The 72,089-nt window shown below is 39.5% G+C and overlaps 1 protein-coding gene across 2 annotated transcripts; it reads left to right on the forward strand.

Annotated features, from left to right (window-relative positions):
* Positions 1-21,948: 21,948 nt before the first annotated feature.
* Positions 21,949-34,849, forward strand: LOC145586302 (B3 domain-containing protein Os11g0197600-like). 2 transcript variants are annotated; one of them, XM_081643087.1, is made up of 9 exons: positions 21,949-22,085; positions 23,837-23,907; positions 24,019-24,142; positions 25,475-26,102; positions 27,049-27,179; positions 27,556-28,105; positions 28,262-28,461; positions 32,368-32,711; positions 34,554-34,849. In XM_081643087.1, exons 3-8 carry the CDS (start codon positions 24,074-24,076, stop codon positions 32,704-32,706), a joined length of 1,917 nt encoding a protein of 638 aa, XP_081499213.1. In that variant the 5' UTR covers positions 21,949-22,085; positions 23,837-23,907; positions 24,019-24,073; the 3' UTR covers positions 32,707-32,711; positions 34,554-34,849. The 2 variants fall into 2 exon arrangements, with proteins under 2 accessions (XP_081499213.1, XP_081499212.1); XM_081643086.1 differs by lacking the exon at positions 21,949-22,085 and having other exon boundaries at positions 23,760-23,907.
* The last annotated feature ends 37,240 nt before the right edge of the window (positions 34,850-72,089 follow it).

Genomic DNA, 72,089 nt, shown 5'->3' on the forward strand with positions numbered 1-72,089 from the left:
TTAAAATAAACAAAAAATAAAGCCTCAAAATCATTTTTTTGGCATTAAGAAAAGAGGAAAGAAAAGGGAAAAGAAGAGGAAGAGAGAAAGAAAAAGTACAAAGACGCATGCACATCATATAAATCTCAATCGACATACAATTGGTCATTCGACAACATCATCAATGACCCCAAACACCCTATGGTGTTACCAAGCAAACATCCTCGAACCGTTCAACTCTTCCTAAACTAATCCTAATCTAAGTAAACAATGAAAGAAAATAAAGAAATAAGAAAGATCTCACCGAGTTGTCCAAGCTAAGCAAATAAAAGCAGGGTAAAAGAAAATTCCACCTCCATGAAGCTCCAAAAAGCATTAGCATGAACCTCAAAACCAAGTGAGAATAAAAGAGAAAATGGAACTATATACAAAGAAAAAGGTTAGTAACTTCAAAACAAAATAACAAAATAGCAAATTCAAACTATACACTAATCTACAAGCATTCGGATTATAGGGTTTGGATTCAAGGGCTTTGGATTAAGGGGATTTAGATTAAGGGAGAAAAATCATCATCACTCATCATCATAAAACAATCATCTCAACATCATCATCAAAAAGATACTCAACAAGATTAATATGAGACACTCATAGAAGCAATAACATAACCAACAACACTCAACATCATTAATCATCAATCAAGACAAGCAATCACAAGGCATCAAGGCACTAAATATCAAGGATATTCACAATAACAAAATTGGCCACCGAGTCTTTCCCACAAGAATAATGTTCCCCTAAGCTAGACAAAAATACATCTCAACATCCCACCAATACAAAACAAAAGATCACATAATAAAAGGGATGGAGGAAAAAGCACAAAGAGCGGGAACTAATTACCACTAGGCCCGGCATCATCATTGTTGTCATCCCAATCATAGGAGAACCCGAATGGGGGACCATAAGGATCCCATCCCCCATTGTAGCCGGGTGGCCAACCATAATGATCCCTAAAGTTGTCTTATTGCCAAGGGGCCAAGGGTGTGAATTACTCGGGCAATTCAAGTGGTAAAGGATGGGTGGGATCGACATAGGGGTAGTTAGGATCACCCCTATAGTCTCTCCCATCGAGCACACAGTAATCATAGTTACTGTGCTCATCCGGGAAAGTGCGGGTCTCGGTGTTGGACCCTTGAGTTCCTTGTCAATATGGGTATGTTGGTGTAGACACCTAAATATGTCCCCCAAAACCAAACCCGGTGATGAATACCTTTCACGTCGTTTGATTGTCGAACAAGGTGAAAGTGTGAAAAGTCTAGTGATGAGGATGTTTTTATTAAAATATTTCTCTTTCTATTTTTGAAAATATTTCTTCTCTTACTCTATTTATGAAAAATAGTCAGTCCAATTTGGTTTGGTCCATGGTAAATGTCCAATAATAGTGTAGTTGGATTGGGCTCGAAAAGAGCTTTTCAATGATATATTATAAGCCCAATTCCGATGAATAATGAGGAAGTTATGGATTATATTAAATTGGGCTCAAAATGATTTTTATATGCGGCCCAATGATCTAGAGGAGGGCCTATTAATTATTATTCCTAAAGTTATTAGGATTGATTTTAATCTTCTAGAATATTTAGAAGGTTCCTTTTTAATTCTAATGAGATTAGGATTGATAATTATATTTTAAAGAGTTTTATTTTGAATAAAATATGTGATTTAGCACAAATATGATTTTAACCTGATTTTAACGCGGAATTTGCTGCTGAATCATAATAAGAAGAGGATTCCGCACAAAAGCACGTTTTATCTTTTAATCAGCGCCAAACGACAAAGTCTGTCGCCTGGCGCTAACATCTGTCGCCTGACGCTAAGCTTGTCGCTTGGCGCTGATGTCTGTCGCCTGGCGACAGATGCTATTTTTATTCCGAATAAGACTTGATTTGATTCCGTGCTATTTTTCTTATAAATAGAGGTCGTATCTCCTCCATTTTCATTCATCAACAATCAATTCAATAATCATCAATTATTCACAATCATCATATCTCTCTCTAAAGCTAGAAGCTTTCTCTCTCTATTCTTTTTCTAAACCTTCCCTCTCTCAAAATTCCACATACATTAGCTCTAGACAAACCTAGCCAAGTTCGAGGTTGCCTTCGCCCTAGACGTGAAAGGTTGATAATTTCTGAGGGTTTGGTCTCAAACCTTATTACAATTCTTTGATTAGATTTACTGTTTTAATATTTTTCCTTGAAGTTACTAACGTGTGTATTTTGTTATTAGAAAGAGGTACGAGGCATTGAAGTAAGTAATTTAATTGCTTTATTGCTCTTTTGATATAGAAATAATGCTTAAAGTATTTTGTTGATTCCTAGTATCATGTTAGGATGTTTTATTGCTTCCTAGTATCATGTTTAGGGTTAACTAAAATTTCTAATATCATGTATATTTTATTATGATGCTTCCTATTTCTTTCCTAATAGCATGTTAGTGTCATGTTAGGGCTAACTGATCTTTAATGTTTAGTGACATGCTAGGATTTGTTATTAATCTTGTTAGTATCATGCCTAGGATCTTACTATTATTATTATGCTTTGAGAATATTAATATGATGATGATGATTGTTATTATTATGTTGCTTGATATATATTTATTTTTATTGCTTGATCACGCCCTCTTGCATGTTTAAAGGGAATTTGTACTTGTAATCACGCTTACTAAGATAATTAATAATCTTGTTAGGCTAATATGATTATAATTCAAGTGATCGCCAATAATAGTTTTGTTTGTGCATTAATATTCAACTAACATAGATAAACAAGTTTAGGGTTAATATACTGGTTGTATGTTAGTCAGAAAGCGCACATGAATACGAGTAGAATAAAGTAGAGGCCTATTTTTAGGGCAAGTTCAATCTCTTTTAGGTTGGATTTGTACCTTCATCCCCTAACTTCCAGTCATGGTTCCAGACCTTTTGGAGTTAACGATATCCTGGATCGTTAAGGGGTGTAACCTTCACCCTGTGAACGGTTTACAAGTTCCTAAAACTTGTTGGCGACTCTTTTGCTCTAGCTTCCTTCCCTTTGGACGCCACCATGCTTAAGTGTATGATCACAGTGGGGCTCGAGTGTGGGATGCTTGAAATATTCCCTACAGTTGGCTTCCTATCACCCCCTCTAGACGGCACAGGACCGAGTTGAGGAGGGAAATATGGGTAGTTAACCGCGGGGGTGATCTCCCCATAGTTAACACTAGCATCATAAAGTTGTTGTACCTTGTTACATTTTGGAGATGCCTATCATTTGATTGTAGATTGCTTCAAAGTCTTGATCATACATCCCCTCCATGCGAAGTTGCATGCCTTGCATTTGAGCACTCAAGGCTTCCATGGTCGAGGTTGGAGAATTGATGTTGTTGTTGAGGTTGAGGTTGTTGTTGTTGTTGTTGTTGTTGATGTTGTTGGTATTGTTGCTCTTCATGAAGCACGTCCTCCATCTCATCATCACTGGGGAGGCGGTTACTTGATGGGACAAACCATACATTGGGAACATGCCAGTGAAGGGAAGTCGAGGAGAGGGTCGGGAGATAGCAATGATGCTCACTCCTCCTCAACCAATCAAATACCTCGTCATCATCATTCTTTGCCAAAAATTGCACTTGTTTGAGTTGAAACGATGTCCAGGTAGAGAGAGTTAGCCTCCCCCAACAGAGTGGAAGAAGCAAGGTACCGACCAAAACCGAGCTTAGTAGCCAATCTAGTTACCATGCTGCCACATTGAATATCCCCTGACTTCTTCCCATGCATATCAATGCAATTTTTCAAGAAGATGTGCCCAAAGTTTAGCCTCCCTCACCACTCCTCTCTAGTGGCCAACCAAAGAACAACCAATTCGGCCTTCGACATTTTGCCCAAATCTTGCTTTAGGAAAACCAAGTATCCCAAAAGCCGATGAGAACCCGAAGCCAAGGTTGGAAGATGTCACTAGCTAGAGAGTAATGGGCGGTGAACTCATTCAAACCCGAGATGTAATGCCACCAAGTATTTTGAGCATAGCCATCAAAGAACTCATTCTCGGGAAAAAGAACATCTGCACCCGGATTGAAATCAAGCGCCGCATTGAATTCAGCTAGAGATAGAGTTTTCTCCACATTGAAGAGTTGGAATGAGATTTGATAATCTTTTTCACCAACCGGAGTAAAAGAGAGTGAAGCAAGAAACTCCCTTGTAGGCTCAAGGTAAGTTCGGTAACAAGTGTTGACAAAGTCACCGATCCGGAGGTTGTCAAACAAAACCCAAAGATCCTCATCGATACCCAATTTGACCATGCTTTCTTAGTGGTAATGCCGAGAGGGCTTTAGGGTTTGTTTCTTGAAATCGGCAAAGAGTGGTTTATGGTGTGGGTTTGCAAATCGTAGTTTGGATAATGGTAAAGGTTCATTGCTAGTTTGTGTTTGAGATGAGGGTGAATTTGAGGGTGAGGGTTCCTCGATTGTTACTTGTGTTTTCCTCTTCTTAGAGGTAAGGGATTTCAAGATTTTTAACATGTTTTCTCCACAAAGTGATCAACCAAAGACCAATCAAATTCTCCTCAATCAACCACAATCACAAAACCAATCACAAACAATACCATACCACTTTCAAGCAAACCACCACACAATCACCAAGCTACTACCAAGAATCTCAAGTTCCAAGTTCTTCAAAGAGCCACCAAAAATTATCAAATAGACAATCAACAATAACACAATGTGGAGCAAATTTAATTAGCAAACAACAAATGTGAGCATCCAAATTATCAAATTAATCACCATATTCAACAAAAACAATACTATTACTATTCACAAGTATGAACAATCAAATTCTCAACTAAAATTGATGTAATTATGCAAAATAAGAGTAGCGAAGATGATTATACCATACAAGAAGCAAAATTGACAAACTTTCGAGCCCAAGATCCCTCCAAACCGAAAAACCACAATTTTCTCTTTAATGGAGGAAAGAGATTGGAGAAGAATACATGGAGGAAAGTAGTATGTGTTTTTGTGAATTTGATGAAATTTGAGTAGAAATTTGATGAATTTGTGAGGAAAATTGGAGATTTGAGTGAAGAATTGAAAGGTAGGAGGTTAGGGTTTGTGTTTATAGAGAGAGATAGAGTGCGTTCGTGGGTGTGGGTATGAGGGAAATGAGGGAAAGAAAGAAGAAAGAAGGAAATAATGCCTGCCCCCCTGCTACTTTGCCTTGCTTCTTTCTCTTGGTGAGCTCGACTATGGGCCCTATGCATCTTTATCATCCCAGGAATGTTGAACCCACTAAATATATCAGTTTCAAAATGCCTTGACAATGGGTTCAACATCCCAAATTAATGGGAGCACCATAATGAACCCACCAAGCACAAACTTCTTTCATATTGAAGCACTATTTTTCCTAACTTACCTCCTTGATTACCTTACCCATATGACTCGAATTTTAAGAAAATTGAGCATACTCTCATCATCAATCACGAAAATCCTTCTCATTATGCTCATGCTCGCTCAAGAGATCCAATTCCCATGAAAACAACCTATAAATCCAAACACAAAACAAGTGAAAGAAGGAAAAGAAAATAAAAGAAAAATAAGAAAAATAAAAATCAAAAGAAAAGATTAGAAAATCGGGTTGCCTCCCAGGAAGCGCTTGCTTAAGGTCCTAAGCTCGACCCTTCCTCCAAATAACGGAGGGTCAAAGAAAACCACTTTGTCCAAAGCGGTAAAGGGGTCAAACTTCATGCCACTCTTTGGCAACTCCACCTCCTTCTTAGATGCATTCTCTTACTTTGAAAACTCCAACTCAAGCTTGTTTTGTTTCAATTTCATTTTCTTCTTCATGAAAGCTCTCTTTTTCTTCTTTGTCTTCTTACTCCTTGTAGTGGACGATTTTTCACCATTAACACATTTAGAGTCATTTTCAAACTCCCTTGGGTAGAGCTCAAATCATGAAGTTATATCAATCACATCCTCATCCACAAGTTTTAAGGACTCCATGTTATCTTCACTAACCATTTTTCTTTCAACACTTATAGGAACATCGTCACAAGCTACAAGAAATTGTTAGTATAGAAGACACAAACATGCAAACATTGTCATTAGAACGAGGTGAATTGATACACATAATGCCTTTTACAAAAGACAAAGACTCATGTATTGACTTTAGCTCAAAACTTGCCTTGTTATTACCAACACGCAATGTAATAAGGCCACCTTTCACATCAACCAAAGCACCCGAAGTAGCTAAGAATGGTCTCCCTAGGATAATAGGTATATTGTCATCTTCCGCATTTCAAGCACAATAAAGTCAACGGTAATTGTAAACTCACCTATCTTAAGGGGGACATCCTCAACTCTTCCCTTAGAAAACTTAATAGAATGGTCGGCCAATTGTAAGGTCATGTTGGTTGGAAGAAGCTCTCCTAGCTTAAGCTTCTTAAAAACGGAATAAGGCATTGTGCTAACACTAGCACCAAGATCACAAAAAAGCATTTTGAAACATTTTTCCATTAATCTTGCAAGGGATTGAAAAATTGCCTGGATCTTTCATCTTTTCGGGTAAATCATTGTGGATAAAAGCATCACAACACTCCCCAACTTTCATCGAATCAACCTCATTACACTCTCTTTTGCCACTTAAAATTTCCTTAAGGAACTTAGAATAGCTTGGCATTTGTGTCAAAGATTCGGTGAAAGGGATAGAAAGATGAACTTTCTTAAGCATATCAAGAAATCTCCCAATTACTCATCAATCTTGTTTCTCAAGAACTTTTGGGGGTATGGAAGTTTGGGTTTGATCACATCCTCATGCAATTTTTCTTCAATTTTCACTTCCACTTTGGCATCTTGACTCTCCTTCTTTGACACATCAAGCTCTTTCTTCCCACATGAATCACTCACCTTCTGACCCTCCTCACTATTCCTAGAAACACTCTCTCCAAAAACTTTAACACTCCTAGTGGTGATAGAATATATCGGTTTCTTAGGATCAATTCCTTGAGAGGGTAAAGAGGTAAGGCTAGCACTCTCCTTCAAGGTGTTTGCCAATTGGGTGATTTATGTCTCAAGCATTTTGTTGTGTGTCATCATCTCATTGAACTTTTTGTCACTCACCGACATGTAAGTGTTCAAAATTTTTTTTTTGGTTCTCAATTATATCTTCCAAAGTAGTCCTAGAAGATGAAGGTTGCGCATAGGAATTGTCACTATTACCTTGAGTTCTTGGAGCAAATCCGGGTGGGGTCCCCTTTGATTGTTTTTTTTTTTAAATTACCCTGATTTTGGTTGCTCTAATTACCCCGGCCTTGATTTTGGCCATTGTTTTGGTGATGGTTACCATAGCCTTAATTTTGGATTTGGTTTCCATAACCTTGACCTTGACTTTGATTATTATAGCCTTGATTGTTATAGTTGCCTCGGAAATTTTGATTTCCTTAGTTTCTATATCCTCCATTTTGGTTATAATTATCAAAGTTTCCTTGTTGGTGAGAGTTCCTATTCCCAAAGTTCCTTTGTCCATCAAATCTTTGCCCATTATTGTTGTTTGAAACAAAGTTCACTTGTTCACACTCATTGTTATCAACATCATCACAATTATCAAAAGCATGTGGACAATTAGAAGCATCATGATCATATAATCCACATATATCACAAAACAAACAACAATTTGACATATTGTTTGAAGTAGATGGAGGAGTTGAGTTAGAAGATGTACCTTTCCCCTTATTATGGGAGGGAATTATTGGTGCTTGTGACAAAGCACTCTTAAGCTTTGCTTTGATCGAGGTCATCTCCTTTCCCAAGTTTGAAATTTGTAAGGATAAATCGTTGATGGCATTGAGATGGTCGATTTAATACACCATAGAACCACTTTTGCTTGTCAACTCTCTCTCACCTTCTTGCCAATCCATGTAGTGTCTCACTACATCCTCAATTATGTCCACCACCTCCTCTTTCGTCTTGTTCATGATAGGGCCTCCGACACCGGCATCTAAGCAAGATTTTCCTTGAGGGCTTAGATCTCCATAGAAAATTTGGATGATTTGATAGGTGGGAATCCTATGATGTGAGCACTCTATTTGATACTCCTTATACGTTTCCCATGCCTCATATAAGCTCTGACTCCCCTTTTTGCTTAAAGCTTTGAATGAGCGTCCTTACTTCGAACATCTTCTTTTGTGGATAGAAACGAGATAGAAACTCTTTTGTCACTTCATCCCATGTCCTCAAAGAGTTTGGTTTCACCTCTTTGTCCAACCACTCTAGAGCACGTCAAATGAGAGAAAAATGGAAAAGTTTAAGTTGAATGAACTCTTGAGTAACCCCATTCACCTTAATGGTATTGTAATACTTATCAAATTCCTTGAGATGGTTGAGGAGACTCTCATTCTTGGCTCCACTAAATTGACGTCTTTCTATCAATGTAATCATCGCCGGTCTAATCTCAAAGTCATTTGCCGGTGTCGTTGGAGGAGCAATTCCGCTTTCAAACCTATAGGTTCCTGGAGTTCCTAACTCCTTCAATGCTACTCTCAGATTAGAACCCATGCTTTCTCGTTCTTCTTCTTATTGATGGTCTTCCTCTCTTGAGGGACTTGAGCTTAAGGAACGATTAGCAACCCTTATCTTTGTTATGGTCCTTTCAATTTCCGGATCAAATGGCACTAAAATTTGATCTCGTGCCCTACGCATACAAATCTCAAAGGAAAATATTAATAGCAAGGCTACAAATGTAGCCTAAAAGAAGCAAAATCTTTTGTAATTTTCAAGTAAGATGGAATAGACTCAATTAACTATAACAAATAACCATGCCATTCCCCGGCAACAGCACCATTTTGTCGGAAGGAAGATTCTAGGTCGTTGGATTCTAAAACTCCCTCGATCAAAGAAAATTTATAACCAAACCTACTCCTAATACAATTCTTATACAATTTTCTCTCTAAAAAGGGAAGAAAATCTATATATAGTAAAATAAACAAAGTAGAAGTTAGTTAGACGTCCAAAAAGAACCCGTACAGGCGTGCTTTTTCCTCACACTGTGCAGCTGCAAAGAAATGGATACGGAACGGGGAAGCAGGGGCTACGCGGCCGCACCTCGCTCGTGTGCGCCCGCGCCCCTGCCTTGCGCGCCTGTGCTAGGGTCGTACGCGGCTAAGGCGAAATAAACTAAGAAATGCAAGAAAACGAGAAGACAATTAAGGAAAACACAAACTAGAGAAATAGAAGATAAAACTAAAGAAAAAGAGATAAAAGAGCTATAAAAGCGATTAAAAATCATCCTAAAAGAGGCTAAATGAGTGCCATAAATGACACTCATCAACATGCGGCATTGCAGCACCTCCAGAGAGCAAAGGAGGGTACCGGTTCTACCGGTTGTATTTTTTATTTCTCATCTGGTCGGGGGAGGTGATAATGTAAAACTCTCTCTTCTAGTCCTTCCATTTAGACTCTTTCCCGACAGTCATCATGCAACCCTTGTGGCTTGTCAAGGTGAACCATCCAGTTCCGCTTGATTATGGGGTCCGACTGAGGTAGTGCATTTGAGCAAAGGCCTCAAAGCTTGGCTCTACCTCGAGCATTTCACAGGAGGCAACATACCCTAGGATGTTTCGCTTGCCTGCAGCAACATGCTAGTGATAGGCGACATATTCTTTTCGACGAGTGGTCGAGGGCTCAGCCCAACCCTCGCCCCTGTCAACGGACAGAGACTCCCTCGCTGTTTTCAGCTAGGAGTACGCTTCCTCGGAGTCAATCGAGGCTCTATCAAAAGTAGACAACTCAAATTCGCAGTCAGAACTGTCAAACCCCGAGTCCGAATGAGGGGACTGATGAGCGTGGCCAGAGACATCCTCCCTCAATTTCCCATCCGAGGCCTGGTCAACGAAGCCAGAGTCCTCCTATCTCATCTGATCCCCTAATTCATTCAAAATCGAATCACTAGGGGTACTTGGGGTCCCAGGCGGATGGTCAGAAATCTCACTTACATGTGCCCCAATCGAGCCGTCTGAATTCTAAAGTATAACTTGTTTCTCAAATATTCAAATATAGTTAATGAAGGTTTAAAATTTACAATTGTTAATGCTCAATCACCAATTCAAGTTGTTATGAATATTTAGCTTTTTGTTTATGAACATGTTGATTTTCTAACATGAACATTATATATATATATATATATATATATATATATATATATATATATATATATATATATATATATATATATATATATATATATATATATATGCACGGCTCTAGATCAAACATCGTTTGTAAACATTCAACTAACGTATAAATCAACTTGTATAAAATCACTTTATAAAAGATCTAACCATGTGTACGTACCTTGATTCTTGCAAACAAGCACGAAGTTCCTAATTAAGAACTCGAAATTCCTACTACAATAAACACAAGTTCCTAATCAAAACTCTTCAACCCATAAACAAGAGTATATAAAATATAGACCCTTAACTTAGTTGTGCATGAGCAATTAGTTTAATTCTTCTAATACTTATACTTTTAAAGTTCAAGAAACCTTTTTAATATTAAGAGATCAAGTTTAGTCATGATAATAATAAAAAAAGGAGTGGTACGTATAGGTGGTAGTAGTAGTAGTTTAGAAGTATCAACAATATATAATTATGATAATAACATTAATAATAATATGAATAGTTGACAGGGTATAGTCGTATCCCCTAATCAAAAGTAATACCTAAGTCCTCTAACTAAAGTAGATAGAGAAGTAGGGTCGAATCCACAGGGAAACTGGTCTTTCTACTCCTAGTTAATTAATATAATCTAAATTATTAAGGTAACCAATTTATTGTGTTTAATATGAAATTATATTACGGAGATTAAGTTTAGAGAGAAAGTCGATAATAAGAAGGCCTAGGGTCATAAGTTCACCAATAATTAATATTCCGGGATAAAACATAACTAACATTGCACGGATAACATGATTAACAGGCTCTCGCAATTTATTAACCAACATAGATCTAACAGGCTCTCGCAATTTACTAGATCTAAGTTCCTATTGAAAATAGCCTTTAACATTAAATTAACATCTGCTCGATTCATCAATTCAATATTGCTAAACATTCACAATCAAATTACATCTGCTCGATTCATAATCCAATTGCAAAGAATTAAAACAATTCAATGAGAAATTATCATGAAATATCAATAATCAACAATAACAAATTATCCCTTCATATTAATTATGGATCCCCATAAACCCTAGAATTAAACTACTCGGACATAATTAAATTTAAAGCAAGCAAAGTAATAAAACAAGTCATAAGGAATTGAAAGGAAGAAATTACTGAAATTAATTGAAATAGAAATCGTACCAAAGACGGCAGAATTACAAAGTAGTCAAGAACAAGAGTAAGGTAGAGAGAAAAGTCTAGAGAGAGAAAATATTAAGTAGAGAGAGAAAGTAAAAGGAAAGAGTGAGTGAAAAATTACAATCCTAAAACGTATTTAAACGAAAATAAATAACGATCCTAAATAGAAACTGAGTGCCTCAACAACTCAGCTCCCCAGAAACACGCGCCCGATCGGGCTAAGGGCCGCCCGATCGAGCGCGCCTTTTGCTCGATGCCCTTTGATGCGCACCTCGCCCGATCGTGCTAGGCCTCGCACGATCAGGCGCGCCTAGCACTCGAGGCTTGGTGCTGCGTTGCCTTGCCCGATCGGGGCTATGCTTGCCCGATCGGGCCCTTGTGGCTCCTCGAGGCTTTGGACTTCCGATTGGGCTCGACTCCTCGGCCCAATCCGGATCTCCTCTTCGGGTCTTGAGTACTCGGTCCAAACCTCGATATTCCAGATACCGAGCCCTTAATCACCGGCTCGATGGATCTAGCCGGCCTTGGGCTTCAACGACGGTCGTGCTCCTCCAATGCTCGTAGTTGCTTCATAAAATCCCGGGAAAATGCTCCAAAGGTGCAATTCCCTACAAAACTCAACCAAAACTACGAAAACACTAGAAAACACACATTAGTAACAAAAGTGGCTCTAAAGAGCCAAAAACACTACTAATTATGACCAAGGGACGGGGGTAAAATACTATATAAAATGGACATATCAAACTCCCCCAAGCCAAACCTTTGCTTGTCCCTAAGCAAAGAGCTCCTCAATGAACAATAAAACATGCCTCACCCCAATATAAAAATCAAGCACAAACGATTCAAGGCAAATCAAGTGAACATGCTTCAAAATCAACCAATCCTATTCATCTAATCACCCTTTCTCCCCAACAATTGTCAAGTAGAGCAAACCACAAGAGCATATAGAATTCAAGACTAGTGCTCACACACTCAAATCTCATTTATGTTGCGAGTAAAAGATGTACTCGATCGCTCTCCATCCCAACCCCTTTATGTGAACAATGCCCTCCCAAACTCACACACTCGTGTGTTTAAAAAGACATACACTCAACCTAATAGTCGACTCGGAATATGTCAAGTCATAACTTGCATTGATAAACAACACTTTCACATTTACACAACTCTATGCACAAGGTCAAAAGGTCTTTTAAAGCTTGTAATGTAAGGCTAGGGTAAAAGGGTAGGATAAATTTGGGAAAATGTGAGAGAAAAGCTATGCTAAAAAGGAGCCATATCCTAATAAACCCATGATAAAAAATAATGATCATACACATCTCCAACATAACTAACTCCAACACAAATCCACCAAATATACTCCAATCATAAAAATCAAACCCAATACTTACAAAATTTCACCCCTAAAAATATGATAATAAAGAACTTGGGTGAACAAACAAACTTTGAACTCAAACTCAAATATTTACAATGAAACTCAAATTTTCTTTTTCTTTTATTTTGATAAACCTTCACTTAGACCATTTGAACATCAAACACTTTTTTTTCTTTTTCTAGAAGTTCACTTTCTTTTTTTCTATTTTCTCATTTTTTTTCTTTGAAGTTCTCTTTTTTTTTCTTTTTCATCACACTTTTATTTTTTCAAATATATACACTATTAACTCATCAAAACAAAAATATGATCAAGAAAAAATAACTTCTCAAACCCACCCAAATTGTGCAAATAATGTGCACACTACAAACTCCCTCACCTCACTCACTAATAGCTCCCCCAAGCCAAGCTTGAGACTAATAACCAATGGGGCAAACATGGCTTGTAATGTGGCTATAAACAACAAAAAGTCAAGGCAACAACATGGGTAGCAAGAAGGGAACAAATGTATCTAAATAAATCTGAAAGCTACCTAAAAGAACAAATGCCTTCGTCCTCCACATGTGCATAATATTGAGTCATGAAACACTACTCATAGTTGCAAACCAATACTCAAATTCATTGACATACCAGGAACTAAACACACATTCCTAACCAAATCAACTAGTCAAGCACTATATTCACAAGTAGTTGGACAAAATTGACGCAAGTTTAGGAATCCAAGTAATTAAACTTCAAATCATGATCAACAAATCCACAATGTTCAAAATCAAATACCAAGAATCAAAACAATTTTTTTTCTCAAGTATGGGGCACAGGGAAGCATGATTTACAATTCATTGGTTCGTATTTTTTTTTATTTTTGATTTTTTTAATTTTTTTTGTGTTTTTTATATAAGGAAAGCAATAAAACTAAACTAGAAAGCAAATAAAAACTACACTAGAAAGCAAGTAAATAGAGAGAAAGGAAAGAGAGTTACCAAGCGAAAGATACCCCCCCAAGCCAAATCAAGCAATGCCCTCATTGACTTGGGAGTGTAACCTACTCCTCATCCTCATCCATCCTCGAATAGCCGCTACCACCATGACTAGGACCGGCCCCTCCATGGCTCAAACCACCACCTCCATAACCCGAACCACCTGCGAAATAGTTAGGGTCTACATTCCCCCCAAGCCCACCAAAAGGAGCATCGATCCCATATCCATGGACCGATGAATAGTCCACATAGGTACCGTAGGCACTTGGGTCCGTGTATCCCCCTTGGGGATATTGGAACCAATCGGGAACAAGTGATTCGGGGGGAATAGCCCCCCGACGGGCATAATCATCGTACATGGGGTATAAACCCCGCCCTAGGTTCCTCTCCACCACCCCAACCCTAGCATCTAGGGCTCCTACCCTAGTGTCCAAGTTCCTAACCATACCCTCCATCCTCCCTTGCCCACTCTCTATCCGGTCCAATTGGCTTCTAAAAGCCGAAAAGTCATATGGGGCGTTAGGGTCAATGTTGTAGTTGGTTGAGGAAGTGGGAATGTTATGTGTGTAGTGTTGGGGTGATGGTTGGTGGAAATGTTGTGGTGGTGAGGGAGGTGCTTGGTGGTGTGGTTGGGCCACTCCTTGGTCTCCTAATTCAAAGGTATAGGAGGGAAGACCCTTCTCAAATTTGGTCATGGCCGGGTTAGGCAAGGTGAAAGCATTGTCCCTTCTACCCGACTCCCTATGAATCACCCACCAAGTCTCACCCCCTATCACATTTATCCAATTAAGGCCTCCTAAGTAGGGTGCGTCCATTAAGGTTGGGCCGGCTACCTTACCATCACCGCTAGGGGTCCAACCAAGGTGTTTGACCGCTATGTGGGTTACTAACCCACAAATTGGGACCCTAGACCTACCCGATTCGGCCGCGTTGGCCACCCCTTGGAAGTGTTGGGTCATCCTATGAACTATGTTTAGCTTGTCACTCCTAGGGATCATGTAAGACCCTAATAGTTCTAGTTCATCCCTCCTCACATTTGCGGGTTCATTCCTCCCAAAGATGGTGAGGCCAACAAACCGTTGCCAAAGTTTTGGCACGGGATGTTGAATCCAAGTGCCCTTGGCATGTTGGAGGTTCAAGTTAGGATTCCCCGTTAAAGCATGGTAGACAAAGGTAATGTTGTCTTGGGGTGGTTCAATTGGTCTATCGGCTTTCAAATCAAACAATTTTCCAAAATCTTTCAAAGACAATCTAATATCATTATTAAACAATCAAAATTGAACATGAGAGATTAAAGCATTTGATTTTATGACATTAAAACTATAAATGAATTCTAAAGTCAAATAATCATAAGTATCATAGTGTAATTTGAACAAACCACTCATGCCAATTCCCTTGAATAATTTTTCAACATGCTTATCAATTCCTAGTCTAGAGAGTGTTGGGTGATGAATAAAGCGGGTAGGAATTACCTGCCGTGAGATGAGGTTGAGCATCCTTTGCTTTTGCTCTTGGGTGGTGATGACCACCCTCTCCCACCTCGGAATTTGCAACTCCGGGTCAATACTAGGTGCTTGTTGCCTCGATCCTTCACCCCTTTGCATTCTAGATCTTTTTGATGCCATTTTCTTTGTAAATTGGTAGGAATTGAAGCTTTCTCTCTCTTAGGGTTTGAGTGGGAATTGAGAGAAAGTGATGAAAACTTAGTGTAGATTGTAGAGGGAGATGAGAGGAGTTGGAAAATGTAAGAATTTTTGAGTTTGGATGGAAGAAATGGAGAAGATTTAGGATTGAAGTATGAGTTGAAGGTTTGAAAATGGAGGTTTTAGAGAGAGAAAGTGAGATGAAGAAGATGAAATAAGGAGAAAGTGAGGAAAGAAAGAAGAGGAAAGAAAATAAAGGGAGCCGTGACTGATGGCGCGCCCGATCGGGCAAGCCTCGCCCGATCGGGCGAATTTCCAGAAATCCCAAACTGCAGTTGCGCGCCCGATCGAGCGCGAACACGAATTTAATTTTCGCCAAATTTCTCGCCCGATCGGGCGAACTTCGCCCGACATTTCTTTTCCTTCACTCGATTTTCCACAAAAATGCGCCCGATCGGGCAAGCTTCACCCGATCGGGCGAAGTTATCCTCGAAAACAACTATGCTCGCGCGCCCGATCGGGCGAATTTTGCTCGATTTCTCGGCTTCACTTGCGCACCCGATCGGGCGAGCCTTGCCCGATCGGGCCCGTACCAAGCCCTGGAGTTCATGCTTTCTCCGATTTCTTTTCTTCTTCAAATTTTTCTAAGTCTTTTTACCTGTCAACTTCATACATGTACAACAACACTTATAAATGGTAAAATATCACTCTCCTCAGCTCTCTAATAAAAATAAAAGTAAGAGAAAAGGGAACTAGTCTAGAGAGCAAGAAATACGGGTTGCCTCCCGCAAAGTGCTGGTTTATCTAGGTCCCGCACGACCCTCTTACCACCTTTGAGCTCATTTTGGAAGTGGAGTTAGGAGAGTCTCCTCCACATCTCTAATGGTAGCACCTTCGTGATACACCTTCAACCTTTGGTTGTTAACCTTGAACTCTTCGCCTTTATCATTCACTAACTCCACTGAACCAAACTTGTTCACCTTTGTGACAGTGAAGGGACCGGACCATCTAGACTTCAACTTTCCTGGAAAAATCTTTAATCTAGAGTTAAAGAGAAGAACCTTATCACTTGGTGCAAACTCTTTTGGTAGGATCCTTTTGTCATGCCACTTCTTGGTCTTCTCCTTGTAGATCCGTGCACTATCATATGCTGCCAATCTAAACTCATCCAACTCATTGAGTTGGAGAAGTCTCTTCTTACCCGCGGCCTTAGAATCCATATTAAGCTCTTTGATTGCCCAAAAAGCTTTGTACTCCAACTCTACGGGAAGATGACATGCCTTACCATAAACTAGTCTATAAGGTGAAGTACCAATCGGTGTCTTAAATGCTGTTCGGTATGCCCAAAGTGTGTCATCAAGCTTCAAACTCCAATCCTTCCTAGACTTGGCTACAACCTTTTCTAAGATCGCCTTGATTTCCCTATTGACCACTAGTTTGGGGATGGTAACTAAGCCCGGTTCTATGATACACACCATACTTCCTAAGTAGGTTATCCAATTGTCTTTCATGGAAGTGGGTACCCCCATCACTAATAATAGCCCGTGGAACACCAAACCTGGGAAATATGATCTTTTTAAATAGCTTGATGACTACCTTAGAATCGTTTGTTGGTGAGGGTATGGCTTCTACCCACTTGGACACATAATCTACGGCTACAAGTATGTAACAATTCCCATTGGAAGATGGGAACGGCCCCATATAATCGATACCCCAAACATCAAATATTTCCACTTCAAGAATCCCAGTTTGGGGCATCTCATGCCTCCGCGAAATGTTGCCAGTCCTCTGGCAAGAGTCACAAGCCTGCACAAAAGTGTTAGCATCTTTAAACATGGTAGGCCAAAAGAAGCCTGACTCATTAATCTTAGCCACCGTTTTAGTGGGGCCGTGATGTCCACCATAGGGTGAAGTGTGACAACTTGTAAGAACGTCGTGAACCTCCCATTCGAGAACACACCTGCGAAATAATCCATCTGCACACTCACGAAACAAAAAAGGATCATCCCAAAAATAATGTTTACATCAGAAAGGAATTTCTTTTTCTGTTGGTAGGACAAGTCAGGAGGTAGAGTACCACCCACTAAATAATTAGCAAAGTCCGCATACCAAGGGTGATGCTCTACTACTGCATACAGGTTGTCATCAGGGAATGAATCATCTATAGGAAGAGAATCCTTACCCTCATCATACCTGATTCGTGACAAGTGGTCTGCCACTACGTTCTCTGCTCCCGGCAACGACACCAAATTTTGACAGGGTATAGTCGTATCCCCTAATCAAAAGTAATACCTAAGTCCTCTAACTAAAGTAGATAGAGAAGTAGGGTCGAATCCACAGGAAAACTGGTCTTTCTACTCCTAATTAATTAATATAATCTAAATTATTAAGGTAACCAATTTATTGTGTTTAATATGAAATTATACTACGGAGATTAAGTTTAGAGAGAAAGTCGATAATAAGAAGGCCTAGGGTCATAGGTTCACCAATAATTAATATTGCGGGATAAAACATAACTAACATTTGATAGCATGCTATTTTTTATGATTATAGTGTGGTTTTTAACGTTGAATATGTGAGGTATTGATGCCTTAGCTATTATTCACTCTATTTTTATGCAATTTTTGTGTATCCTATGCTTCACGGGTTGTTAGTGTTTTTGTTGAGATTTTAGGTCCAAAGACGACCAATTGAAGCCTATGGATGATGAACCAAGGTTAGAAGCAAGAAGATGATGGAAAGAAGCCAAGGGAAAGGAGTCAAAGAAAGAGAGATGTGCAGTGGAGAGGCCACTCCATAGAGTGGCGCGGCCTCTCCCTAGGAGCGGCCTCTCCAGGTCAGTGGAGAGGTCTCTCCACCCCGCTGCTGTAGCTACTGCCAAACTTGGCAGTTTCAAGGATTTTGTGAGGAGAGGCCTCTCCAACTTTATGTCGCGGCCTCTCCACCTCATTGCTGAACTTCCTGCCTTACTTGGCAAATTTGAAAGAAGAGATGAGGAGAGGCCTCTCCAACATAGGGGAGCGGCCTCTCCATCTGAGGAGCGGCCTCTCCACCTTTTTGGAGAGGCCTCTCCACCCTGCTACGGAGCATTCTGCCCCAATTTTCCCCAGTTTGGAGCGGCCTCTCCAAGACATGGAGCGGCCTCTCCAGACTTTGGAGCGGCCTCTCCAGACCTTGGAGAGGCCTCTCCCGACGGGTTCCGCGAACTTTCTATTGCGGAGTTTACTATGAAATTGGGGATTATAAATAGCTTTAAGGGGCTCATTTGTAGGCATCTTCTTCTCTCTTAACTCCTTTTAGTTTTCTTAGGCCCTTAGCTTCTCTAAACCCTCTTTAATTAGTTTAGTTTTCCTCAAAACTCAATCATTGTAAGAATTATTTGAAGTTTGTTCTATCAATTTCAACAACAATTATTCTCAATCTTGAAGCATCAGTTAGTAATCTCTTTCTCTCTCCTTTGCTATTTAATTTTCTGGTTTTATCTTTTATTAATCTTAGTTCTTGCTTAATCTTTGTTAATTGTTCTTGCATGTCCAACCATCCTTGTTTAATCTCTCTCCTAGTTTAATTGAATTCATGTTAACCCTAGATTTAATTGTTAGATTATTTTCCACCATGATTAGTGAGTAGTTAATTAGCTAGGGGTTGGGTGAAGACCCAACCAAGCCATGGGTTGATTGATGTTTGTGCTTGCATGTTCATTTTGGGTTGATGATTGATTGTTAAGGGATTGGTTAATTGCATGTGTAATTGGTTGGCCACTTACTGCTCATGTATTCACTTCTATGCTAGCATTGAGAGATGGAGTCTAGTTGTGAGCCTATTCTTATATGATTATGCTAAATTCCTCTTGATTATGGTTCCTTGTTTGAATGATGTAGTAGTCTTAGTTGCAACAATTAGGTGAGAAATCCCAATTGTTTGTGCCTTAATGCTTTCTTGGACCGATTGAAAGACAAACCCGAGTTAGTAGTCTACTTCCCATTGTTAAGACTTGGTTGGCCTATTTTGTTAGTTGAGTTTGGTTTAGGATTGCTTAGTGTTATGGCTTCGAAAGAAGGCAATGTTGAGTGCCCTCTCTATCACCCAATTTGTGTTCATGCTTGCCTATTGATTTGATCCGTTGGTTTGGTTGGAGTCGATCCCTATTTCCCCCTAGTGTTTGTCTCCATAGTAGTTATCTAATCAAAGCCCCCAATTTGTGACTGAACTAGATTGCAACCGTTTCATATTCTCGGTGTACTTACCCATTCCCTGTGGATACGATCCTCTACTTACCCTAGACTTGTCTTAGGTTGGTTTAGGTAGAAATATTGTTTGGTTTTAGGGTGATTGTCCAACGACCGATCTTTCCTGCTACCAACATTGCACGGATAACATGATTAACAGGCTCTCGCAATTTATTAACCAACATAGATCTAACAGGCTCTCGCAATTTACTAGATCTAAGTTCCTATTGAAAATAGCCAACATTAAATTAACATCTGCTCGATTCATCAATTTAATATTGCTAAACATTCACAATCAAATTACATCTGCTCGATTCATAATCCAATTGCAAAGAATTAAAACAATTCAATAAGAAATTATCATGAAATATCAATAATCAACAATAACAAATTATCCCTTCATATTAATTATGGATCTCCATAAACCCTAGAATTAAACTACTCGGACATAATTAAATTTAAAGCAAGCAAAGTAATAAAACAAGTCATAAGGAATTGAAAGGAAGAAATTACTGAAATTAATTGAAATAGAAATCGTACCAAAGACGGCGGAATTACAAAGTAGTCAAGAACAAGATAAGGTAGAGAGAAAAGTCTAGAGAGAGAAAATATTAAGTAGAGAGAGAAAGTAAAAGGAAAGAGTGAGTGAAAAATTACAATCCTAAAACGTATTTAAACAAAAATAAATAACGATCCTAATTAGAAACTAAGTGCCTCAACAACTCAGCTCCCCAGAAACACGCGCCCGATCGGGCTAAGGGCCGCCCGATCGGGCGCGCCTTTTGCTCGATGCCCTTTGATGCGCACCTCGCCCGATCGTGCTAGGCCACGCACGATCGGGCGCGCCTAGCACTCGAGGCTTGGTGCTGCGTTGCCTTGCCCGATCGGGGCTATGCTTGCCCGATCGGGCCCTTGTGGCTCCTCGAGGCTTTGGACTTCCGATTGGGCTCGACTCCTCGGCCCAATCCGGATCTCCTCTTCGGGTCTTGAGTACTCGGTCCAAACCTCGGTATTCCAGATACCGAGCCCTTAATCACCGGCTCGATGTATCTAGCCGGCCTTGGGCTTCAACGACGGTCGTGCTCCTCCAATGCTCGTAGTTGCTTCATAAAATCCCGGGAAAATGCTCCAAAGGTGCAATTCCCTACAAAACTCAACCAAAACTACGAAAACACTAGAAAACACACATTAGTAACAAAAGTGGCTCTAAAGAGCCAAAAACACTACTAATTATGACCAAGGGACGGGAGTAAAATACTATATAAAATGGACATATCAATAGTAGTATGTAGTACTTATATTAGTAGTAGTAGTAGCTAGTAATTAGTAGTAGGATTATGTATAGTGTAGTAGTTTGATACAATTGAATCAAGATGGTTAAAATAATAATAAGGATATAGCAATACTTAATAATAACAGATTAATAATAGTAATGGTAATAGCGTATAGTAGTAGTATTATTATGACCCAAAATTAAGAAGAAGAGCAACAACAATGTAGTATCAAAATGTTAGAAGTTTAGATAATTAAGTAAGGAAGGGTGGTGGCACTATCTATGGGCGGCAGTGGCGGCAATGGTAGGAGGGCAGCAACAAGGTGGTCGGAGAGGTGGTGGTCGTGGTGCTCACGGCCAAAGAGGAAGGAAGGGGGAAGTGAGGAGAGAGAGGAAGGAAGAAGAAGGAGCTTATAAATGAAATGGAGCAAGCTAGTTTGGGGCAGCATATCAATGGTTTATTTATAGCCTCAATCGGTACTATTTCAGTTGTCTCAATTTATTCAAGAGCAAGTGAGAGGCCTTTGTTCCATTGTTGCCGACATGAAGGAGTTCAAAGAACATGAAAATGAGCTTCTTGTCGACTGTCATAACTTTTAAGCTATAGAATCAAATGACAATTGCACCGTTGAAATTGAAGCTTTGGATGTCTCAAACAAGCTGTCACAATTTCAGCCAAATTGGACCATAGATGAACCTTCATCGGGGGTGATTTCCTAGACTACGTAAGTTTGGAACGATTTCAAAGATGAATGGTGTATAAGGGAGTTACGTGGAGCAATTTTTGTGGAAGTTTAGAGTTGATTTTAGAAAAGAGGAGATTAAATGTATTTGGTACTTTGTAGTATGACTCAGGGACAAAATATTTGACTCGGGAACAAAGAGTTTAAGGTTAAGAATTCGGTTTTTGGATAGACAACTATGACTTGGCTTGTATAATTATATCTTTTGTAAAGCGTGATTATAATAACATTATCTTTATAAAATCATATGCTGACTTAAATAAATGTTTTTATATAATAATAAAATATAATACTCCGTATTAAAATATTTCGGAAAATTCATAATTAATAATTAGTAAATGAGTTTAAAAATACAAGGTATTACACACTTTCATTTGCCACATATTCTTTCATTTGCCTTGGAGAAATTCACCAAGTTTTCTCTAATTATTCCCCCAAATTCTAGAGAGTTTAAGGGTTCAAGAGTCATATCGCTCAAATTCATCAAAGTTCATCAAGATCTTCAAAAGGCATGTGAAAATTTCTATCTTTTGATCTATTTTTGTAGATCTGAATTGTCGTGCTTGTATTTTTGTACTTTTGAATGGAAGTGTGTGAATACTCAGTTGGCATGTTTGAATTTTAAATTTTGGGATGACATTTTTGTTGATGCTTAGCTGAGGGAAATTACTACCCTTTATCTTTGACTTCGGTGGGGCATAACTGAGGGAAAGGGTCTTGATTTGTCTTTGTTGTTTGAAACCCGAAAATGTTGTTAGGCTTAGCGGAGGTAAAATTTCTGCTTCTTGTTTGTTTTGAGCGATAGGCTAGGTAGTTTTGCTGAGAGGTTAGGCTAAGTCGAGGAATTGTTATGAGAGATGAAATCTGAGGTAAATAGATCGATGAGGGGGCAGAGGGGTTGGCGGGCTTAGGGAGCAAGTAGTGTCGAGTGCTGAACCGAGTGATGCGAGCTTTTTAAGAGCGAAATTTCTCTTTTCCTTCTCTTTTTTTCTCTTCTTTTTTATATTTTATTTTATTTTATTGTTTTTTAATGAGCGAGATGCCTAGGTACTAGGTTAATAGCCCCAACCGAACACCTGGGTCAGAGAGACTGCCTCGCTGCTAAGGGGTCGGCAAGTACATCCCATTACTAGGTTCGATCCCATAGATAGCGCCACCTATTTCTGGAAACAGAATTTTCCTCCACATCATGTTAGGGTATTTCGGGTATATCAAGATGTTCTATAGTCTACGTCCAATTGTCCAAAAGTCCTTGAGTTCCGCCTTGTAAGAATGTTTGAGGGCTCAGCTTGCAAGAAAGAGAAAGTTAGCTGCCCCCGGGGTGTGACCCGAAAAAACCCCTCCGATGCTTAAAGCGAAACATACTTTCAAGAGAGAGAAAGTAGAGAGAGTACTTCTAGAGTGAGAAAGTAGAGAGAAGGAGAGAGAATCATAAAAAAGTTACCATCATTAATCATTTATGAGCTATTATAAATGTACTTTCAAGTGGCAAAGCTATATTCAGTGGACAGATTACGGGAAAATTTGTACTTTATGATGATTAATAATGGACTAGATCACATAAGGGTATTTCGTCATTTCAGTATATTGGACTTTAGACATGAACTACGCCCAAACAAATATTTCCTCCGTTTTTAAATACTTGCTCCACTTTCCTTTCTCTGCCGTTTTTAAATACTTGCTCCATTTCCTTATTTGGAAATATTTTACAATAATAAATTAATTTTCTCTTACCTAGTGACCCACCATGATCATATTTTATTATTTTCATATTCTCTCTCCTCTAATTCTCCACACTACTTTTGCTTTTTACAATTTTTTTATTCTTCCACTTATCCCACTACCTCCATAGTTTATTAGTTTCTCCAATTTCTTCTAAAACTCCGCGCATAGAGAAATAAAATAAGTATTTTAAAATGGAAGGAGTATAATTAATGTAATTATTTCACCTCTTATTCCATTTATAACCTTTTTTTTATAGGAATGTGTATAACATTTTCCAAATAAAAATATAAAAAATTAAGGGATATATATAAGTATTAAATATACTTTTGAAAATTGTATAAAATTAGAAATTTATGACAAAAACACGCGTAAATCAGTGTTATTGGTGTTTATATTTTGATGATTTTTTAACTTTTTACGATTTTCAAATGTAAATTTAATGTTTATATGTAGCCGTTAGAGCTATCTATAACATTTTTCATAAATTAATTATACATTTACACCTGTGTATTACATTACTGCCCGGGAAGTAAAGGCTCTGTACACTCTCTCTGTCTTCTCACTCTCTCCTCGGGTGAAGCAGAATTACTGGAAAGCGTTTTCCAGGTGAGTTCTTGAAACAAAACCACTCTCTATCCTTTAATCCCTGAAAATAATTCCATGAATTTTTTAAAATCTTTAATTTACTTTAACACTGTGATCATGGCTTCTGTGCAGCAAATTTGGTTTATGTTGTTAAAATAAAAATAAAAATTTGAAGTTTAATCAATTGATGATGATGAACAAGAGGACGCCTCATTTTCTGGAAGTTTTCCTTCCTAATTTGAGTTCTGACGGACTGGTAATTTTTACCACATTTTTATCTCTTTTCTTTTTTATTTGCATGCTTTCTTGTTCTATAGTTCAGGTTTTGAGTTAATTTCTTTCATCATTTTTATTTTTTTAGTTGAGGAAGGGAAGGAGGGTTGCAATTTCTTTTTCCATTTTTTAAAATTTTTTTTATGGGTATTTTATTTATTAATTTTTTTTATTTATAAAATTGATACTCTTAATGATACTTATTGCTATTGTTATTCGCGTTTTTGTGTGGCTTAACACGCCGTGTGATCGGCTGACACACCAAACCCCTATCGACTGAGTAATCCCTAACCGACCGAGACTGACCGAGTAACCCCTGACCATGTAACCCCCGACGGTGTGGCCAACCGAAACTTGTGATTAATATTTCGTGATTATAAATATTTATTTCTGATATTTTTTTTTTAATTTTTGGTTTTTGTGTGTCTAGTGTAGAAGTCAAAGGGTGAATATTTTGCATACTGGTTTTTTGAGAAAAGAACACTTAAGTTCATTATGTGAGTGGCCTTTCATTGATAGTGAAACTATGAACTTAAGGGAAAAATTATGCATTTTTTTGGAACTTTAGAATTTTTGATTTTGTGTTCATATTGAAAATTGATATATTGAACATTGATGTTTAAAGCTGTTTTAAGTATGATCCTGCTCGTGATTTCAGGTGCTTATGTGACACTGAGACCTATGAGTTAGAGATTAAATTACTACAGTATCTCATTGAACATTAGTCTATTTGTTCTACCTGCTGTGTAAATTTGCAGAGTATGAAAATTTACTGCCTTTTGCAGTTTTGCCTTCCTATGATGTTCACACTGCCTCTGAATTGAGGAAATAAATAAAAAGTTGCAATATTGTGTTTAGAACTTTAGATCATTGTTGGGACACTAACTATTAATTAATCCATGCCTCACGATTTGGCTGGAAAAGGTAATTGTTTTGGACAAAAAGGAAATTGTAATCTGAAATATTAATCTCTAGCTTTTGGCCCCCAACCTTCTTGGTAGACAATAAATGTCTGGTATTGAATTCCCTGCGCACATTGTAAACATGAAATACATACGAGTTGCGTAGTTGCAACATGAAATAGTTTAATATCATTTCCATCATTGGTTGCGGGCTTGTTGTTGTGATTACCGGGAACATGCAATTTTATGACCGAAGTCAGAATGATCTGTTTTTATGATTCAAGTTATAACTGTATAATATAAATTATGTCACACCTCTTGTGTTGTTTAAATGAGAGTATTGGTTCCTCCCTTAGTGTATATGTTGCATTATAATTCCACTTAGTTGATGGCATTTGATGTTTTGCTTGCAGAAAGTTCCATCTAAATTTGTTGAGCACCTTGCGGACCGAACTTCTGGACCTCTCTCATTGATAGGACCAAGTGGTAACGTATGGCACGTTGATCTGCTTGAGCTGAATGGTCACTTGTATTTCCGTGATGGATGGCCTACATTTGTGAAAGATCATTCTATACAGTGTGGTGATACTCTAGTTTTCAGATACAATGGGAGTTCAAATTTCAATGTACAAATTTTTGATGAAAGCTCATGTGAGAAAGACGAAGCCTTTTATGCAGATTGCAGTCAAGGAGCTTCTAAATGTTATGAAAACTTGGAAAAGAAAATAGAAAGGGATATGGAAGCTTCCATGTTAAGTTTAGTTGCTGAAAAGAAAATGAGGTGCAGGTGGGTGCCTGTTGGAAATGGAGAGCAAAATTTTAAAACATGTACCAAAGAAGGTCAGAAAAGTAACAAAACTGCAAATGGGCATGATAATAGGACAAAAGACTTAGCAACGGCATCTGATACAACAGTCGTCTTAGCTATTCCTTCTCTTAACGGACCTGATGGTAGGGCAAGTCAAGTAAAATTTCATGTCAAGAAAATTTCTCCAAAAGTGATGTCTTCAAAAGTGAAGAAAGTCTCAAAGAAGGATCAAAGTAAGTACTTTTGCTTTTATTGAGCTATGTACAGAGGCTTATCAGCTTTATTTTTTGTGAATAGTTCCAGACTTCTTGTCATTTGGATTATTTAGTCCAATCAAAGTTTCATTATTCTTTGGTGTTTGATTGAGATGGGCTCAATGAGAATGGCCCATTTACTCGCTCCTTGTTTTGTGAAGTGACGGACAGTTGTTGCCTTTCTTATTTTAAGGGTAGATAAAAAAGCTACCCTATATAACAGTGGCATAGCTGCATACTAATTTGGAACTGGAACTTTGGTCAACTATCAGATTGAGACGTTTCTGCATACTAACTTTGTCATCGGCGGTTGTGAGGTTATGTTGATGTGATATTTGTTTGGAACTGGGACTTTGGTCAGGTCAACTATCAGATTGAGACGTTGCTGGTAAAGAAAAAACCTATTATTGCAGACAATCAGTTAGTTTTACTTAAGATAAATAAAATCACATCAATATCCAACATTCATTGAATATTATAAGTGAACATGTTGCTGAAATTCATGGGAACTCATACAAATTTGAAACTTATGTCATTCTCAATACAATCTGACAAAACATTTAAAGAATAACTATAGAGCTGAGGGAGGCTGGAGCAATCTAGGGTAACCAGAGTCAGAGGAGAGAAGGATGAATGCTGAAAGCAGAAGTGCTCAAGTGGGGATGTTTCTCCTTTTATAATATTTATATCTTAAATGATTTTTGGCATCTCATCTGTATACTAGAGAACCATGGATTTCTGTTAGCTTTTAATTACTTAATACCTGAATCATGCCAGTTGGTTTCAGTGTACTTCCCCTTTTCTGCGAATGAAAAGTTTCTGATGTGATATATTAATTTCTTTCTTTATTCCATGTTTGAGATTATTTCCTCCTTTCTAATTTTACTTACTAACTGGAATCTTCTGATCCTATTATCTGAATCAGTGACCGACTTCCAGAAAATTCCCAGCATATCAAAGTTCATACAGTCAAGAGCTGCTAATTACTTCACGTCCAATTTACCGTATTTTGTCAGAGTTATGTGTTATTCCAATATCAGTGGAAATGGTACTATGGTGAGTAGTTTTCCAGTTTCATATTGTCAATCAGTAGATGGGATTTTATTTTGCTGACATTGAAGTTGATCATTTCTTGAGTTATGAGCAAGGACCACATTGTATTCTCATACATGTATTTGAAATGGTCTTAACTGTCTGGTTGTTTTATTCGCTAGATTAAAGCTTCTCGCTACTTTATTGTGTTTACCTATGACGCACATCATGGCCAGTGAGTAATATTCCTGTGGCCGTTTTGAGTAACGGCCCTTGCTCTTCTTCAGGATTCCTACAAGCTAGATGTAATAAAATATCTGAAGAAGTCTTGCTACATTTCTGCACCATGCTTTTGTCGTTTATAGTTTTGTGTATGAGTCTTTTATTAACTTTCTTGCAGAAAATTCCTACTTATTTTTCAAAAGATCATCTCCCAAAATGCCGAGTCAAAGTCACCCTCATGAATCTAAATGGAGACTGCTGGGTGGTAAATTCTATTCCAGCTATTAGGCGACAGGCTACACTGCATAGTTTTTGTGGTGGTTGGCCAGCCTTTGTTCGTGATAATAGTCTCAAGATAGAAGATGTATGCATGTTTGAACTTGTGAGTAATTTTGAAATGCGTGTACGTGTTCTACGGCCGGGTTTGGAAGGGTTAGAATGTCAAATTGGAAACAGTTCTGCTGTTGATGGTGTTGGATTGGGTGGGAGACATCTTGAAGCTGCTGAAAATGTAGCACACAGTACCAGAGCCCATCCTTTACTAGAATTAGATCAAACATATGAGCCATGCACACCTCACTATAAAATGGATAAAACTAAAACAGATACAATGCCTTACATGCAGCAAGAGGCGGCGTCTATTGGTACAGTTGACGACTTTATTGCAGTACACGTTCCTGCTTGTGCTTCTGCATCCTCCATTGGTACAAATTGTGATTCTAAAGCAGGTATCTTAATTACATTTTGAAGTAGTATAGTAGTTCCACATTGTAGTACTGACATTGTGTGATCTATCAACATTTAGTCAATAGCTTGCGGTTAAATAAATAGATCTATTGGAATTTTGTCTTCCTCTAAATTCACTCGTTTATTAATGCTTCCAGATAAACATCTAGTATGTTATACCGGGGAAACTATGTCGTATCAAGCAACTGAAAATAGCCTGGTTGATTTACAAGCCACACACGGTATGAACATGCAGCCTACAATTGGAGAAGTCAGCGACGCCCTATCTTTCACTTCCCCCTTTCCTAGTTTTATGAAGGTTATGATGAATTCCAATGTTGGTGGATCATTCACTCTGGTGAGTACTTTTGCTGCGATTGGCAAAAACTTTTGCATTTTCAGGACATCTGGTATAATAGTATGCCTTTTGTTTTTCAATTTGTTTCTCCAATTAACATGCTAATTATGTCCTTCATGAACATGACTATATTATTCACACAGAACTCTTATACAGTGTTAGCGTATGAGGTAATTAATCTAGAGTATTGAGATTCATTGTTCTTTTAAACTTTTGGTTACCCACTGCTAATAATCAGGTCAGTTTATATGCTTTCTATGTATCAAATTGCTAATTAAAAGAAATTGCAGAAAATTTAAGATGAATATAGGGAGAAACTCAACTGCCTATATAACTAATAGGGGAATTAGTTAATACAAGCAGATGCTGTCCCTCTTCGAGGGTGATTCCTCCTAGAATGTGTTTACACTCAGAACCTCTCATGATTTCTCTCTCTAGCTTTTCCCATTTATTAAAATGATCCTACTCAACTTGCTGCTTAATCCATTTGCTAACAGAATTCTATAACCACATCCCATTATATGCAGTAACTAACTCCCAGAGCTCACAAATCTTAGCTGCCCTCATTCCTTTCATGAAGTTATTGTACAAGATTGGGGGGGGGGGGGGATAGTGTAATTTCTTGCATTACCTCCCAACAGCCACCTTGTCCTCAAGGGAATAAGGGAAACCTCTGATACAGTGCTAAGAACTACTCCCATGTGGCTTCAAATTCACCCTTATTCTATTTAATGAGCTTCCACACTGCTCTCTCCACTGTACACTTTGTTTCTGACTCTCAGGACTGCTTCAGGTTCTCTTTCGATTGCCAATTCATAAATAGGTTGAGGTGGTATACTTATTAGAGACCAAGGAACTTCCCACAGCTGCTTTCAGTTGAGAAACATGGAAGGAAGCTCTAGCTAGTACGCAACTTGCCCCATTCTCTGTATCACTTTATATGGACCATAGTACCTCACAGCTAGCTTCTCATAAGGGGTTTAGGCCAGTGATTATTGTCTATGTGGTTGCAACATCAAGGCCCTGTTTGGTTTGATGTAAGGTTTTCATGGAAAATGATTTTCCCATTATTTCACATTTTCCTTTGTTTGGTTTGTAAAGTGGTTTTCCGGCTTTTCCCAATGATGGAAAATTGCATCCATAATGGTGGAAAGTATTTTCCTTTACAAAACAAGGGAAGCCACATTTTCCTCCTTTCTCCTTGTATCCTTTTTTCTTTCCTCTCATCCTTCCCCACATTTCCTCTCCTATTTTAGATTTCTCTTTTAACTTTTCTTGTAAGAACCAAACACCGGAAAACAATCTTGCAACTTTGCAAGTGTGGTTTTCCTTGAAGATATGTTTTCCATGAAAACTTATTTTACGTTGAAAATATTTTACATCAAACCAAATGGTTCCCAAATGAACCATGTCCAAATTATACTTCCTTCTTATGCATCCAATATAGTGTCTCTATCTAGTAGTTGTTCCTCTAAGGAAGAGACTACAGAGTTGTCTTGCTAATATCTTAACAGCCTTGGTGGTTCACTTGTTCTCTTCCATAGACAACTTGGAATGGTGTCACTCTTATGGAGGCAAGAGTAGAGGTATTGGATCAATACTCAGCCCAAGGTAACCATGTAATCGAAGAACTTCTCAATGAAGCATCTAAGGCCGGTTTTCAGGGTCTTATTACCTACCTCTATATGCTCATCCAACTGGGATGATAAGAAGTACTCCTGTTGAATTCAGTGCCCTGTAGCTTGAAGAGCTCTTTCCAAAAGATACTCAAGAAAATTCTGTCTCGATCTAAAACAATGGAAGATGGAAACCATTTAGCCTTATTACTTCCTGAAGGAATGCAACGACTATGGTTTGGAGCTATATATGTTTGTTTGAACCCTGAATAGTTGCATATTTAGAGAGCCTATACACCACTACCAGCAGGGGGAAGGGGGATAAAGTAAACCAACCAGGCTTGAGTGTCCTTTGGTTTGGTCTTTCTCATGCCAACCCAGAAACAGTTTGAAGCAATCCTTTGGTAGGTCCATGAACTCACCAGAGTGACCAGTTGACCACCAATGGGTGTGTCATAGTACTCATGTAACACTGTCAATACTGAGGATTGCTTGGGTACAACAATTCTCCATTTATACTTTATTATGTTCTGATTAAGTGTGTATCCCTTGGTTGTTATCCTCCCATTTCTGATATCCTCAGTCAGCCTCTTGATAAAAGAGCCCTGTTGCACCTGATGTTTTATGCCTATCCAACCAATACCATGAGAGGAAATCATCATTCAATGCTCCACTTCACCCAAAAACTCTCTCGACAGAGCATCTGCTATTCTATTCTCTACTCAAGTTACCTGTCTTATGATGAATCTCAAACTTAAAACCCATCAGCTTACTCACCCATCTTTGGTACTCAAGTCCCTATTCCCTTTTCTCCATCAGGCAGCTCCAGTGATTTGTCATGATTACGAACTTCCTTTCCATCAAGTATTGCCTCCATATCTGAACCTCAGGCACTATAGCCTTCAACTCCTCATAAATTGATTTCACTTTAGCCCTCGCTCCCAGTAGCTTGTTAAAGTAAGCAATTGGGTGACTGCCTTCTAGCAGCATAGCTCCCACTCTGTTACCAGAATCATCATCTTCTAAAGTGAGAGTTTTATTAAAATCAGGAATGACTAGGATAGCAGATGTCATCAAAACGTGTTTTAAAGCCGCAAATGCTGAAGTTGCTCCCTAGTCCAATCAAATTTGTGTTTTATTAGCTGTTCAGTGAGAGGGAGGGCTTTGCTTGCTTAACCCTCAAAGAATATTTTGTAATACCTCTTGAGAGCAAGGAATCCTTGTAATTCATGTCTGCAATCTCTCTTTTAATCATTTTTGCCCTTCCTATGGCCCTGGAATGTCATTTCTGATACTCACAAGAACTGTAAAACACTGACACTAAGATAACTTGATTATCAATGACCAATAGAAGCTTTCTCAAGACAGTAGCCACAATAGGAGAAACTCGTAGCAGGGCAAGGACTCTAAGGCTACACCAAACACCCCAAGCTGTCTGCGAAGAGAGTTGCTGAGCAGAGGCCGCTGCCTGCTGGAATCAGTCAAGAGTGGAGGCATCTTGTCGTTCTAAAGGTTGAAGAAATGTTGGCAGCCCACATCAAATAGTGGAAGGAAATCTCCAGCAATGCTATCTGAGGTAGCAGAGGTTTCCAGAGAAGCCGACTAACGGATAGGTACTCGATAACTCGGGTGAGGAAACTGATGAAAGAGGAAATAATCCATCAACTGTGACAGCAAAAATGAAGTGTGAAAAGTAATTTGAAAAAAAAAATAATAAAAAAATATAGGGGATTCTAGAGTTTGATGGTAATTCTACTTGGATATGCCTATCCTTGGCAAGATTGCAAGAATAAGCAAATTTGACTAGTAGTTGGCTTTGATCTAGTAAACTTTGGCTGGGAGAGAAAATGGTGGGTCAGTGAGCTGAGTAGCCATTTTATGATTTTCTGGGCTTAAGTTTTCGGTGGCAGCTTAACTTTACTGCCGCTTTCTCTAGAAAAAGAAGCAAGGGACCTTTGAGTTAGGTCAACTTATATGATTCATCACACTGAGTTTTGATTTAGGTCTTCCTTGTTGCTAACTGGTATTTGGGGGAAAATAAAGAAAAAGAAGAGGCTAATTTTCATAACAAGATTGCTTGTAGTAACTCAATATGCTGTGTTTGCAAGTAATTCTAGCTTCTTGTTTCACCATTTCTACATTGGCCGCCTCAAGCCCCCGACACTGTCTTTTTTTTGGGCTTAATTCAAAAGGAATGTGACATGATAAAATCTAATCATATGACTATCTGAATGCATTTTAATTTCTTTTTTTTTTTTTTTTTAATAATCTGATTTATATTTTTTAACAGAATGTTCCAAGTAAGTTTGCAGCTGCACATCTTCCGAATTACAAGGCTGAGGTAGTGCTCCGTAATTTGAAAGGGGACTCTTGGAATGTTGTTTCAGCTCATTATGGAAACTCGACAAAGTTCTGTGGTGGCTGGATGTCATTTGCACGTATGAATGATTTGAAAGTTGGGGATATATGTGTCTTTGAACTTCTTGATGAGAGGTTGTTGCAAGTGCGTGTTTTTGAGGGTAGCTACAAGAGCCCTGATTGTGTGTATGATAAAGCTGTAGTTGATGATTCAACAGCTTCTATTGAGTCTACTGAATATGGAGTTTTGCCTGAGACATTTATTGATTGAAACAGGTGAGCTCTACAGTGCCTCTCTTCCCTCAGATATTTAATCCTCAGAGGTACTTTCGCCAACACTCCAGAAACTTCTTAATTGAAAAAATGTCATCTTTGTCTTCCCATCAGAAAATAAGCAAGGTTTTTTCCCCCCTCTCTGGTATTCCTTTCTTTCATCGCCATATAGTAAAAAGATCTGAAAAGCGAAGCACCTTTTATTGACAATGCTCTTATGTCCTTTAAATTGAAAACCAAATTTTGCAATTTGAAGTGTTTGTAAAATTCACCACCTTTCACAGATTTTTACTAGTTTCCAATCAATACTCTACAAAAGTGGTTAAATGACAAAATATTTTGAAATTTAAATTATATATACTACGTTACTATCACTAATATTGCCTTGATTTTGCGTTATTAAGCTAGAACATTGTCTTGAGCTGATACATCAACTAAATGAAACTTTTTTTATAAACTAGTTATTACGTTGTAAAATCATGTACATAGGCACCATTAATAGTCGGCTAATTCTTTTTTACAACTTAAAAGAGATGGATGTTTTTCATGGCAGCTGATAAGCTGCTTATCTCCTCACTCTTTTCTTCATCAGCAAATTAAACCTTTAGGGTATCAGTTGCACTTGTCTATGAGTAACCTATGTCACTGTTTTTCAATTTCTTCATCAGTTTAATTTGCTTTGACCTGCATTAGCACTTAGAAAGACTATAGTAGAAGTGTATGTATGGACTACATGATTCTGGTAAATGTTATCACAAGTTGCAACTGATTAACCTTTCTCCTAATCCATATTTTATTATTTTTGCCAAAAAAGTTACTTGTAATTTCAATGGACTATCTCTGATCCTTGGTGGTGAAAGTTAATAGAAAGAGCACAAATAGAGAGGGTCATTGTGTGACTTTCTATGTTCCTTTTGGTGTTCATTTGACTTGAGGCTTTATGAGTAAATCTTTAAACTATTTGTGTGGTCAAGGTACTTTTATTCTTCAATTGTGCAAGTATTTTGTAGCTGTCCTAACGTTACTGTAAAGATATAAACTGTCTGTGACCACTGCTGCTGTTCACGGGTTAGTGACAACCAAGTGAATACTCTCCGCTTCTTCCCCCATCCCCTAGTGTTAGAATCCAACCTCTTAATTATGTATTCTTCTTTATTTTCTTTGTATTTTCCCTTATGTATCGTTTCTTAAGTCTTTCTTTTTATTTTCTAGGCTCTAGGGAGAATTATTGTGTTACTGTCATTTCAACGTTCACTTGTAATTCTCTAGTAATACTATATAAAGCTCTTTAGGGAGCGAATGGTTATTGAATCTAAGCTCCCTACCCCGTTGCTATTGCTTTAAGACTTGTGTGTTGTTTAAGCCTTTATAGATATTGTGCTTGCCTTGTTTTAAAGCATCCCCACCAAACCAAGAGACCCAAGATACACTTTCATCTCGTCGGTTCCGCTTGTGCCCGCTTCGAAGTATCGGCCGTCACAAGCCCCGACTCCGCACTCGTTGTCATCGTGTGCCCTTTTAAGACACCCTTGGTCCGTGTTGCTGTGTGCGCACGAACCTCTTTTAAGATAGGCTTGCGTCCTTGTCGTCAATAGACAAGCGCGCGCCGCACGATCCAGTGTCAAAACACTCGGACCGTGATACCTAGACTCTCTGAGAAACTCAATTTTTTTTAACTGTGACCAAGGAACAAATTTTGCTTTCCTGTCGAACTTCCTATTTTTCCTATCTGAAATCCCCCTCCCCCCCCCCCCTCCCCCCTTTTCCCCCACCCGGTTCCCATTGTATTCATTCCATATGTATGTGACACTAGAATGCTAATTTGATTATCAATTCCATGTGTAGGCGGTCGATCTTCTAAAGTTTCAGCCTGAAGAACATGATTCAAAATCATTTGTATCGGTAATCCTTTGATAATTTCAGGGCATTATTTTCCTGGAGTCGTTTGATAGTCACAATTGTATATTCTTTACTCAGCTGTACTCTCCATCAAGAACTGAACTAAATTGTTCTGTGTTTTCAGTGTGATGTAGTAGTCTTGATGGATTTGAAGTACAAATCTGGTTTAGCAGAATAAAATGTCTTGTATATAAGATTATTCTGGTGTATATTTAGAGATTTATGGATGTATGGACTATTAGTACTTGTATTATTTTTCTTGGTACCCATATATTTTTGTTGATTATCTTTGCTCAACCAAAAATTTCAAAATTTCACTAACTTTGTACTTTTATTGTTATAACCAAGAATAGTACTCCATATTAATAATAATTAATAATGATAACTTAGTACATTGACATGTAATGTTTAATTGTGTCAATTATTCTGGGATAGAGTAACTTTTATTATGTAATGAGTTGTCGAACTAGTAACAAATCATAATGTCAACTAGTGTATTTTAATTTTATTTATTTATTATTTTTTATTTTTATTTTGTATAACTTTTACTGCATTAATAGCTAGTCAAAGTTTGCTAAGAAAACTAAAAAAAAAAAAAGCCTTATTAGCTCCTTTGTTACAAAAGGGAAAAAAAAACAAATAAAATATTCCATCATCCACGATGATCTTGTTGAATTGTAAATTCAAGCATTTGTCTTCGAGCATGCTTCATAGAACACCACTTTTTATGTCTATTCTATTTTATCAGTAATAATTTAGTGTTAGTGTTTATGTTCATAATGAGAAGGATGAGTGGTGGGATATAATTGAGTCTTTGGGAGATGACATTACACCACACACCACAACTACATTAAGTAATAAAACCCCAAGAAGGACCAATGTGAGCATGCTTCTCACAAGCAAACTTGTTGGACTCCAGATCAAGAGAAGAAGCTTGATGTCGCTTTGTGCCCACACGATCCTTCTTGTAACCTGCAAAAACCCTGTCACAACACACTTACCTGATGCCCAAAGGCAAGAATGAGTAATAGTTCGTTGCAATACACGCGAGATGAAAACCTAAGCTTTGAGTTTTGAAGACTACCTACAAACCCCTGAGAAGCAGCTTCTGTTGGAGGACTTACTTGAACTGACTGGACCTTAACCAACTCTTTTGAAACCCGATTTGCAGCTGCATCAACTGTGGATGACCGAGAAGAAGCACACAAGACCTTTTGAGAGGGAATCGCTTGGTGCTTCGAACCACATAAAGGAGGAACCGAAGGAATAGAGGTCTCTGCTTCCCTGGATTTTTCACCTAGGAGGACCTTTGTCAAGATTTGAATTTTACTCGGGACAACCCGAACCGTCACAACTGACATAGACCTTGAATGGAAAAAACTGAGCACATCACCGTGCATAAGACGCTGCAAATTAGAGGATGTAATCTGAAGAGATGAACCAAAACATCCGCAGGATTGGAACTAGTGTTGGCAAATCATTATCCCGCTGTATTGACCCCGGAAGAGACTCACTTTCCAAACCTTTAGAAACTATTTCATCTGACACTATCAAAGAAACCCCATCAACAGGACAATCCACATCACATTCCATGTCATCCCTACTAGGCAACACTTCTAGAATGACCTCCATGTCACAAACTCCTTGCTTGTCTAAAGAAGTAGCTTCAACAAATGGTGTAGTTTTTGAGCTACCTAAAGTGTGGTCTACAGAAGAGGCACAACCTAAAAGCCTTTCAACCTCCTGTAATTCATTCGACACTTCCATGTTTTTTGAGTCAAAATAAACTGCCTTGCAAAGGTCCAATTTGGCAGAACTGAGATCACCTAACCCCTTAAACGCTAAAGCTCTCCTAAACAAGCATTTGGTATGATAGGTATCATACCTCAACACAAATGGACATAACCTAATTACTTTATCAAAGTCTTGTAATTTCAGGGCACACGCAGCCAGGTTGAGATTCAAAGCAAACGCTAAAGAACGAAACATAGCATAAGCCTCCAGAGTTAATGGTAAAATAAAACAAAGTAATTTGCTCGCTATATCATACTTGGAAAAAGAAAATTTAAACTTGCGTTCTCGAAACAAGGAATTACCTTCTTCCTTAAAGACTTTAGAACGGACCAAAACATCATCAGGACAAGCTAAGGAATCTAGGATACGAACAACATGCTTGTCATTAAACCCATCAGGAAGATGGAACTCAGCAAAAGCAGGACACGTGTCCATTTCAAAATACCACCCCCTCAACGAAACTCGAAAATCTGACGGCGTAGATACCAAGCGGATTAGACAACCGACTTACAACTTACAAGCTAGCTAAACAGAACAAGAAACTCAGCGCCCCCTCTGAAACAACCACTAGCGGGAAGCACACAACATAAACAGAAACTAAAACCCCAGTAAAGGAAGTAGAAAGTAAAAAAGGCTTAGAAAAGGAAAAAAAGAACCATAATAAGAAAGCCGCTGATGGAGAACGGTCGGTTGTACACGACCTTGATAATTGCAAGGATAGGCTCCGGCACCTCTCTCAGCTTGAGCGAAAAATTCGAGCAGTTGTTCCCCTCACCGAACACAAAAATCATATTTTCCCAACAACAGCAAACATACCCAAAAGCAATAAACCTATACAACACTAGCTGTAGTGAACGCCACCACCCACAACACTAGCTAGGTTGACCAAACCTATAACGCCTCTTACTGTGAATTAATAACTTAAGAAAATAACAATTAGATGCAGGGGAAAGGAGGGCTCACCGGCGTCGACAGAAAAAACAGGCAAGACAATCACCCACCAGCGAGCTATGGAAAGGTGGGTTGACGCTGGAAAGATAAGAGTTTGGTGGTGGAAGGGTAAGCACAAGAGGGAGAGGCTATGACTTACACCGTATTCTTATTTTTATTATTTTTCTTTTTTTTTTGTTGGGGTTAATCATTGTCTCTTTGCTTGAACTCTAACATTTATGTGGTTGTCCTGGTAACAATATTGTCTTTGCTAATGATTCGTTTCCTCTGTATATTATGTAAAGTTTGTTTGAGTTTCGGTATGATGGAAGCACTTCATCTTTGTTCACCTCCGATGGTGTTGAAGTGAAAATTTGAGTGTATCTCTTTGACGAAGAAAAGTTAAACATGATTTGTGACTATCCTGGGTTTTTTCAAATGATGTGCTTGCCCTCCTCTTCATGGTTTTTTTTGGCTTGCCAAGGTAAATTATAACTTCATAGAGTATATGTCAATTTTTTTTTAATCATGTTATCGATAACACATTACACCCAATGATTTATTGGTATTTCCACACTCATCTCACAATACATAAAAGAGGTTTGAACTGTAGGAGTTTATAGGTACTATAAAGTGGAAAAACATGAATCATATTCATAAAGCACCTAATCCCAAGATCGTATGCACAACACACAAGGCACATAATCATACCTTTGAAGTGTGAATTCCACGAAGCAAATTGACTGGCAAATCAGGGAGAGAATAGAGCCCCAAGCATTGCTCCTCTACTTAGTCCACGGGATTCGAACGAGCCGTCCACCAATACTAGATTGGTCGAGTGAAAAAGGAAAACCGCGATCACCGCCTTTAATGGACTAACCGACCACCACGAACCACCACAACCGGCGCCGAGGAGGAGAGAGAGCCGTGAGAGAGAGGAGTATGAGAGGGGTTTGGTTTATTAGGGTTTGATCAAACTGATCACTGAATTGCACTACTGAAAATCCTAGGCACTTAGTCTATTTATAATCCTATTATAATTAGACTAAGTCACGAAGCCCAAAACCCTTCTTATTCCTCCATATGGCCGGCCATGCTAGGGGATGAGGCCCATCATGGGCCTCGTGCTCTCGTGCTCGATCTAGGCCCTTTGTGTGACCTTATAGGATCCGTCAAATTGGGCTTTAGCCTATTTTGCTAGCCCAAAGATCGTTAGTACCTCTAGCTATGATATAGCGACGACCCAAATGAACGAACTTAATTATCTCCATAATTTGATCCATTTATATATCTAGTAATTGTACATGATGAAGACATAAATCCTTCAATCTCCCACTTGTCTGAGACAAGTGGACAATATTCAAATTCCTTAAGTCAATGTGTGTCGATTTGATAATATGATTGCATCACATTTCGAGATCATATTAATCCACAAACCGTTTATTGAAATTTGAGTTCGAATTACAAAACCAAATGATTACTGAGTAATGCTTTTGAACGTGGCCACGTATTTTCTAAATTCTCCCTCTTTAAGCGACCATGACACATTCCCTAATTTAATAGGTAAACTCAATTCAATCGTGTAGCAACAAGGCTCCCACTCAACTTTTGAAGTAAACAGGAAGCATCCTTTATAATCTCCAGTTACGGGTAGACGTTTGAATGTACCATAGTTAAATCAATCATTGAATAGAATCAATGTTCCACTCATGTCAAAGGAATCCACTATATCCGGAAGCTCTATACTTAAAATTCAAAGTAGGTCATTAGTTCGATCTTGCATCATTCATGCATATCCAAGTGATTGACCGAGCATCACTATGCCCCTATAGCCCATGAAACTGCGCTATCCAATCAATCTTACATGCTAGTCCGATTATTGAAAGCATTTATGTCCACTTTAATGATTTCAAACTAGGAACTTAAATAATATATGAATTTTGTTCACCTGTGGGGTTTCATTCACCAGGTTATTAACCTGATGAGCCCATCAATTCATAATTATTTTAGAGATTTTATTTAATTTCCAAAACCATAATTAAATAAGAGAAATAATAATAATTTCTGTTTAAACATAATTCTGCAAATATATGCATTCCTTATGTAATATGTTTTCTCAAAACATACACAACTTGAATTACATAACTTACTGCAATCCAAGGCTTTAATATGACTCTCATACCTTAGTCTATGGAAGGGGTTTAATGAATGATATTCCGCTCATAATAAAACTTTGCAGATCACGACATCCCGCTTGTCATTAATCTCATAAACGAGGTAATTTCTCATATCTATTTGTTTGGATTTGTGATGTGACCCTGGCTCCTTTGTTTTGGCAAAGGTGACCTTTTAGTCACAGGACAATTTGATCCAAAATTCCTCCTTAACTACTCTTACTGTAGCTAAAACACATATTCTGACATTGAGTATGTGACAACATTCTGCTTTGAACTCTCAAGCTTACTGTCCTTCTCCATTCAGACACAAAATGCATCTAGATCAACATCTAAAGTCATCTTGCCTGTTTGGAAACTTGCATCTGTATAATTTTTGACAACTTCTTCACTTGTGCCACCTTAAACTAGAAACATTCCTTTAGTGCTTCTCAAGTACTCAAGGATATTTTCTTGGTAACTTTCAGTATGCTTATCCTGAACTTTTTTAAAAACTTGCTACACATGAACAAGTCATATGTAACATCTTGCTTTTTACATATCATGGCACATATAATGGACCCCGTTTGCAGAAACATAAGGTACACTATCCATACAACTCAACTCCACTAGCTTTTGAAGGCACTGAGTTTTTCTGAGCGTAATACCATGAAACATGGGAAGATATTCTCTCTTAAAGTCTTGCTTCATAAACTTGTCAAGAACCTTATAAACATAAGTCTCTCGATGTTGTCCAATCATTCTTCAAGATTCATTTCGTGGATCTTGATTCCCAATATGTACTCAACATCTCCTAAGTCTTTCATATAGAAACAACTCCTTGACCACTGCTTGACTGATTCAAGCATTGATATGTCATTTCATATGAACTGTATGTCATCTACATACAAGACTAAGAAGACCAATTGCTCCCACTAAACTTCTTGTCTCTACAAGAGTCCTTTTCGTTCTTTGAGGAAATCAAAATGTTTGATTGCCTAATTGAAATGAATGTTCCAAATCCTGGATGCTTACTTCAATCCATAAATGAATCTCTGAAGTTTGCAAAACTTTCTAGGATTTCTAAATTTCAAAACCCTTAGGTTGTATCATATACATATCCTCCATCAAGAACATTTCAAGAAGATGATTTTGATATCCAATGCTAAACTTCGTAATCGAAATAAGCAATCAATAGAAGAATCTGAATAGGCTTACATATCTAATAGGTTTGACCCCATTTGTAAGGCTATCATGGATTAACACATCTTTATAGACATGGAGTCCATTCTGGATTTCATGGCCTTAAGCCACTTTTGAGTTGGCACTTACCTAAAGCTTGCTTGTAGGGTATGAGTTCTAACCATTCCAACAGGAAAATTTTAGAATCCATCTTTTCTCAGAATTTCAACAAACTGTTTGTTTTGATCCTAAGTAACTACGATAGGTATAAGCAACAATAGAATTATTCTCTTCAACTCTTTGAAGCCTTTCATTCAAATAGGAAGATAGAAGCCTCGCTAGTTGAATTAGCTTGCTTCGACTTATGATTTATCAAATTAGCTGATTTCATACGCCCTCGTTTCTGATGTAGTGTTATCCACATCCATTTGTTGCTCGTCTCGAATCTCATCAAAATCTAACTTTACTCCCACTTGGCTTTGTAGGAAGAGATTTCTTTCTATAAAGACACCCTATCGCGAGCAACAAACACTTTGTTATCTAACGATTATAGGAATAATACCTCTTAGTTTCCATGGGAAAACCCACGAAGAACTATTTAATTGATTTAGGGTTCATCATGTCATCTTTGTAAACATTTTACAACGATTCCATAACCCTTAATCCTGTTTAGAAAAGACAACTTTTTAAAACATTTCCAATTCATAACTCTTATGACGTCTTCTCAATTGCTTTGATTGAGTTTTTGTTTAGTATATTTGCAATTGTTATTCTAATATATATCCTCAAAAACGATATTTGTAAATCATTAAAGTTAATCTAGGATCAAACCATGGCAAGCAAAGTTTGATTCCTTCTTTCTAACACACATTTTAATTGTAGTGTTTCTGGATTGTGAATTGATTCAACAATTCCCTTTAGATGGTCATTAATTTTTGAGTTAAATATTTATCACAACAATCATATTGTGGTGTTAAATTTGTTTATCATAAACTGATTTTACATTTTATTTTGGAATTTTGAACTTTTCAATGATTCCAAGCTTTACTTCATTTAGTAACTATGGATATATTTATTTAAATCGTTAGTAAAAGCAATGAAATAGTTAAATCTCTTTGCTAATTCTTGAACTTATTGGTCCACATACATCATATGTATAAGTTTTAAGAGGTCATTAGCTCCTTCACCCTTTCAACTAAAAGGCAACTTGGTCATTTTACCTTATCAAGCATGACTTCTAATCTTAAGTGATTCATAATCAAATAAGAATAAGAGTCCATCCATTTGTGATATTTGGATGTGTAAATGATTTATGTAACCTAACCTTACTTTGTTATAAGTAAGTTATCTTTAAATCATCTAATCTTGCTTTTGTGATCTACTTATATCAATGTCATAAATAAAATTAACTCGTATCTAGCGAAAATGAAAACAATTTATTACCTTGGTCATGGATCAACACTTGTCCAAGCCAAGTAAACCAAATCAGTATTCAAACAAGAAACCAAAATATTGTCTAATCAAAACTGGAAATTGTCCAAATCATCATAAAATATTCAGAGATAAAACTATGAAGCTTTTCCTGGTCACTTGAACACTTCTAGTGCACCTTTAAGCTTCATTTCCTTGCTATTATTTGCAGCTTCTACACAACATTAATAATGTTAAGCACTGCAACTTGGTATCACATACCTAAGTGAAAGTTAAAATGTTTATAACATAATACATGAGGTGGATGCTCCATTTTTCTTGAGGAACTCAAGATACTTGTGGCAATTGCGCTTCCAATGCCCCTTCTTCTTGCAGTAAAAGCATTCACTTTCATCTGTAGCCTTGGCCTTTGGAGTTGCTTTAGGCTTTTCAGGAGCCTTGGCAACTTTCTTGCCCTTAGCCTTTTTCCCCTTCTTCTTGAACCCCTTTCCCTTCTGAACCATAAGAACCTCTTTCTTAGGTTCCTTAGGGATTTGCTTTTCAGCACTAACCAACATAGCATGCAACTCATTCATAGTCTTTGTAGCATCAAACATGTTAAAGTTCATGATAAATTGGTTGAAAGTTTCTAGAAGTGAGTGGAGAATGATGTCTGTTGCCATCTCATCACTGTATAGGTGCCCTAGTTTTTTCTATTTTTTGAATAAGGCCGATCATTTTGAAAACATGATCATGAACTGTGGTACCCTTCTCCATCTTACAATCCAGAATCTCTTAATAGAGCTCGTACCTCTCAACTCTAGCTTGTTTCTTAAACAAAGCTTTGAGTTCTTGCATGATAGTATATGCATCTTGGTCCTCAAACGCTTTTGAAGACTAGGCTCCATAGTAGCAATCATTAAGCAAGTGATAGGCACAACCCTATCTAGTGCTTCCTTGCGCTTACGGACCTCTGCTGCAGTAGCATTCTCACCCAAAGGTCCTAGCAATGGGGTGTCTATGACATCCTCTTTACCTTCAGATTTCAAAACAAGCCTTAGCATCCTTTCCCAAGTGGAAAATTTTTCTCCTGTCAACCTATTCTTCTCAAGGAATGGTCGTAGGTTGTAAATGTTGTTGTCATTGTTATGGCTACCCATCTATGTCAAAATAAGGCAAAGTTTAATAATTATGTTTAATTAAAATTTAAAGTACCATAAACGAATTAAATTGGTAACTTTAAAACACTTTATTCAATATTAAATGATCCCAATTGAATTTTAAGTGATTCCAAGATCTTTTATTTGTGCAATAATTGACTGGACTTTGGCCCTACCATCAACCATTACATTTTCAAGGTGAGTAAACTCTTTACTGATTACAACTCTTGTAACTCTTGGTTGAATATTAACCATCACATGTTTAATCATTACCCTTTGCTTCAAGGTTCTAAACGTTTTAGGTAACCTTGTTAAGCATAACCAATTAAAATTGTAAAACTTGATTTACCCCAACTCTCCCAAGATATAAAATGACACCCAGCTTTGGAATGACCTATCATAAATATCAAAGGTTTATCGGGTTTTTAATTGGAAAAGCAATCTCAATATTACCGGGACCTAGATTCATTATGTTGTGATTATTTAGTGAACTCTAGCGCATCATCAATCAAAATAAATAAAATCTAACATGCATAATCTACTAATGCAATAAAACATGACATAGTATGGCCCCTTAGTCCTAAGAAAACTAGAAATGAAAATGCTCCCACTTGAACCATCATGGATCTCTATCCACCTTGCTCCATTGGGCCTTCACTTCATGGGCTTCTTTGGACTAAACTATTTAAATAACTAATCTATTTACTTTAAATAAAAGTTACAAAAATGCTTAACAGTTCGCAGACCGTATTTAGATTACAAAAGTACATCACGATGCGCAGATCGTATTTAGAATCTATGGGCCATACCAGTCTATATATAGCAACATAATATCATATATTATTTAAAATTCCATATAATAAATCACTTAACATGCTTGTCTAAACTACAACATCGAATGTTCATAATTAAGGCAACGCATTTCCTAAAATTTCTCATATTTTAAATCATAATTAGATAATATCATATATTATTCATGACAGATATAAAATATCATACATTTTAATTTGGGCATGAGATAGAATCAAATCATATTTTAATCTAGAAAGATAAATCATATTTAATCGTCCATGATTATCCTAACAACTTTAGGAGATTTTATCCTAATTACTAGCTAACCAAATAATTTCAGAATCAATTATATCCTAATCTAATTGTGGGATAATCATATTATTTAAATAAATTATTTTCCTTTTGGAATATGCTCAGAATATCCTAACAAATCTTATCCAATATTAACTGCTTTAATCATGGATAATCACCAAAATTAATAAATTAAATATGGATAATATCAAATATAACAACTTTTAAAAGATTTGATTTTATCCCAAACCAAAAGATTTTATCTCAAATCAATTTTATTTAATCCCAAAATAATTTGTAATTATCTTGAAATAATTTTAAAATAAAAATAAATTTTTTTTTTTGAAAATCGTGTACTGCACGGCTGCTGGCCACCGTGGTTGGCTAACCGAAGCTAGCCATGGTGGCTGACTGCTTCGCAGCAGCAAGCACTAACAGTGGCAGCCACGGCAGCAGCGTGCAACGCTTGCACAACTGCTGCCCAGCCACCCAGGACTGCCGCCCTCCCCTTCCCCTCCCTCTTGGACCGCCACCTGGTCGGCAGCCGCCGTGACTGCGGCACCCAGCCGCGGCTGCCGGCCTTAATTATTATTATTATTATTATTATTATTATTATTATTGGTTTTTAATTTAATTAAAATAACATTTATTAAAATTAAATCGGTCCAAAAATTAAAATTAAATCCCCATTCAATTTTAAAATTAGGGTTTATCATAAAATTAATCCCAATTTAATTCTAACTCTTAAAATTAAATCGATGATCATACACAAAACATTTTTATGCATAAACCAATCTAATTAAAATTATGAAACATAAAACAATTCGAATTAAATCAAAATCAAGCACAAAAATCATATTTTAGGGATTGGAATTTTCGAAAATTCGAAAATTAGGGTTAGGGTGTTCGAAAATTTCAAACATTATAGGGCAAAATTTCAGTTCTCTTCATGGCTATTTGAGCATAATTAAATCACATTTAATCAATTCCAAAAGTTTAATCACATTAAAATAATAATTGAACCATAATTAAATCAATTTCTCCCTCTTAATTAATTATAAAATTAAGAACATGGACTTCAAATAATCGTATTATTATCATCAAGTGTGTTCATGCAAGAGGCTAACTGATACCACCGTAGGAGTTTATAGGTACTATAAACCGGAAAAACATGAATCATACTCATAAAGCACCTAATCCCAAGATCGCATGCATAACACACAAGACACATAATCATACCTCTGAAGCGTGAATTCCACGAAGCAAATTGACTGGCAAATCAGGGAGAGAATAGAGCCCAAGAATTGCTCCTCTACTTAGTCCACGGGATTCTAATGAGCCGTCCACCAATATTAGATTGGTCGAGTGAAAGAGGAAAACCACAATCACCACCTTTAATGGACTAACCGACCACCACGAACCACCACAACCACGAACCACCACAACCGGCGGCGAGGAGGAAAGAGAGCCGCGAGAGAGAAGAGTATGAGAGTGGTTTGGTCTCGTGTTTGCTAATAAGGGTTTGATCAAACTGATCACTGAATTGCACTACTAAAAACCCTAGGCACTTAGTCTATTTATAATCCTATTATAATTAGATTAAGTCACGAAGCCCAAAACCCTCCTTATTCCTCCATATGACCGGCCATGCTAGGGGATGAGGCCTGTTTTGGGGTTTATTGTCCCTCGGGAGAGTTACAACTCGAAGACTGATCCTGCCGGCTCTGTACCTGCAAAATTAACGGAGACACCGGTTGGATGGTGCTCCGCCTCCAACGCTCAAGTTAGTAACTTGAAGTAGAGTAAAAGGTGCGGAAATTAAGGTGGGGATCTGCTTGGATTCCAAGCTCAGTTGTCTCTATCAAAGGGACGGTTTTCAATGAATACCTTAAAATGTGAACCTGCCCTCCAAAAGAGGGGAATCTCCCTATTTATAGGGTCATTGGGAATTGTGCCCCTGATTAGGGTATCAAACCCTAATCATTGGTGGGCTGCGCCGTTCTACGGCTTTCTCGGGATTTGGGCCAGAAGGCCGACATTTTCCCAAATATCTGGGATGACACGTGTCAAGCGGGGAATGGTCCACTTTGGACTATCCTTGGGCTGACACGTGTCGCCCTCCGATTAGGCCACATGGCGGGGTAAAAATACCCTAAACATTTGCCCCTCACAGATGTGACGTGGCAATCCGCGTGGCATCTGTGACACATGTCACTCGCTGAACGATGGTAAATTTACCGCCAAAAAATTACTGTTTAACTTTTGGGTAAATTACGGAGTTGCCCCTCCTTTCACCCTATATATATAGCCGTTTACCCTCAGAACCTTGCCACACTTCACAAAAATTTCAGAGTAAACTTAGAATCTTGAAAGAGAGAACAGAAGTCATCCGTCTGAGTCAGGCGCATATTTGAAGAAACCCAGACGCAGCAACACAGGCGGACCCGTCTACCTTCAGATATCAAATCTAAAGGTACCGTCTCTGACTCTTTCAGCTCTTTTTTCATTTTTCCGTTTGTATATATTCCTTGCAATAAATGGATTCATCACCAACACACACGGCACAGCCTAGGATAGGATCCAGCCGTTCACCAGGGACGGCTGAGTCTAGGACTGGTAGTGCCGTCTCAGGGTGTTGGGACCACCCTCATGCTTGGATTCCGACCATCTGCGCGTCTGTGCAGGACACCATGGCTCGGACTATGCAGACGGCACGAGATCCAAATTATAGGAGCGACGACTCAGGCGCACAAGCGTCTGAGGGGGAGGCGTCTGGCTCTGGACACCAGACGGCTCCAGAAAGGTCCCCTCCACGTGGCCCCCCAACTCCTCCTGATTCCTTTTTGGAGGAATGCGACCAAAGCGGGGAAGAGGACAATGACCAAGGCGGGGAAGAGGCCGCCTCAGTTTCCCTTTCTTTATCAGGGGAGGAGACGAGAAGGGTTGTTGACGTCTCTTCCTCTGAAAGCAGTGACGATCTTCCCCCGCTTGTGGATAGTGAAGAAGAAGAGAGGAAGACGTGGAAGGAGAAAGATGATCCCTCCAGAATCCACGTCTCCTCAAAAGACATTGACCTGATGGAGAAAAATCTTCCAAATTTCCTGAAAGCCCACCCAATGGGAGACGGGTGGAGTATAAGGGTGCCTCCCCCAGACGACACCATTTCTTGGGAGGACACTGAACGCAACGCAAACGGCTACTTCGGCTGTTACGAGGCGGCGTTCAGGGCAGGTCTTCGCTTCCCCCTTCACCAGGCGGTGAAGGCAATTTTGAGAGGCTACGGCCTCGGAGTCTGGCAACTTTCCCCCAATTCTTGGGCAAACATTCTGGGGTACGTTGCCGCCTGTGAATTGCAAGGGGTTCACCCCGGCTGGGAAGCGTTTGCCAAGATGCACTATCTCAGCCGCAACCCAGGCGGGTTCAGAGCGTGGTATACTCTGTCCACACTCCCCCAATACATGATGACCTTGGATAAGGTTTCCAAATTCGACGGCTGGAAACACAGGTTCTACCTGTGCACGGCTCCCACCAGACGGGAGAACTACGAGCTCCGTCTGTACAATAAGAAGCCTGACCTTATGGGTCGGAAGTGCTGTCTTCCTCGAATTCCGGATGAGGACTTCGACAAAATAATTGAGGCTGATCTCTTCGGCCTCACAGACGCAACCCTGTCAACCGGGGAAGTAATAAAGGTTCCAAAGAACTGGATCCCAAAGAGCGCCTGGTTCAGGGACGAGTGCTTCCTAGCCGCCTGCGGGCTAGGGCACATGTTTGATAGAAGTATGCGCCTGAATCATTTCCGTCTGGGGTACTTTTGTGTCGGAATTGAATTTCTTGTTAATGTTCTAACTGTTTTCCGTCTGACCTTGCAGGAGAAGCATTAAACATGTTGCCCGAAGAGAAGACACCCAGACGGTCCTCTGCCCAGATCCGCCGAGATTTGGCGGAAGCCCAGGCGCGTGAGCTCAGGGCCAAGGTAAACGCCTGACCTGCTTTTTGAGTTAACTTTCAAAGTTTCCTCACGTCGTCTGCTGACATTAAGTTGTTGTATTTTCAGGGAGGCAAGGTGGACAAGACGTTTGAGAGGAATCTCAAACGGGCTAGGGAGGAGACCCCCGTCTCAAACCCAAGCAAGTCCTCTAAGAAGGCCGCCTCCTCTGCTACTCCTACTGCCCCGCCTGGGAGGCAAATGAGAATAGGAGGGAGGAATGAGCAGGTGTCAGGCTCTCTTGGCCTAGACTTGGCCCATCCTCTTCCTGCAACCGGGGGGCTTTCAACGGCTGCCAGCGGCTCCCGCCTGGCCGGCTCTGCAGGTAAGAATCCCTTTGAATCCCCGTCTGAGCTGGGATGGCCGCTGCGAGTGAAATCACACTCCCAGCAAACGTCATCCTCAGACGGTCGGAACCAGATAGGCGCTGCTTTAGTAACCCAATCTGATGCTGATTGTGATGCAGATCAATCGCCTCGCTGGCCAGACGTCCAGAAGCATGCCAGGGCCATGCTGGGCGCTGTAGGCAAACGGGATAAGGATGCTATCCCAGGGATTGAGACGTTCAATCTTGAACGCATCGTCACCCTTCTGGCTGAGGTAGTACACTTAACCAATTTTTTCAATGGTTATTTCTACACTCTTTCCCGTCTGCATCCTTAACCTTTATTTTTTGTAGGCCTTGCTGCGGGTAGACGGTCTCAAGCGCCCTTACACCCGCAAACGGGATGAGGTAAGACGGGCCAAGGAGTCCGCCTCCATTGCCAATGATGTTGCTTTACATTCAACCATAATTAACGACCTTGAAACTAAAGCAACCGAAATGACGCAGGCGGCCAAAATTCAAGAGCTGGAGGCGGCACTGCAGACGGCCAACCAGAGGGCCGAGGCTGCAGAGGCGGCCCAGAAGCAGGCGGAGGTGGATCTCCCTAAGCTGAAGGAGGACCTCCAGAAGGCCCAAGAGAACCTCCAGGCTCTTCAAGGAGCTTCTTCAGAGAATGCTGATCTGAAGAAGAAGATATCCCAGATGGAGGAGGCGGCGGCTAAAGCTCAGGAGAACTTCCGAGCAACCCTCCAGGCGGAGCAAGACCGTCTGGTTGCTGAGATGGCCGCCGATAATGAGGCCATGATGAAGATCGCCTGGGATGCCTTGAATCCTGGAAAGGATTACGGCGTCTAGGCCCTGGCTCACAAGTATGCTGACGAAGTCGTCTACTTGCGAGAGAGAGGTGAGCCAGAGCCTGAGTCCTTCCTCGCCTGGGCTGAGACGGAACAACCGGAGCCTGAAACTCCAGAAGCTCCAGACGTTGAAATCCTTGAGGAGGGCGAGAGGAACCAGGAAGGGCCGCCTGCAGGGCAGTAGCTTCAGCGGCTGTGCGCCAAGCCTTAGTTTTTCTGCGGCAGTATGCCAAACACTTTATTTTTCCGGCCTGCGTGCCGAGTATATTTGTATTTTTACCGGCTGAGGAGCCGGGTCTTGCAAACAATATTTGATAACAATTGGTCCATCCAGCCGTTTGGTTGAACGGAAATCTTTTATGAATGCACCGACTAAGTCGGTTTTATTACTTTGCGCTTGTGTTTGAGCTTTCAAATTTTTGCATTTCAAATTTCTCCGCCTAACTTATCAAAAGTATGCGGCTGCAATTTTCTCCGCCTAACTTATCAAAAGTATGCGGCTGGTTTTGCCCCTGGACGGCTGTGTGGTTGGTTTCAAGTGAAGCTGATTGATTGACTTGGGAACGTCTGATGCTGCAAAGAGCATGATACGTTTGTAAGTCAATCAATCACAGTAGTGATTGCCCCAAACCAAGTATACAGCCGTACATTAACAGGCGTTTCAGCTTCTAGCTAGACGGTGTTGCCCGTCTGAGCAGAATTTAAATAGCCGTTGCACAACTCTTTTGCCCCAAATGAGGATGTGTACAATTTAAAAATAAAAACGCTAAGTAAGAAATGCAGCCGGTCCCCGCCTGATGTCCTTAGACATCCGGGTTCCGGAACTTGCTCTTTCCTTAGACAGTTCAGGTCAGACGGCTATGGATGGCTGATTCAGCCGTCCAATTGTGGCCGTCTGCATTGATAGGGTAGGGAGGCAAATAGAGCCGCCTGACCCTTCATGGAGCAGGAAGGCAAATGCCGCCTGGGGGCAGGAGGCTCAAATGCCGCCTGGGGGTAGGAGGCAAATGGCCGCCTGACCCTTCATGGTGCAGGAAGGCGAATGACGCCTGGGGGCAGGAGGCTCATGGCCGCCTGACCCTTCATGGTGCAGGAAGGCAAATGCCGCCTGGGGGTAAGAGGCAAATGGCCGCCTGACCCTTCATGGTGCAGGAAGGCAAATGCCGCCTGGGGTGATTGTAATCCAATTATACTTTCAATGTCCTTCTACCCCATTGGGGGGACTTGTATAATTTCAAAAAGTAATCTAAGTAGGAACTTCAGTCGGTCACCGGCTGATGTCCTTTGGACATCCGGTGATCAAAACTTGGTCGTTCCTTAGATTGCTCAGGTCAGACGGCTATGGATGGCTGATTCAGCCATCCAATTGTGGCCGCCTGCATAGGTACGTAGAGTAAGCAGGTTGGCTTCTCTCTGCGACGATTGCACCCGGAGGGGTGTCGCCGGACGCCTTTGTCCATGTTGGGACAGGCGAATTTAGGTCGAAGTAGCCATCCGGCCATTGGCCTCTGGTCTTGTTATAGACCGGCTGTATAGCCACTAAGCGTTTCTATGCTTAGCTTACTTATCTGGCCATTGGCCTCTTCGTCAATCAGACGTTAATTCAATTTCCAAGTGTCAAACTTAGAAAAACAAACAGGTGACCCGTCTGGGTTCAGACGGGAAACAAAATATGATAACAGAAAGCAACTTCTCATTAATGTGCTTCTTGTTTACAAAAATTACAAAATCTCAGAAGTAGTATTTTTTCAAATTATCTACATTCCAAGTTCTAGGCAGGCGCCTGCCGTCTGGAGTTTCCAGGCGATAGGTGACGTCTCTTACTTCTTTATAAATCCGGTAGGGGCCTTCCCAATTAGGAGTTAGCTTACCAAGCTCATTAGCCCTACCGGTTGCGTCCATTTTTCGTAACACTAGGTCGTCCACTTTCAAGGGACGCCTGTGTACTCTCTTGTTGTAGGCTCTTGTCATTCTCAAACGGTAAATCTCATGACGCAAGGCGGCATTGCCCCTACGTTCTGGAAGTGAATCCAATGCCAGGCGCATTGCCTCCCAGTTTGCCTCTTCATCATATAACATGACTCTGAGAGTCTGCTCATAGTGTTCACTGGGCAAGACGGCTTCAGCACCGTAAACCATGAGAAATGGGGTTTCTCCGGTTGACCCCTTTGCTGTTGTCCGGATGGCCCATAGGACATGGATTAATTCCTCAGCCCATAAGCCACCGGCTCTTTCAATTTTCTTCTTTATGCCGTCTGAGATCAGCTTGTTGAAGGCTTCAACTTGGCCGTTCGCTTGGGGACGGCCGACTGATGCGAAACAGGTTGAGATCCCTTGATCTCCCAACCAAGTTTTTAGCTGAGGCGTCTCAAACTGAGGGCCATTATCAAACACCATGGACATAGGTACCCCATACTGGGTGATGACATTCTTCCAGATGAAGGAAATGACGTCTGATGTCTTGATATTCTTTACCGCCTCAGCCTCTACCCACTTGGTGAAGTAATCCACAGCCACCAAGATATAACGCTTACCGCCTGGCGCAGGCGTGTAAGGACCTAAAATGTCCATGCCCCATTTTGCAAACGGGATTGGGCTGTGGATGACCGTCAGATCAGTAGCCGGGCGGTGAATAAGTTTGCCAAATTTCTGGCACTTGTCACATTTTCTCACCAATTCCTTGGCGTCTGCCCCTAGAGTAGGCCAAAAGTATTGCCGTCTGGCTCTGACGGCTAGAGATCTGCCGCCTATGTGGGAGGCGCAGAACCCCGAGTGCAAGTCTTCGAGAACTTCCTTCCCCTTCTCTGGGGTTACACACTTCAATAGAGGCTTAAGAAACCCCGCCTTGAAGAGTTCTCCATTTCTCAACTCAAAGCTTGCGGCTCGCTTTTTCAGAACGGCTGCCTCCTGTGGCGAATCAGGGAGCGTGCCGTCTGAGAGGTACGCCCGGATGCCATCCATCCAGGTGGAGCTTCGGTCTAGAACTCCAATGGGATCTTCAAAGATGCTTCTTTTTTCAAGCACTTCCCAGAAGACTGACCGAGGCGTATCATGGCAGGCGGAAGATGCAAGCTTCGATAGCGCATCCGCCTGGTTATTGTCAGACCTGGGCACTTGATTCAGCCGGAACTCCTCAAGTGACCCAGCCTTTTCTTTGACCGCCTGAAGATATTTGATCATAGCCGGGTGAGTTGCCTCATATGTTCCCTGATATTGGCTAACGACCAACTGCGAATCTGAGTAGGCGTCAATTTTTGTTGCCCCTGCCGCCTTACACATACGGATTCCGGCTAGCAGGGCTTCATATTCCGCCTCATTGTTTGAGGCTTGAAAATTGAACCGTAGTGCATACTCATATCTGTCCCCTTCAGGAGACTCATAAATTACGCCTGCACCACAGCCGTTCTTCGTAGAACTCCCGTCTACATACACTTTCCAAACCTGATCAAGATTATCCGGAGCCACCGGACGGGTCATTTCCACAATGAAGTCGGCAAACGCCTGACCTTTCACTGCCTTTCTTGGTTCGAAAGTGATTTCAAGACTTTGCATTTCAATTGCCCATTTTAGCATTCTTCCGGATGACTCCAAGGTAGTCATTGGCCGCTTGAGTGGCTGGTCGGTGTAAATTACCACCGGATGAGCCAGGAAGTAAGGCTTCAATTTTTTGAATGCCATGTACAAAGCAAGGCCAAATTTTTCAACCAGGGGGTACCGGAGTTCAGCATTTTTAAGAACATGGCTAATGAAGTAAACCGGGAGCTGAACGCCGTCTCGCTCAGTAAGGAGAACGGCACTGAGAGCATGGTCTGAGACGGCCAAATACATATACAACGTCTCCCTAGGTAGAGGACTGACCAACCTAGGCAGAGAGTGCAAATTCTCTTTTAGCCTCTGGAATGCCGTCTCAGCATCGTCTCCCCATTCGAACCTGGTCTTCTTCCTGATTGCTTGGAAGAAGTAAAGGCATTTGTCACCTGACCGGCTAAGGAACCTCCCCAAGGCGGCCAGGCAACCAGTCAGCCTCTGGACTTCCTTGACAGAACGGGGTGACTTCATGTCAATTACCGCCTGTATCTTTTCGGGGTTAGCCTCTATCCCCCTTTGATCAATCAGGAATCCGAGAAACTTCCCAGACTCAACACCAAAGACGCATTTCTTGGGGTTTAACATGACCTTATGCCGCCTGAGGGTGGAGAATGTTTCTCGGAGATCAGCAAGGTGATCCGCCTGTTGCTTGGATTTGACTATCATGTCATCAATGTACGCCTCCACATTCCTCCCAAGTTGATTGATGAAGACCGTATTAATCATTCGTTGGAAGGTGGCAGGCGCATTCTTCAAGCCAAACGGCATCACAGTATAACAGAATAACCCCAAATCAGTGACGAAGGGCGTCTTCTCTTGATCTTTTTTCCAGAGGGGTATCTGATGGAAGCCGGAGTAGGCATCCATGAAGCTCATCAAGGCGTGACCGGCTGTAGAGTCGACCAGACTGTCGATCTTTGGAAGCGGGTAACTGTCCTTTGGACACGCCTTGTTGAGGTCTGTGTAATCAACACACATGCGCCAGGTCCCATTCGGTTTCTTAACAAGGACCACATTGGCCACCCAGTCGGGGAAATTGCAGGGCCGAATGAACCTGGCGTCTAGCAGCTTTTTGATTTTGGCAGCTGCCGCCTGACTTCTTTCCTCGCCATGGTTTCTTTTCTTTTGCCGGATGGGCTTCTTTTTGGGATCCACGGCGAGTTTGTGGACAGCGAGATCCGGGCTGACGCCTGGCATCTCTTCCACTTCAAAGGCAAAGATGTCTTTGAATTCTTTCAGCAGAAGGTGCAAGTCTGCACCCAGAGCAGCATTAGCAGCCGTCCCAACCTTCACCGTCCGCTCTGGACGGCTGTCGTCCAGAACGAGATCAATGTGTTCTCCAGCCGGTTGGGGACGGAGCTCTTCTGACCGTTCGCCGGTCAGTGATTGCTATTTTTTCTCTTTTTTCACCTCCACCAGCAGAGGCGCTTTTCTCTTCTTACCAACGGCTGGTGGGGCAGGGTTGGCATCCTTGACAGCGTCAAGGTCTATTGGTTCCTTCCCTTGGCCGTCTGAGGCCACAGTATCTTTAATGGCTGAGAGATAACACTCCCGAGCCGTCTTCTGATCCCCGTTGAGGGAACCAACAGAGCCATCATCCCGCTCATACTTGACAAGCATGAGAGACGGGATGATCACCGCCTTGGTTTCGTTGAGGGTTGGTCTACCAAGGATAATATTGTAGGCGGTCAACTCCTCCACGACCAAGAATCTGACGACAACATGCCGTCCCTGGCCTTTTTCTCCCAGCCGGATGGGCAAATCAATTCTGCCGGCTGGGTAGACCATCCCACCCCCAAAACCGACCAAGGGGTGGGTAACCGGATGCATGCTGCTGGAGTTGTACTTCAGCTTCTGCAGGCACCGGAGGCTGATGATGTCCGACGAGCTGCCGGTGTCAATAAGGATCCGTCCAACCAGCTGGTTGGCAACCTTACATTCAATGACGACCGGGTCGTCATGCGGACGGCGGACGCTACCCCTGTCCTTCTCAGTTATGAGGACGTCTGGGAAGGTGGAGGAGGCAGACGCCTGCTCATCATCATCCTTGTCCATCTTTCGAAGATGGCTCTTGGTGCCCCGGATGGTAGGGCCACCACATGAAAATCCGCCTGCTATAGTGTAGACCGGATCCTTATCTGTATCCGAACTACTAGCCGGCTGGGTAGCCTTGGAGGACTGACCCTTGCTCTTCTTTTTTGCCCCGGCTGGGGACTTAGAAATGTAGGACTTTAAAAGCCCTTTGTCAGCCAGACGGTCCAACGTCCGCTGCAGACTAAAGCAGTCGTTGGTGTCATGGCCAACCTCCTCATGGAACTGGCAATATTTATCTTTGTTCCGTGACTGGACGGAGCTCTTCAATGGATTCGGCTTCTCAATGGACAGCCGGTCCTTTACCTCCATGAGGATGGAGTTGCGGTCTTTGTTAAACTCGTACTTGGGGACGTACGGTTTAAACTCTTTCTTCTTCTTCTGGGACGGCTGCTCAGAATCGCTGACCGCCCAGACTTCTTTTCTCTTTCCGCTCTTTTCTTTTTTATTACCCGGCTGAGCTGGCCGGCTGTCTCTCTGTTTGTCAGACTTCTTGGAGTCTGACTGGCTACCAGGCGTGCAGAGGTCGGTAGCCTGTATATAGCTTTCCGCCTCCCTCAGGGCCGCCTGTAGCGTAAATGCCCCTTTTCTGACGAGGTCGAACTTAAAAGCCGACCCGTCTCTCAGACCCTTGAAAAAGTCTGTGAATGCTACCTCGTCAGACAGCCCCTGGATCTGTATTCTAACCAGGTTGAACCGCCTGACATAGGTGCGTAGCCCTTCTCTCTCACCCTGCCTAACGGTGCTCAAATCAAGGCTCGTTTTCTTGGCAGGAATGTTCATTGAGAAGTTGGTAGCAAACAAGAAGGCTAGCCTCTTGAAGCTATCAACAGAACCGGCTGGCAAGTTGCCAAACCACTGCTGGGCAATGCCCTTCAGTGTAGCCGGGAAACAACGACACCAGGTGGCATCGTCCCACCCCTGTAAGCACATGAGGTTGGTATATGCCATCAGGTGGTCTTCCGGGTTGGTGGTACCATCATAGGTGCCCACCAAAACATTCTTAACCTTGGTCGGCTGAGTCGCCTCGGTTATATTGGCTGCAAAGGCAGACGGCTGTTCGCCTAACCTCATTAGCCGAAGCTGCCAGTCCAGAGGCTGGGCAGGAGTATATGCCGCCTGACCTCCAAAAGGAGGTGGCTGCATAAACTGGAGGCCAAATTGTCCATACTGCGCCTGGGGTGCGTATGGTATAGACCCTATCATCAGCTGAGGTTCGGTGTTGACGGTTTTACCGCCTGTCCGACTCTCATGCAAGGACACAGAGTTCCTTGCAAAAGCTTGCTTGAAGCTGTCTGGAAAGCTCGAAGTGGAAGCTGACTCAGACTGCTGCCGCCTCCTTCGATCGATGACTTGTCGTGCATCGAAGGTAGACGCATTTTGTGCCTCCGGCTGGGGTCGCCGGGGCATCAGAATCTTAGACCAGTCAAGTGTTGCGGCTGCCTTCTCCTTTGGATGAGGAGTTGGCTGCCTGTCCTTGACCGGCTTCTTCTTCTTTCCAGAAGTGGGAGTCTTTTTAGCCGGCTGACTCTTGCTAGAGCCTGCCTTGTTTTTGTTGATCATAGCCTTGATTTCACCTTTGAAAGAGGTCATGAATCTCATGAGCTCATCTCGGGTGACTGGGGCTTGACCTTTGGCCTTCTGGGTTTCCCCGTCTGGCCTTCCAGGTGGGCGCCTGCTTGGGCCCGCCTGGTCTTCATTTCGCTCCAGTTGATCCCTGGAACGAATAGATTTAGAGATGAGAGATCCATCCCTAGAGATGTAAGTCTCAACATCATTATCTTCCTCCTCATCCTCCTCCTCAGTGAATACCTCTGGCTGAGGCTGAGGTGGAGGCTGGGGGATTTCGAACCCGACCGGTTGAATAACCGGTTGCAAGTCATCCAAGTTACCCGTCTGGGTACCCGGACGTAGAGAGGTGGAATTGAGAATCGGTACAGAGTTCTGAACCATCTTGAGGTACTCTCCCCACAGACGGCGCCAAATGTTTTGGGGTTTTTTGTCCCTCGGGAGAGTTACAACTCGAAGACTGATCCTACCGGCTCTGTACCTGCAAAATTAACGGAGACACCGGTTGGATGGTGCTCCGCCTCCAACGCTCAAGTTAGTAACTTGAAGTAGAGTAAAAGGTGCGGAAATTAAGGTGGGGATCTGCTTGGATTCCAAGCTCAGTTGTCTCTATCAAAGGGACGGTTTTCAATGAATACCTTAAAATGTGAACCTGCCCTCCAAAAGAGGGGAATCTCCCTATTTATAGGGTCATTGGGAATTGTGCCCCTGATTAGGGTATCAAACCCTAATCATTGGTGGGTTGCGCCGTTCTACGGCTTTCTCGGGATTTGGGCCAGAAGGCCGACATTTTCCCAAATATCTGGGATGACACGTGTCAAGCGGGGAATGGTCCACTTTGGACTATCCTTGGGCTGACACGTGTCGCCCTCCGATTAGGCCACATGGCGGGGTAAAAATACCCTAAACAAGGCCCATCATGGGCCTCGTCCTCTCGTGCTTGATCTAGGCCCTTTGTGTGACCTTATAGGATCCGTCCAATTGGGCTTTGGCCTATTTTGCTAGCCCAAAAATCGTTAGTACCTCTAGCTATGATATAACGACGACCCAAATGAACAAACTTAATTATCTCCATAATTTGATCCATTTATATATCTAGTAATTGCACATGACGAAGACATAAATCCTTCATGAACTCCTAATCTCATCGAATGAAAACCACACTTCTTGCCATTCTAGCTAGCAACAATTTATGTTCTTTCCAAATACACAAATATATTTTTATGTAGAATAGAAATAAAAAAAAAAAAAAAAAAGACATCCAAACTAAAAAAAAAAAAAACATAAAACTCTTTAAATTATCTTCGCTATTTAATATTATATTTCAAATGTATTATTCAATGTACTGACAACTACAATACTATATTGAATCATTGTTGTCGCCTACTGTAGACACCTAAAAATGTCTCCCCAAAAGCAAACCCGATGATGAACAACCTTTCACCGCCATTATTTTTCGGGTTGAGTATGTAATTTTTGGAGTGCTTAGATTCATATTAAATCCCAATACATTTCATAAACCAATCCAGTTCATAGCCCATTTCCCCAAACCATAACTTATTTTCCTCTTTTCGTGCCTTTAAACCCTTAAGATCATTCATTCGTGTCCTTTTTATAAAAACGTTTAGAACAGTGTATTTTGGTCTATAATCTGGGTCAATGATTGAATATTTGGATGGGGTTTGAAAAGAGCTTTCTAACGATATATTATAAGCCCAAATCCGAGTTATAACGAATAAGTTAGGGCCAAAATACTAAACTAAGCCCAAACCGAACCTAAGCCCACCTTACCTACGACGCAATGATCACGTAGGCTTTAATCCTATTCCTAAACCAATTAGGATTAATTAGAAGCTTCTATAAGTTTCTAAAAGATCTAAATTATTCTTTTTGAAAAGATAAGATTAAAGAGTTTGAAATTGAATAAAACTCTTCTTTTTGAAAGTCCTAATTCTATTCGAATTGAAAGACGTTCAAAGATAGTCAGATATGATTTTCTTGAATCATAGTTTTTATCCAAATCTTAGATGGTTGGATATCTCTTGAAATTATCTTTTTAATGATATATTATAATATTAATTCCGAGCTATAACGAAAAAGATATAAAAGAAATACAAAACTCTATCCAAATCTGACACCGTCCCACTATTTCAACCATATCTTTTATTCTAAAAATGATTTTAATCTTATTTTAGTTGGGTTAGAAATTAGAATTCAAGATCTTTCCAAAGACATATTATTTATCTTATTCCAATTTCTGGATCAAAAGATATGATAAAAATAAAAACCGCAAAAACTGCTGTCTATTGCAAGAGTTTTATTCCGATTCGAATTCGGATCTTTTCTTGATTCTTTGACCCTTCTTTTTACTTTATAAATAGAGATCATATTACCCTTTTTTAATCATCAACAAGCTTGATCACCAAAAATCATTTTCTTTCTCCCTACACCAAAAAATCATTCTCTCTCTTGCTTAAACCTAATTTCTAGCCTTCCCTATTCTTCCACCCTACATCCCTTAAGCACTCCAAGGAGCCCATACTTGACCTGAGATTCCGTCCTTAAAAAAAGGCATGAAAGTTATAATTAACTAAGGGTTTGGACCAAATCAACCCACTTTTAATTTAATTTAATTTCAATTTGATTTATATTTTAATTGAAATTACTAACAATTTATTAATTATGTAGCAATTTAAAGGAGCGCGCGAAATGTGAGTAGTTAATTAATTTAATTACTTATTTTGTTTTAATATTGCTTGTATCATGATTAGGTTTATTATTATTTGATTTGACTAACGATATTATGGTTAAATTGCTTCCAATATTAATGTTTATTCTATTGTTATTATGATCACCATATTGCATGTTAAAGGGAATATGTAATCGAAAATCATACCTAATAAAATAATTTGGATGACCGGTTTAGGTTCCTTTTTAATATTTTAATCAAATCAAGTGATCGCGAATATTTTAGAATTATCTGTTGCATTAATATTCAACCAATTTAGCATAATAATAGTTTGGAGAGAATTAAATCTTTGTTTGTATGCCTTTGAGATCGCAGGAATCATTTTTGACTATAAGAATCGAGTAGAGGCCAATACGGGTGAATGTGACTCCATGACTCACTTCGTACCGTACCATCATCCCTGATCCTCCTTTCGTGGTTCCAAACCATATGGAGTTAGTAATCTCATGGATTATGAATGGGATGTAACCTTCACTGGTCAATCGTTGTTGCCTATCGTTGTCTCTTTATTGGTGGTTGTATTTTATGATCCGTGAACGGTTTACAAGTTCCTTAAAGACTTGTTGGCGGCTCCCTACTTTCCTTGTCCCTAATCGCATTATGTCAATTCCTACTTCCTAAGAGTGCCAAGCATATTCACACATGCTTAACGTAGGCGCACTTCAAACGACTCTTACACCTACATGTTAATTTCATCACAAAAAAATTTAAAAAATATATTCATAGTTGTTCCGTGGCAATGTCTGGGCCACATATTATTCGTGTTATCAATCCTAGGTTTAATCTTGATTCAATAAGAGTCAACTTGGTTTTACTTATTCATATGAGAATATCCTATTCAAACACAAAAACACCATGCATCAAGGCAAAAATCATTAACAATTATAGTCTTATTTATCATTCACATTTACCCATTGTCAATACAGAACGATAAAAAAAAAGCTAAAGCCATCAATACATAAGAAAAATATAAAAACCAACTTTTTAAAATCACAATTGGAAACAACTTTGTAAAAAGTTTTGCAGTCTACAATTGTATCCGCAAAAGCATTCAAAGAGTAATAAAACACGACAAGTAAATCATCGCTTCCCAACTTTCTGCAAGATAAGTGTGGCTTTGGAAAATTTCTCTCTATATGATTGTTCAATATGTCACTCTCTGTATATTTCACAGTGTTACTTAGAGGGAAGTCTGTAATTAATAATGTATCTCTGTATATGCATATATGTTAGAGTAGTTTTAAAAAGTTTGTGTGTTGTGTGTGGGGGAGGGGAGTTCAAAAACTAAAATGAAGTACTTAATTTCCAAAATCAAGTGAGGATTCAAAACATGATAAATATTGAGCATCTGTTGAAATTAATTAAACTTGTCAAACCAAGTGCAGGTATCATGCTTTCGCCATTCATAGTTCCAGAAACCAAACAATCATCCCTTGATTTGATAGTTCGTTAAACTTGGCCAGTTGGCCTCGAGTTTGGTTTGAATGGCCGCTACTTCATTTGGTATCAATTGTGAGATCGAGTTAATTGAAGCAAGGTATCTCTAGGTTTGTAAGGATTGGAACGTTGTGATTTGTATGAGTTTGGGGTTTTTACACTTTACTACTCCGCAATTCTTAACTTTTTTTAATGAAAGAAAATCCATAAAATTAATAGTGGTTTTTGCTTTAGTGATAGTTATAGATATTATAATATATAATATATTATAATTATAATATATATTATATATTATAATAATATTCTATTCATTTCTTTTTGTTTGTCTCATTTGCCTTTTTTACACAGCTTTCAATGTAGCTACACGTCATAAAAAATTCTACAATATGGATACTTGAAACAAAATATCGGAAAATTCTAACAAATTCTACAAAGAGAATGAATGTGCAGTGTGAGTTTCGTTTTATATGTATAAAAATTCTTATGTTTAAAGTTTCTCTATATTCAAACTAAAATTCTAAATTAGTTCATAGTTAGTTTTGAATAGATAGTGGCCCTTAGTTTGCAAAAAGTAAAGGCAACTTGTCCCCGAGGTTTACTTTATATCTATAGAATATAGTGAGCGAGGTTGATAAAACTAAAAAAATCTTCATGTTTAAAGTTTCTCTTTATTCAAACTGAATGTGTGTGTTATGTCCCTAATTTATTCGTATATTGTTGAACTAGTCACAAATCATTATGTCTACTTGTATATTTTAATTTTTTTAGAATTTACTTAGTGTCTTGTATATTTTAATCCTAATTAAGACACAAGAGATGGACATGACACTCGAATAGAAAAACATTAGCGCATGTCATTTACTTCTTTAATGCCTTTACCTACTCTTAGATTTTCTAGCTAATTCAAATTAAAACTTCTTGAGACTAGATCATCTTCCCTTATAAAGTCACAAAACCCCTCCTCACAAGTTACAAAGACACAAAGAACTTTATTGGAGAAAGCACCTCATGGTGGATCCCTTGTCGGAAAACCTGCACTTGGTGATGAGAAAAGAATTTGCAAAGTATTGTGTTTATGTTCTTAATGAGCAGGACGAGAGGTGGGATATGATTGATTCTATGGGGGATGACACTGTGTTGTTTGTTGGTGATACAACCTCACTAATTTAGACTAACATGAGCTCAATCCAATTTAATGGATAAGAATCGGATTGATTAACTTAGAGAAAATCTAGAATATAAGGGGATTCTCGAGAGCATTAATAAATATAAGAAGCATAACAATCACAGAGAGAATGAGAGAAAGAAGGGGAATTTGATTTCATTAAGCATAAGAAATATCTTACATCATAAAGTGGCTTAAATAGCCTTACATCACAACAAAAGAAAATAACAGAATAATGACTCTTTTCCAAAAATACAATGAATTTGCCTTACATCACAACAAAAGCAAATAACAGAATAATGATTCTTTAAAATAAAATGAACATAATTATTCCCTTCTCTAACAAACTTAATTGCTTTACCGTCATTCCCTCTGCCAGCTCATTCAACTCCATTTCGTCAACAAAATTCAATGGAACAATGTCCACAGTGTCAAAAGGATCCAATAGAATAGTGCTCATATTTATGCATGTATCAATGCCGTCCCCTTCAAGGATCCTTGATCCAAAGGATCAAAATGTGGAATTTTATGTTCAATAATGTCTATAGCATCTGCCTAAGTAGCATCTTCTCGACCAGACTCATACCTGAACCAACCATTGCACAACAGCATGATTGTGCCTCTTGACACTTTATTAATCTATCACCCTGACAGGAACTTTGGGAGGAACATGATTATATATATATATATATATATATATATATATATATATATATATATATATATATATATATATATATATATATATATATATATATATATATATATATATATATATATATATATATATATATTATATATATATATATATATATTTCTTGATCTTAAGCTGGAAACGTGGAATGTTGGAAATATTTTGGATGAAGTAGGATACCTAAAGTATAAGCCACTTGTCCCACCATCTTGGTTCCTTCATAAGGACCAAAATCTTAGCATTTTCTAATTCTGATGAATCATATTTATATAGAATTCTTAGGCAAGTTTATGCCAATTTTATACCTTATCCTTAGTCCTTTTGGTCGATTTTAGAGTCTTATTTGCATAGGTTATCATATTGCTCTATTATGCTTTGTTTGTGTTTTTCTTAATGTTTTAGGTGATTTTATAATCATTTAAATGCTTTCGAAGTGCTTAAAGTTTATTCAAGTGATATTTGGACGGAATGTTAGTTAAACTGAGAGTTTTAATTAAAGAACTCATGTTCGTGGATGTCGATTTTGATTAGTATGTTTGGAAAATGAATATATCATCCAAAAGGGTCATTATGCCTTTCTAAATTGAATTAGTCGAAAATGAAGCAAAACGTTAATGAATGATGTGGTAAAAAAAGACCTTTATGCACTGTTTCAACCACAACTCGAGTTCTACAGATCGAATTGAGGTGATTTAAGTTGGGTTGGAAACTAGATTTGAAGAGATTTCCAACGATAGATCTCACTTCTCCATACAATTTCTAGATCTTGAGATACAATCTTTCAAAATTGGTGCTGCAAATCTGCTAGCCATCGGGCGATGGCCTTGCCACGCACACGAGCTCTCGGCCGCTGAAAGGTCGAACATCGATTTTGTTGCAGCCCAGGACCACTCAACCAGCGCCAACCCATCGGGCGATGAGTAAGGCATGCGCAACATCATGCAATCAACCTTCCATCGACTTTGATTCTCCAAGCGACCAATTATAAGATGACCTTTGTTATCTTTATATCCTTATTTTATTTATTTATTTCTTAGGATTAGGCTTTAATATAAATACTTGAGAGGATTTTATAATTAGATTAAATGCTTCTTTTAGTTTTCCTTCTCCATTGCTGAACCCTAGTTTATTGCTTGACTTCATTCAATCTTTCATCCTTTATTTTATCAATTATGAATTCGAGTTTATTTATCTCTTTTGTTTTGTTTATTTCACTTATGAGCGGGTAGTCGATTTCTAGGGGTAAGAGAGAGAAGCCATGTTTATACCTTGATAATTTGTGCTTAATTATTTATAAATTTATGAATTAGGGTTTAAGTGATTCCAATTGATTTGTGCTTTATTGTATGATTCAAGTAATTAGAAAATATCAAGAGTTAATTGTTTAGCTAATAAAAATAAGAACTTAAAGATAATAAATTCAGAGGCTTAATTACAATTGGCGAATTTGATTATGTTAGCGACCGAACTACATATGTTAATTCGTAAACGTTAATTCCCAACCGTAGGATTAACAAGTGCTTTAATTATTCGACCTAGTTTGTTAATTATTTCCATTTCTTGGATTGATACAAGTATGGTGGAACGAACGTATGCCTTAGACCTTTATTTATTTAAGAACAAACTTATTTTCAATATTGTCTTAATTTAGTTAATTGAATATCAAATCACTCTTCGTTTTATTGAAATAATTTATAATAATTGGGCAAAAACTAATAGAATATGTCTCCCTGTGGGATTCGACCCGTATTTTCTAAGTCTCTGCTAACAACAGACACTGTGCACTTAAGGTATAACTTTTTATTCAACAAGTTTTTGCCACCGTTGCCGGGAAGACGGCTAGAATCTTTTAATTTTAGTTTGATTGTTTGAACTGTTTCCATTGTCTCATTGGAACTTCTAATTCTAATTGTTTCCTTTTCTTTTCTTTTCTTATGCCTGGTCAAAACGAACAAGTGACTTGATCCTTACAACCCTTAGGCAACTCAAAAAACGAGGGAAAGGAAAGGAAAAAAAGACCCACTCGTAAAAGAGTCCTACAACACAGTCTGATATATAACAAGAGATGACTTATAATCGGTCTCTTAATTCTTTTACAGTACCATCCCAAGACGGAATTCCAACGGGTCTCCGAATGCTAGAAATCACTACAAAGAACTTTGAACCTACATTGCTCAGTATGGTCCAATAAAATTAATTTAGCGACCATCCTACTAACAAGCCAATAAATCACTTGCAGTGATTCCAACAATTATGATACACTGTTCACAAAGGTGTCACTCAATTATCAGTTGAAAGTGATGTTGTTTGGATTTTCCCTTCGCGATAGAGCTAAAAAGTGGTTGAATAATGTCAAGGAGACAAGGTGAAGTAAGATTTAATCCTTAAAGAGTACTTTCCTCCAGAAAAATCTAAAAAGATTTGACACATGATTTTAACATTTTCTAGGGAACTGGGGGCCAGGGGAATCTCTTAGGAAAGCATGGGATAGATTCTTAGATCTTCAATGTTCATTCCCTCATTACAACTTTGAGAAGTGGAATCTTGTTCGTACCTTCTATAACAGACTAGAAGCTGAGACCAGATTTATTGTTGACTCAGCTGTAGCAGGTGGTGTGTTTCACTACTAGAAAAAGACCGTTTTCCGACGGAAATTTTTCCTTGGAAACAACCTGTTTTCCGTCGGAAAAGGTGTTTCCGACAGAATTTCGTCGGAAACTGTCGTCGGAAACGGCCTTGTAGGAAAAATGACAATTTCCGTCGGAAATTCCGTCGGAAACAATTTTCCGACGGAATTTTCCGTCTGAAAACAATTTTAGGCACTTGGAAAATCCGTCGGAAAATGTTTTTGGGAAATTAAAAAAATACGCCGTGCCACCACCGGCACGGCGTATCACCACCTCCAACCAACCACCCAAAGCGCCCCTGTCAACCCCAACCAACCTAAACATTAGACGGCCACCACCGCCGCCGCCGCCCACTGCCACCCACTACTAGAAAAAAAAAACCCACCCACCCCCACACCACCACCCACCACCACGTCCAACCCCTACTGCCACCCCACAAGCCAAAAATAAAAAAAAACCCACCCCACACCACCACCCACCACCACGTCAAACCCCCACTGCCACCCCACAAGCCAAAAATTAAAAAAAAAAAAACCCACCCCACACCACCACCCACCACGTCCAACCCTAACCCACCTAACCCGAACTAACCCACCCACCACCACGACCCTAACCCAATAACCCAGATCTACACCACCTTAACCCATTTAACCCTAACCCATTTAACTATAACCCATAAAACCCACCACAACCGACCAAACCACCAGATCCGACCACCCATCTAACCCATAAAACCCACCACATCCGACCAAACCACCAGATCCGACCACCCACCTAACCCATAAATCCGACCAACCCACCTAACCCATAACAGGAAACCACGACGGCACCAAGCCACCACACAAGCCACCACAAAACAAAAAAAAAAGTTAAATACTCGAAAAACATACCTTATTTACTGCAAATGGCTTCGAATCCTTGAAATTTGGTTTAAATAGGCCAAATTCGACCATGAAAAGTATAGATCTACACTTTTCATGGTCGAATTTCACCAAAGAAACCAATAATTACGTTTTTTGACCATAAAAACAACAAGAAATAGAAAAAAAATGAGGAGAGTGAAGAAAGAAGAAGTAGAAGATGGAGGAAGAGAAGACACGGAGGAGGAGAGAGGAAGAGAAGGACGCGGAGGAGGAAGAGAAGACGCGGAGAGAGAGAAATGAAAGAGGCTGGTGAAAAACGGAAGAGAGAGAAAGAGAAGCTGAAGAGAGAGAGAGAGGCTGGTGAAATGAAAGGGGGAGGAGAAAACCCTAAGGGGTTTAAAAAGACCGGGTTTTTTAATTGTATATAATTATATGTTCCGACGGAATATTTCGTCGGAAATTTCCGACGGATTTTAATTCCGTCGGAAAATTAATTTTCCGACGGATTTTTTTGTCGGAAATTTCCAACGGAATTAAAATCCGTCGGAAATTTAATATTCCGACGGAATTTTCAGTCGGAAAGTGTATTTATACCGACAAATTTATTTTCCGTCGTAAATTTCCCACGGATTTCCGACGGAATGATAAAATCCGTCGGAAACAAACGACGGAAAAAAAATTCGTCGGAAATTCCACAGTTTACGACGGAATTTTGTGTCCGTCGGAACAATTCCGTCGGAAATCGACCTTTTTCTAGTAGTGTTTCTTGCCAAAACAATCGAAGAAGGGTATGATTTTCTTGCTAATCTTGCAGCCAACCACTTCTCATCTCTAAGAACTCGAGCTAAGAAAGGGAAGATGGAAGTTGAATCCTATTCACTCATGACATCTGAGATGACTCAATTCACTGCAAAGATTGATGCATTACAAGCCACTCAAGACTCTTGTCTTGTATCTGCTAATGCTATGTCTTGTCAACCTCTGCAAAGTAACTTTTTTGGTGAATTGTGTGGTATACATGGTCACTTTGGGTGTCAAGGTGCTCAAAATTTTTAAGATACTAATCAGATGGAGCAAGTGAATGCCTTTCAACAAAGGTAACTAAATGACCCATATTCTAACACATTTAATCCATGTTTGAGGAATCATCCCCACCTTTCTTATCGAAGCAACAGTGTTCAAAATCCGCAATTACAATAATAGTGGTCACAACCTCATAACCCTCAACCTCTGTAATGTGTTGCAAGGCCTCCACTCAATCAACAAGGGTCCTCTTATCATGCTCCTCTAGGATTCAATAGGCCGCCTTAACCACAACAACCCTTCTCAAGGCAATGCTAGCACTCAAGAGCCTACTATGCCTGACCTCATGAGAATGATGGAAACCATGAAACAAAACAGTGAAGATAGCATCAAGGAGTTGAAAAACACGACAAAGCACTTGGAGAACCAACTTACACAAGTCGCAGGTACCAATATCCAAAGGCAACGTGGCTAGCCCTTTAGGGGCTCAATTATACAATCACTTTAATTCTTAAATACATATACACCACTAGGGAAGATAGAGCAATGTCGGATTGGTTACAGAGGTGCACCAAGGGCCGCCCCATCGATACATGTAAATCAAAATGGGGGTAGTTTTGGAGATAATCGAAGATTCAACAAACACCATAATAAACACTTATGGATTGGCCTTCTACTCAAATGAACAACTCAATGCACTTCATTTTTGAGTTCATTGCAACTAACTAATCCATTATTAATGGGAAATATCATAATTGTTATACTAGGGTCTATAACTTTGGTTTCCCTTAAAGTCATCCTAAATAATTCATATTAATTATTCATATTGAGGGGTGCAGTGATTTTCATTTCCTTTGTATCTTATTTCCTTGCTATAAAATATCAATCTAGAAACAGATCAAAACAGAGAGCAAGATCCTTTGATATGCAAATGTAAGTAGTTTACAAATTGTGATGAGAACCTTATATAATGGAGACACGTTCTGTTCCATTTAAATGTTTGATAGATAAGAATAAATTTACAAGTAATCTCAAAAAGAACAAATTATGACCGTTAACACCGAAATTTTGTTAATTTTTAGGTGTCACATATATTTAAATAAGGAGATAATATCAAAAAAATATAAGATGTTATCTTCAAGATCTCGTATAGTATTTGATAGTTATCTTGTTTACTACTTTACAAATCTATATAAAGAGGGTCGTTTCTAGGGTTTAACCAGGTTAAGATGGAATAAGTCACAAAGATCCATAGTATGGAATAAGCCGACAAGGCCTCGTACTACAAACAAATATTTTGAAGAGAGGAATCAAGAGATTTACAAAATTTGTAATCCATAAATTATCAATGAAATAATTGTTCCCATATATTTTTTTACCTCTTTAATTTTATATTGCAGGTTTGAATTTTTATGGTTTACAATGACATCGTAACTAAAAGCTTCTCAAAACATCTTGAGTTGTTATTAAACATCCAACACTTGATCCAAAACATACACGAGCTTAATCCATATCCCCAACTTTGACAATGTTGCATACTAGTTACCATTGTTTCAATTTACCTACTGGGATTAGCATCCATGGACATCTTATGAACCACGTTAATTGCATTGATCATTATCTTGTAGTCACAAGACTTTCATCTAAATCTTGAATGTGAATATATATCTATGTGATATTGTACTTATTTCAAATGTCTGACATATTATGATATACTTATTGTTACTTATTTCATTCTTGCAGAAGTAGACTGATGATATTTTTTAGAAAGAATTTTGTGCATGTTTAATAACATCACTTTTCGCCACATCTTTACTATCCTTGATTCAAATAATGAATACTTACTGTTTGGAGCATCTACTTGTTGTCCACTTAATATCGTCTTACAAGATGCAAATGGCAGTACTTCGGAGTAGGACTTATAATTGTTTTAGCTATGGTTTTCCATAGGTTTCATTGTATCAAGTTTATAACATGCAGTTATTATGATTGCTTCATGTTGGTGATAAGTATCACTAAGGGTTGCGAACAAATCATGAAATTGTTGATACCTTTTCTTTTCAAATAATATAAGGAGCTCAGTTTAACAGCATATGTAGAAAATCAGGTCCAGTTTAAGTGTTTATAAAGCAAAGTGGCAGGAATTTGAGTAATTATCATTTTAGATGAAAATTGTAAAATTGATCTATTGCATGAAACACTGTATGAGCATACATAGTTACCAACTGGTTGTCTCTCTATACTTTGTATGAATCATGTACCAATTAGGAATAGTTACTTAATGTCACTTGTGTGATTGCAAGGAAGCCGTGCCTGACTATGATGCACCAACATGTTATTGACCTTTGTATGAGGAGGAGAAACAAGTGACAATAGAAGTTGGAACATTTTGCATAATAGTTGCTTGCCTTCAAACCAAATTGTATTCTTGTATGGTTTTGGCTTATGTGAAAGCAATGGTGTCCTAGGTTACATTGCTGGAACATTTACTTATGATATGATTTGGCAAACATGTTATTTTCTTAAATGTGTAAATCTTTTGTCAAATTATTGGGGTCTCATATATGTATTTTGAACAAGAATGAAATATGCTGCTTGTACAAGAATTAGACCTGTTTGAGTGTATCAATCTTCACAATACTGACCAAATGTTTTAATGTTAGAGGTCTTCTGTTGCTGTTCTCTGATTGTATCTCGGGATGGATGCAGATGTGCTCTGTGATTTCTCGTAACGATTCATGTCTAGTCATAGCCAGATTAATTACGGCCTAAGGCTTTTGTTGCAGTTGTATCCATTTCAGATCGCACATTGCAAATGAATGATGCATACCTTGGATACTTGAAGTTTAGGAGGAGCTGAAACTATTCTGTCTACTTCTATCTAACTCATTAGGGAAAGCGTGTCCATATCTTAACTAAATCCTTAATACGGTGTTTGAATATCTCCCTTGACACGAGATCAAATCTTGTCTAAATTGCCTGTCTTTGCCGACAATGCAAATACAACATAAACCAAGCATATTCTGTTTCTTTTCTCTTCGCTTTTTTTTTCTGAACACTGAATTGAACAACTAGGGGCACAAGGGCATTACAATGATTAATACAAAAATTCTAGTGTGTTAAATCACTCTCCAATCCCACCTAAATTAATCAATAAAAGCATTTGTACTTCTGAAATACCCTGAGGGATTATATTCCTACGCTCTGCGATTCCACCTTCAATTTATGCAGTCACAATCTACTAATCTAGAAGGTACCTAATTTAGGGCATATACTAGTATACTAAAAGCCTAGTACATAATGAACTACTGGTACTCTGGCAGCACACTATTATCACACTAAAATCTAAGCATTGTGCATTATTGTCAAGGCTTTGTTGTTGTTGTTGTTGTTTGTGTTATTGCCAAGCTGATTGATCCTAATCAATCATATCCATTAATCCAGCAAATCAGTAGCTGCTCATTTGTATACAAGTTCAATTCAGCCCTACATAAACCTAATAGACTCCACCATCCGTTCATTATCCTTATAATAAACACTCTGAAGTCTGAACTTAATTTTCAATCTTAACATGTGGAACCTGCATCAGCTCAATAGATCCACGATGGATGCTGGTTTAGCAGATGCTATCACCTTTGTTTAGGGTAAAAATACCCCATAAACGTGGTCCAACCTCGTAGCGACACGTGGCCCAGTCAAAGAGCGACACGTGTCCCTATGGGAAGATGACGCGTGACCAAGGCTCAAAAGAGCACCTGAAACCAGCATAAAGAGGCCTTATTGTATCATAGCCCAACTCCCGAGAAATATTCTTGAAAGCCGCAAAACGGCTCCCCCATATTACGCGTGGCACCTCCTGATTGTGCAGCCAATCATGTCACGAAATTTTAGGTCATAAACCCTAAAGCGGCACAAACTCCCACCCCTATAAATACCCCAATCATTTATGATGGAGGGTGGATTACAACATTACATAAAAAGAGCATAAAATAGCTCCAACTTCTCTCTAGCCTTTCCGTTTTAGATCTCTAACTTGATCGTCGGAGGCGAATATTCCGGTAAAGGAATATTCGTTCATTTTGCAGGTGTCCGAGTCTCATTGCCTGAAGAGCGCGACCACTATTCGAGGAGATCCAAAAAACACCAGAAACATTTGGCGCCATCTGTGGGGATACTCATCCGTTATGGCAATAGATGGTCAAACACCTAATACCGGCTCTCGTTCAGGCGAGGACGGTCATGTAGAGGATATAGTCCCTACAATTCATTCAAGTGACCCTTTGACCGCCTCATTTCAAGAAGCCGATGATCCTCCAGTTACTGCTGCTTCCTTGCAGACCGCACTAAACACACTTCGAAAGGAGTTTGAGAGCATCTGAGCTTCTACCTCTAGGTAGCCGCCCAAAAAAGAGGGAGAAAGAGCTCCAAAGAAAACTCATAGCAGAGCAACCAATGCAACAGATGCTGGGAACACCCCATTTCGCCGGCCGAATGGAAGGTCTCCTAGGGTGCCAAGAATGAATTTGTCTAGTTTGTTGGCGAAAACCCAGTCTGCTGGGGGGAGGGGCAGACAGCCTCGAAGAGAGGAGACAGAGCCGTCTCGACGCTGGAAGGACGCGAGAGACTACCTTCAGCATAAACAACGGGAAAGTGCCGCTTACTCAGACACGGCCTCCACTCCCACAATGCCGGATGAATTTTCTAACCACTCTCTTTCTCAACATAGCAACTCGGTCATCTCCAGCAGGATCAGGCTGTTCGTACTCTAACCCCCATTCCAGTACAACCGCTTCAGCG

The sequence above is a fragment of the Chenopodium album genome, chromosome 16 (assembly GCF_948465745.1).
Source record: "Chenopodium album chromosome 16, dcCheAlbu1.1, whole genome shotgun sequence".
NCBI classification, from domain to species: Eukaryota; Viridiplantae; Streptophyta; class Magnoliopsida; order Caryophyllales; family Amaranthaceae; genus Chenopodium; species Chenopodium album.

Bases quoted from the DNA above. Each gene is read 5' to 3' on its own strand.
- LOC145586302 (XM_081643087.1), top strand. From the start codon at position 24,074: ATGATGATGAACAAGAGGACGCCTCATTTTCTGGAAGTTTTCCTTCCT. The intron at 24,143-25,474 runs GTAATTTTTACC...TTTTGCTTGCAG, and splicing joins ATTTGAGTTCTGACGGACTG to AAAGTTCCATCTAAATTTGT. The intron at 28,106-28,261 runs GTATCTTAATTA...TAATGCTTCCAG, and splicing joins AAATTGTGATTCTAAAGCAG to ATAAACATCTAGTATGTTAT.